Genomic DNA, 72089 nt, shown 5'->3' on the forward strand with positions numbered 1-72089 from the left:
TAATAAATAAAAAAACTTTTCATTAATAACATTCAAAGAAGTTAACATCCAAAAAGATACCTATTAATTCACAAATTCTTTAGTAAAACTTATACACAGGCTTAAAGAAAAATAGGATGAAACGGAGATTCTGATTAGTCAAACTTCAATCAATAACATATCACAGGAGTTGTCAATTCATGACACTATTACCCCTGCATTGACAGTGTCAATCATCACTGTCACAAACATGACTGCTAGACAAAAGAGCACATGTTTAGTCTTGCTATCAAAGAGTGCCTTTAGTCATTCTTTCTAGAGTCAAATTTTTTTTATAGAAATGCCTGATTGGTCAATTCTACATCACATGTCTGCATATATAATAATTCCTAGGAGAGAGAGGAAATTAATATCTATTTATATTTTATTCTGAGGTGAAGGAAGGACTTGCCTCCCTTGAATATGTATCCTGTAGAGAGTCCCGTAATCCTGCAATTATGTTTCAGTGTCTACCATAGGAACAAATTCAATCTTTTATACCAATTAAAGAGTTTAAAATGAAATACAGAAATTAAGTGTAATTTCATTGTTCTTGAAAGAGGTTAAATCTGGTGACAAAATAGCAAATAACTAGAGGATGTCACTAATTTGGTGACCAGAGCCTGAAAGTTGAATGTGTCGGATTCTATCACAGGGAAAGCACCTTGATTGTAAGTAAAGTCCAACACAAGGGATGAGCGAGAAACAGAATGAAGAAGGCAATGAAGAGAGCGCCTGAGATGACATGAATGAGATGGGTAAAACCTGCAAAGGGCAAGGAAGAGTGAGTTTTGGATTTTTAAATTTATACTATATTAAAATGAATAGCAATTCAATTATTTAAACACAAGAGCCATATGAAAACCTATATATTACTTGGATCCACATTATGTTGACTTATCTTATGATTAATATTGCTTATCATTTTGAGAAATTATTGTTCTAATTCCAATTTGCTCAGCTTCTGATCAATGCACATTGAATGTAATCAAAGGCCATTTTAATATCTGCTGGGAATATCAGGATGTTTTTCTTATTGGACTGCTCATGTGGTATATATAAAAATACATTTCCTAATGTTAATCAATTTTTACTCTTCAGAGTTCTGGGAAATGTCTGCTTCATAATAACACCTTAAACTTTTAATATGTTGTTAAATTCTATTTGTTGGCATTTTCTTTTGGATTTGGAAATCTACTATATTTATGACTGAAATTGTTCTATAGTTTTAAATGTATTTATCAGTTTCTGTTAACATGTTCAATTGATATTTACAAGATGAATCATCTGTATTTTCTACTTTTTTATTTTTCTGTGAGCATAAGACATTATGCATCCTTGAAACTGCATAAACATCCTATCAAAATAAAATAAAATATCTGACCCTTTCTCTAATCTTTTAGTATGTTTGATCAGCTTTCTTCCATCGCCCTTCATAACTAAGTCTGTCTTCTGTTTTTTATAACCTCATGTTTTTCTTGATGATCAATAAAATTGAAGCAATTTTTTTGACAATTCTTCTCTGCCAGAAATTTCTTATTTTCACTGTTTCTTCTCCCCAGATCCAAACTATCACTCCTTTCCTGCATCCCAAAATTTTTCACTAATCTATCCAAGATAAACAACCCTTATGTTAACAAATACTCTTTTTCTTCATACACACTATCTTAGAATGCTTCCACTGATTATTTCTTAAATCTTCTGTTCTTAACAAAATTTGTGTATCAACTAAGTGTATTGGCTTCACCAAAATTGTCTTATTTTACCTGGCTTTTATTTTAGTGTCAGAAAATAGGATATATAGCTCACTTGATCTTTAATGCAATTTATATATTATTTTACATTCTTACTTTTGCTTGAAGCTTCTTCCACTCATCTCCCCCAGCCTCCATTCATGAGGTATATAAGCCACTGTCCTCTGAGAAAATTTCCTTTGTTACCTTCACATTTTTTTTCTTTTGCATGTGATTTTTTATTTAACACTGCCCGGACTCCAAAAGGACTTCTGGATTCTCATGAACAATACATCCCATCATCTAGTTTCTCCTCAGGTCTTCAAAAAAATCCATTCTTTTTTTGGTTTCACAAATTTCTTCTACAGTTACATATTTCACCTTGTTATCAAAAGAAATGATTCTTCTGAATTACTTTCAAAGCAAGCATTCTAAAATTAAAATTCAAGGGTTTTACTTACAAATTTTCCTTGCTATTTGTCCCTTTTGATCTATCTTGCTTCGAACTTACCCTCATGAATTCTTCAAGGTCCATGATACACTATATTATATACTTTTAATTAAAATACTCCAAGATGCTTTAAATGACACCTGTTTGCCAATATTCTATCACAGATGGATGCTGACATTGTCATCTATATACATATAGACAGATAAGTATTTATATTACTGAAAAAATTGTCATATTTAAACATATATAAATATAATAATTTATATATAATTATACAAACTGACTTTCTGCATGTGATCTCTCAAAACCCCTAGGAAATATTCATTAATTGAATCATCTCCATCTGTCTCACAATAGAAAACTCAAAACTTTTTAATTCTTCAAATCTGACCCACAGAAGCCCTTTTCTACATTCAAACCAAAATGTAATTATATGATATGAACTTTCAAATTTTCAGCAACTATTCGTATTACTATCTATTCTGGACCCATATTTTTTAAATCACACTGAACTAGCTTAATCCTCCCCCTCTTAATCTCATTCAATCTAGTTTCTCAAAAGACCAGATACTTGGTCTATCTTCTTATTTTTGTTTCATATTCATCTTTCCCTCTATTTTTTTGCTATAAATATTAATATCAACACATCTTCTCCATTAATGTCATAACCAACCAATGAGCAAAACTTGAGTCAATGGAGGTGACTGTTTAAACCTACTTTCTCTTCTGCAGCTCCTATCATTAAGGTAGTTTTTATAACTCCAACTTGTCTACAATTTTAAAGGCAACACATGTTGCTAAATGCAATAGATAAAATATAATCCTTACTTTACTTCACTTTACAAGAGACTTCATTATGTTTGGCCTACTACTCCTTTATGGAAACTTGTTCTCTCTTGATTTCTGTGATGCCACAGGCACGAATATAAATATCATTTAATTAAGCTAAAGTTATATATATATAAGACAAAAATTATTAAAGTAAACTATAAGCTTAAACCAGGTGCGGTCGTGCACACCTGTAATCCCATGTGGCTTGGGAGGTTGAAGCAGGAGCATATCAAGTTCAAAGCCAGTCTCACCAAAAAAGCAAGGTGATAAGCAACTCAGTGAGATCCTGTCTCTAAATCAAATACAAAATAGGGCCGCGGATGTGGCTTAGTGGTCGAGTTCTCCTGAATTCAATCCCTGACACCCACCCCCCACAGAAAATTATAAGCATAAAACGTTATATGGTTACCTCTGAGTGAACAGCATATGAATTGTACATGAGGTTAAGAGGACACAAGTGTATGTGTGCAAATATGCCTTCATGATTCAAGAGAAAGGATTCAAAAGCGCTAGTAAAAATCATATGCCATGAGTTAAAATTATAATTACCTCCATCTTCTTCAAATAAATACTAAAATGATTTTACCTTACTATATTAAAATAAATAGCTGTGCATACAATGATAATTACCTATTCCTAAACAATAAGTTAATATATCTTTCAGAAATGGCACTTTTAGAAGATCTGAAATGATCCAAACAAATTTTCTTAGTAGGGATAAAGTAACTTAGTAACTAATTCTCAGAACAAGTTTATTCATGTAATTTTAAAAATGTTAATGCCTAAATTTTCATATAAAGGAGAGCTAGATAGCTATATAACAGTTATCTGATATAACAGTTAAGGGATATTGAAAATTTTCAAAATCTAGAAGTTGCTGATATTAATATATGAAAACTACATATTTAAACTGATACAGTATAGGAATTAAAGAGGAAGAACTGCTTAATCATCAAGTATTAATATGTCTTTAAGGGTGATATATGGAATTGAATTTAGTTAAGCAAGACTAAATTTTTCACAAATGATTGGAAAACTAAAATGTAGATATTTTAAAAGAAAAAAGCAAATTAACATCTTGCATATGGATTTTTTTCTTGTAAAACATGATGGTCATATATCTGAGAAGTTTTGTTTTGTGAAGGCAGTTTTTTGATAAATCTCATTATCTTAAAAGCCATATTAATAACAAAATTAAAGTCTTGGATAGATTATTTAAACAAACACCAACAAATTATTTCTAATGTGATATTGGAAAACTAAAAATGGAAATATTTTTGTTGCTACTATTGATTCTTGACAAAAACTTTAATTCTTGCTGTAAAAAAATAAAATTATAAGAAAGAGTTCACATTTATTGATCTATTTTTCCATATCTGTATTCTAAGAATTTTGCATGATTTAATCCATTTATAACTTCAAAGAACCCGATGATGTGTTTTTTTTAATTGTTATTATTCCCAGTTTACATGCAAGGAGAACAAATTATGAAAGATTAAATTGCTCAAATTTATATGACTAACAAGAACTACAGTAGTTAATATGGAGCTCAGCTACAGAGCACAATTCCATAGCCACTGTAAAAGACTATCCTCATGAATTCTTCAGAGACCAGAAAAAAACCCTATATATGTATAAATTTTAAAAAAATATTCTATTTACAACATAGTACAGAAATTTTATTTTATAAAAAAAGTATCTTTAAGATGAAAATAATTTTTTGTATAAGTATATAGACGGGTCATCTTGTGAGTGTAGACAGTAGAAAGACAGATAGATAACAAATTTGGAGAAAACGTGTTTTAGTCATTTTTTAACCATTGTGACAAAAACACCTAATAAGAACAATTTTAGAGGAGGAAAAGTTTATTTGGGGGTTCACAGTTTCATAGTTCTCAGTCCACAGAGGAATGACTTCATTGCTCAGTGCTCAAGGTGTGGCAGAAAGCAGCTCAGGACATTGTCCTAGGAAGAGGAGAAAGAGAGCTCAATTCTCTGGGGACAAAATATTCCCCAAATTGACACCCACCTCCTCCAGCCACACTCTAACTGTCCACAGTTACCACCCAGTTAATTTATGAGGGAATTAATGCACTGTCTATTTTAAGGCTTTAATAACTCAAACATTTCACCTCTAAACTTTCTTACATCTTTCTCACATGAGCTTTTGTGGGACAGCTTATATCTAAACCATAATAATGTGTCAGGATATATGATGAGTTAGTGATAACAGCATTTAAACAAGTTTCACAAGTTTATATTTCAGTGATCCTTACATATAGGGAAGATTTATATTAATATTATATTTTTATAAACTAAAATAATAGTTATACAAAAATCCATTATCTCATACAATATGTGTTTTCACACTGCTAGAAGAACTGATGCAAAATCAAATATTCAGCTGAAAATGTTAAAATTAGAATTTAGCTTTATCAAAATATCCTACAAACATATAGACATTGCCATTACCTATTCCAAGATATTCCACCAATGCCTGAGACTATGGATAGTACCAAATTCTACATATATTGCTTTTTCTTTTACATACATACATGCCTATGATTAAATTTATTTTCTGAGTCATAGCCAAAGAATAAAACTTGCTAAAAATAAAACACTTAATATGCTTTTTATATGTTATTTAAAATTTATGAGTATTTGTTCCTGGAATTTCCCATCTAATATTTTCAGACTATAGTTCACTACTGCTAATTGAAAGTGTGGACGAAGTAAAATTGTGGATGTTAGGAGACAACTGTATGAATATGCAATTGATTTGGGATGAGCACTTTCAAATTTACTAGTATAAGCAATTGTGCACATTAGTATGAGTAACTAGAACATAAGTAACTAGTATAAGTATATTAGGTGAATTCTCTAAGTTCTCTAGTATATTAGGTGAATGATCTCCAAATAGCTTATTTAGTAATGACTATTTAATGTGGAACACAACAGTAATGTCAGATCTTGTCTTTAATATCTAAGTGTAGATTGTATTGAGTGTAAAAAATAATCTAGTGAATAATGATGCTCTTTGATTACATAATAGGAATGATCAAGTCAATTGAGCTATAATTTAGCACTAATAAAAATAATCATATTTTATAAGGTCAGTTCCTATATGAATTGATGGAGGTTACTAAGAAATCAATGGCAAAAAAAAAATACTGAACAAGTTAACAATTAATCAGTGTTGTTTGCCATGAAACAAGAATCTATGTCAGCTCTGAGTGAGTTTTGAAATATTCCAGACTCAAAAACATTAACACTCCACATTTTTAATTGAAATTTAGAAATTTTTAAAATACCTCTCTGCTATACCTACCATTATTTATTTAATTTTCTCAAAGTATTTGACATAAACAAGAGTTATTTGGGGGTAATTTCAATGTTAAATTAATCTAAATCAGATGATTTTAAGACTTTATATGTGAACAAATCTATAGTATAAGTACCATCATGATTTTCATTTTCATAATGAAGACATGTTTTAAACATATTGTTGTCTACATTGAATGTTTATATTTTAATAAATTGCTGTTTTGTTAGGAAAGTCTTAATAGGTTCATTTTAATTCAGCACACAATGTTTATATCTAATCTATTACCACAAGATTCTTAGAAGGATTTGAGATGAATTACAAAGAGAAAAGTAATTTCTCTGATCTCCACACATATTTGCAAAGTAATTGAATCCTGCTCTCGTAGGATACTTGTATAAACCAAAATGGCTATACTTAATAACTATGATAAAATAATATTCTGTGTGCATGTAAAAGTAATGATTTAATTATACTTCACAGTTAAAAGGTTAATTGTCATCAGACTTACAAATTTTGAACCACAGCCATGTTTTTAAAAAATGAAATTGTGTGGTATTTTATTCAAATCTTTTCTTTAAGCACCAAAAAATCTAACCTAAAATAGCAATTTTCATGAAAAAAAATGTCTCTTTGTTTATACCTGAGAATTTTACCACATGATAAACTGGGTATTTGTCCAATTGGATGAGGAAGATAAGCAATGTCACTCTTTCCTCAGATAACCCAGGGAAATGGAAAGATTTGCTACTCAAAGCATAATCAATATTCTATTATTATTAAACTCAAGTATTATATCTCTCTATAATCAGTAGTCCTATGTAAATGTAACATTATTTAAAAAATTATATTTTGCATAATGTTTAGGTGAGAAATAAATTAGTAATTGTTAACAAATCATATATACCACATTTCAAGAGTAAGAAATTTTGCTTTTATGTTTTCAACTTAGAGACATAGTGATTTCCAACTGAGAACAAACGAGATAAAAGATATTCTAACAGAGGTTTAGTACTAGAATTCTATTTACAAAATTTAATAAACAGCAATTTATTGAAAAGCAATAACAATCTCAGCCCCGATAAAATAACTTTCTCAAATAACTTTTTTTTTCAAATAAAAAGTAACTTTTTCAAATAACTTTTTCAAACAAATCAACATTAATGTTACACAGAATTGTCAATAAAATTACATATGATTGTTAAAGAAATAGTATGACTATTTTGCAATACCTCCCATTGCAGTAAAAATACACAAGAAAACTTTTTTTATTAATTTTCTTATTTTTATATGAGAGTAGAATGCATTACAATTCTCTTTATACATAACAGAGAACAATTTTTCATATCTCTGGTTGTATACAAACTATAGTCAAACCAGTTTTGTGTCTTCACACATATACTTTGCATTATAATGTCCATCACATTCCACTATCATTTCTAACCCCATATGCTCTCACTGCCCTCCTGCCCCTTTGCCCTATCTAGAGTTCATCTATTCCTCACACAGTCCCCCTCCCTACCCTACTATGAATCAGCCTGCTTATAACAGAGAAAATATTTGGCATTTAGTGTTTTGGGATTTGCTAACTTCACTTAGCATAATCTTCTCTAACTCCATCTATTTACCTGCAAATGCCATGATTTTCTTCTCTTTTATTGCTGAATAATATTCCATTGTGTATATATGCCACATTTTTTAAAAATCCATTCATCTACTGAAGGGCATCTAGTTTGGTACCACAGTTTAGCTATTGTGAATTGTGCTGCTATAAGAATTGATGTGGCTGTGTCCCTGTAGTATGCTGTTTTTAAGTCCTTTGGATATAGACCAAGGAGTGGAATAGCTGGGTCAAATGGTGGTTCCATTCCCAATTATCCAAGAAATCTCCATACTGCTTTTCATGTTGGCAGCACCAATTTGCAGTCCCACCAAGAAAAGATGAGTGTACCTTTTTCCCACAGCCTCACTAACAGTTATTGTTATTTGTCTTTATAAGAGCTGCCATTCTGACTGAAGTGAGATAAAATCTTAGAGTGTGATTTGCATTTCTCTAATTGCTAGTGATGATGAACATTTTTTCATACATTTGTTGATTAATTGTATATCATATTTTGAGAAGTGTTTGTTCATGTCCTTAGCCCATTTATTAATTGGGTTATTTGTTTTTTGGTGCTTAGCTTTTTGAGGTTTTATACACCCTAGAGATTTGTGTTCTATCTGATGTGTGAAGGGTAAAGATTTGCTCCCAAGGTATAGAGTCTCTATTCACCTCACACATTGTTTCTTTTATTTAGAAGAAACTTTTTAGTTTGAGACCATCCCATTTATTAATTCTTGATTTTATTTTATGTGCCAAAGGAGTCTTATTAAGGAAGTTGGGACCTAATCCCACATGATAGAGATTAGGGCCTACTTTTTTTATTAGGTGCAGGGTCTCCCAAAAGCTGAACAAAGAAATTATGGAACTCAATAATACAATCAATAACTTAGACTTAACTGACATATGTAGAATATTTCATCCTTCAAAGAGAGAATACATTTTCTTCTCAACAACACATGGATCCTTCTCTAAAGTAGACCATATATTTTGCCACAAATCAACTCTTAGCAAATATAAAAAAATAGAGATACTACCCTGCATGCTATCAGGTCGTAATGGAATTAAATTAGATATCAGGGGCTGGGGATGTGGCTCAATCGGTAGCACGCTTGCCTGGCATGCGTGTGGCCCGGATTCAATCCTCAGCACCACATACAAACAAAGATGTTGTGTCTGCTGTAAACTAAAAAATAAATATTAAAATTCTCTCTCTCTCTCTCTCTCTCTCTCTCTCTCTCTCTCTCTCTTTAAAAAAATAGATATCAATTATAAAATAAGAAATAAAAGGTACTCCAACAACTGGAAACTAAATAATATGCTACTAAATAAATAATGGGTTTCAGAGGACATCAAGGATGAGATTTAATAAAATTTAGAGGTGAATGAGAACAGAGATACAACATATCAAAATATCTGGGACACTATGAAAGTGGTTCCAAGAGGAAAGTTCATTGCATGGAGTTCATTCCTTAGAAGAAGAAAAAGTCAACAAGTAAATGACTTAATCTTACATGTCAAAGCCCTGGAAAAAGAAGAACAAATCAACACCAAAAGCAGTAGAATACAGGAAATAATTAAAATCACAAGAAATCTTAATCATAAACAATCTATTTTTATATTTTTAATTCATATATGATAGAAGAATCCATTACAATTCTTATTATAATATAGAGCACAATTTTTCATATCTCTTGTGGTATACAAAGTATATACACACCAATTCATGTTTTTATACATGTATTTTAGATAATAACATCCATCACATTCCACCATCATTTCTAACCCCATATTCCCTCCCCAAAATGTTCAGCATTGCTAGCAATTACAGAAATGCAAATCAAAACTTCTGTAAGATTCATCCCACTCCAGTCAGAATGGCAGCTATTATGAATACAAACAACAAGGAGTGTTGGCAAGGATGTGGGGAAAAAGGTACATTCATGCACTGCTGGTGGGACTGCAAATTGGTGCAGCCAATATGAAAAGCAATATGGAGATTTCTTGGATAATTGGGAATGAAACCACCATTTGACCCAGCTATCCCTCTCCTTGGTCTATACCCAAAGGACTTAAAAACAGTACTATAGGGACAAAGCCACATCAATGCTTATAGCAGCACAATTCACAATAGCTAAACTGTGAACTGGAGCCAACCTAGATGCCCTTCAATAGATGAATCAATTAAAAAATGTGGCATATATACACAATCAAATATTACTCAGCAAATACATTCTTAAAAAATCTGTAGTTTCATTTTTTTAAAAAAATGAAAGTGTTTTTTTAATGTAACATTACAATAGAAAGCTTTTATTTTTTCTTATTTAATGAGAATACCTTTTTAATTTTTCTGAGATTGCCAAATTGAGTTGGTATTTGTTTATTGTACTATTATTATTTTAAAATATTAAGCTCTCAATAGAGTGTGATCTTCTTGAAGAAAGGAGTATCATAATCATTTCAGCTTTCCTAGGATCTATCATTGTAGCTGAAATTTTAGAATTAGCCAATAAAATTTACTAATTTAATATTTATGGATAAATTAACTATTTAATATAAAAATTTATATTTTGATATATAAAAGCAAATGACTCTGATTTGCTTTTATTTGAAGTTTCCTCTTCTCTAATTTTACTTAACTTAATGACAGTACTTAATCATAAATATTCTAGATTCACAATCACAAATAAAAATTACCTCAAATTTATATTTTGATATTTAATATGAAAATCTGTTGAATCTGAATAAAGTTGGTAGTTGGTATTAATTTACCAAGATTAATTTTTTAAAATTATATATTTATCACGTCATGAAAGGCGTTAATAGTAAATCATCTTTGGAAAGATTGTGAGAACCCTATAATCTTCTTACAACACATCTGATGATATAAGAATATTTTAAAATATATATAAGAACACTTTAAGAAAAAACTAAATAATGTTCTTCTTTTTTATTTCATATGGAAGTACTAAATATGTAAGATATTCAATAACTTTGTAAAAATTAGAAAAAGAACAATGTTCAAGAATTTATTCTAAAAGATTTGGAAGCTCACTATAAAGACACAATCATCAAGACTTTGTGTTATGAGCTAGGGATAGTAGAGTGCTTGCCTAGGATGTGCAAGTATCACAAAACAAACATAAAACTGTGGTATACACATAAAGTCAGAAAAGTAGATCAATGGTACAAAATAGGAAAAAAACTTAAAAAATAGAACTACTGATCTTTGACAAAAATTCAAAGGCAATTCAGGGGAAGTTATTTGCCTATAAAGCAAATAATGCTGATAATTTGATAATCTTCTACAAAACAAATGAACTTTGAGCATATAGACCTGTTGTTTACCGTAAAATTCATAAAATTTCTAAGCAAAAACCAAATAAAAACTTTGAACTTTAACATTAAACCAAGATTCCCTAAAAAAGATATAAAATTGTGGTGCATGCCTGTAATCCCTGCAGCTCAGGAGACTGAGGCCAGAAGGATTACAATTTCAAGCCCAGCCTCAGCAACTAAATGAGGACCTAAGCAACTTGGTAAGACACTGTCTCAAATTAAAATGAAAGGGCTTGAGTTGTAGGTCAGTGGTAAAGCATCCCTGGGTTCAAATTCCAGTACAAAAAAAAATCTTATTTTATATACACACACACACACTGACAAATTGGATTGCATTAAAATTTTGAATTCCCTTTACCAAAACACCTATTAATAGAATGCAAAAACCAAAAACAGACTCAGTAATTACATTTTCATCTTACAATTTGCTAAAGGGCTTATAATTAGAAGAGGGGATGTCTATATCAGATAGCCAGATAGCAAATTTTTTAGTATTTACAGACCACATGATCTTTGCAAGACCTCTCGGTTCTGCCATTGTAACATGAAGAGCCTTAGAAAACAAGAAAATGGCTGGGCTTAGCTGTTTTCAACTTTTCTAGAAAAGAGGGTAAAATGTTGGATTTGACCTATGAACCACGGTTTATTGACATTAGCACTACATATAAAGAAATCACAAAATTAATAATAAGTATATAATGAACTAGAATAATGAAAATGTCAAATTTGCAGTCCACCAAGAACATTAACAAACTTTTATTGTTTTAGTGGTAGTATCTGGCAAGAGCTCTATTAACTGTTCTCTTTGCTTTGAAAAAAATGACCCTGATTTGCTTTTATTTGAAGTTTCTTCTTCTCTAATTCTACTTAACTTAATGACAGTAGACTTAATTATGAATATTCTAGTTTCACAATCACACACAAAATATTACCTCAAAGAATTAAATATAGGTTTATTAATTGGGGACAAATTGAAGTGGTAGTGGACTGGCTTGTGCATGGTAAGTAATAACAGAACTATTTATGACAAACCAACTATTAAGATTTCTGTGATAATACAGATATAAAAACAGAAAGGTTACATTCAAGTATTGAAGTCAAAGATTTTTCATTATGGAAATAATGTGCATTTTAATGACAACCTTCATATTTTGTTTATAAAGATAAAAACTGGAAAAGTTCTAAAATAATAGGTTTATTTCCAAAACCTTACAAAAATGATATTTTTTGATATGAGTAAAAACTATCTTTAAGGTATAATTAGCTAATATCTTAATTTGTGCTTCTTTTAAGTATTTCTTGGTAATTATATATTGGGGTATGAGAAGTACCAGTAATGAATAGAAAAACTCTGCCTTAGAGCATAGAGAAAATCTAGGCTACAGTACTATTGTCAATTATTTCATGGAACATCAACAGCAACTATTAATTTATTCTCTTTAATGGATTCATTTTTTTTGTATTCAACCATAGATCCTTTTTAGTTCTTTCTCATGTATTCACTAGACTGAGTTGTACACAACCAAAGCAAACAGTTTAGATCCCTATGTAAATATAGCTTTAATTTTTATATAACTTCATTATTCCATAGTATTGCAATTTCACCATTTGTTCATTCTTCAGAGCATGTTTTTATCAGAAAGGAAAAAGATAAAAATTTAGTGAAGAGGATTTGGGTATGAAACTTATTCCTGAATTTAAATTAGACATAATACTATGAATCTTTGGTAGCATTTTTGTCTTCCAATCAACCTAAATACTATGTCTTTTTATATCAATGTACATACATTCACCCAAACGCTTATCAATTGGAAACATAAAGAAATAATATGCCAATTAATTATGTGCATTCTATTGCCCTAATTTTGTCTTAAAATACCCTTTTCCACAAACTTGAACTTCATGGAGGATCATTTAACTTTATTTCTGTGGAAGAGAATGTATAAGAGTTTGGAAGAATTTGGTGTGATGGATGGATAGAAAGTCATGAGTGACTCCAGGTATTATGTCAAAAGGACTCAGAAGCCAAAGGAGTTTCCTATTGGCACTATTTCTGATTCAAAAAGGATAATAACTAGAGTAAATAAAACACTTTAAATATATTTTGTGGAATTGTGAATTCACATACTAGAAAATAATAAACCAAGCCATTTAAACAGAATATCAAATTTGGCAAGTAATAAAAGATATCAGTTGTTTTTAAACCAAGGCAGAAAAATTCAATAGTTTACCCTTTCCTTCTTATATAAACTCTTACTCTGCTCTGAGGTAGAGTAAAATAAATTTGGGGGGGACTGGGGTTGTGGCTCAGTGGTGGAGTGCTCACCTAGCAAGCACAGGGCACTGGGTTAGATCTTCAGCACCACATAAATATGAAATAAAGATGTTGTGTCCAACTAAAACTTAAAATAAATATTTAAAAAATAAAAAAATTGTGTTCATATGCTTATTTTGACTAACAAATAAAGGAAGAATATGATAATAATTATTTCAATTGTTTTTTGGTTGTAGGTGAACATAATACCTTTATTTATTTATTTATCTTTATGTGGTGCTGAGGATCAAGCCCAGTGCCTTACTTGTGCTAGGTGAGTGTTCTGCCACTGAGCCACAACCCCAGCCCTGATAATAATTCCTTTGATGAATTAATATTATAAGAAATGAGTACAATCAACTGATAGTATCACCAAAATGAGCAACTGGCTGGTGGGGAAGCAAAAGTTTTGTAGATATATATCTACATATATATTTATAGACACATTTTTTTCTTTCACTAGAAAAGGGTGATTTTTTATATAATAAAAACCACTTGGGACATGACTTCAATAAAACTGAGACAGTGATCACATTGGTTTTACGTGAGTTTACTGGAGATTACAAACTTTAGAGAGCTTCAATATGGACATTTCTTTCTAAAGTCCACTGACTGATAAAAGCCCATTTATTTTTCAAGATATAAAATTTCTTTAAGCTAACCATATGTCTTAGATTTTATCTTTATTATATTTTTAATAAATAAAAAAACTTTTCATTAATAACATTCAAAGAAGTTAACATCCAAAAAGATACCTATTAATTCACAAATTCTTTAGTAAAACTTATACACAGGCTTAAAGAAAAATAGGATGAAACGGAGATTCTGATTAGTCAAACTTCAATCAATAACATATCACAGGAGTTGTCAATTCATGACACTATTACCCCTGCATTGACAGTGTCAATCATCACTGTCACAAACATGACTGCTAGACAAAAGAGCACATGTTTAGTCTTGCTATCAAAGAGTGCCTTTAGTCATTCTTTCTAGAGTCAAATTTTTTTTATAGAAATGCCTGATTGGTCAATTCTACATCACATGTCTGCATATATAATAATTCCTAGGAGAGAGAGGAAATTAATATCTATTTATATTTTATTCTGAGGTGAAGGAAGGACTTGCCTCCCTTGAATATGTATCCTGTAGAGAGTCCCGTAATCCTGCAATTATGTTTCAGTGTCTACCATAGGAACAAATTCAATCTTTTATACCAATTAAAGAGTTTAAAATGAAATACAGAAATTAAGTGTAATTTCATTGTTCTTGAAAGAGGTTAAATCTGGTGACAAAATAGCAAATAACTAGAGGATGTCACTAATTTGGTGACCAGAGCCTGAAAGTTGAATGTGTCGGATTCTATCACAGGGAAAGCACCTTGATTGTAAGTAAAGTCCAACACAAGGGATGAGCGAGAAACAGAATGAAGAAGGCAATGAAGAGAGCGCCTGAGATGACATGAATGAGATGGGTAAAACCTGCAAAGGGCAAGGAAGAGTGAGTTTTGGATTTTTAAATTTATACTATATTAAAATGAATAGCAATTCAATTATTTAAACACAAGAGCCATATGAAAACCTATATATTACTTGGATCCACATTATGTTGACTTATCTTATGATTAATATTGCTTATCATTTTGAGAAATTATTGTTCTAATTCCAATTTGCTCAGCTTCTGATCAATGCACATTGAATGTAATCAAAGGCCATTTTAATATCTGCTGGGAATATCAGGATGTTTTTCTTATTGGACTGCTCATGTGGTATATATAAAAATACATTTCCTAATGTTAATCAATTTTTACTCTTCAGAGTTCTGGGAAATGTCTGCTTCATAATAACACCTTAAACTTTTAATATGTTGTTAAATTCTATTTGTTGGCATTTTCTTTTGGATTTGGAAATCTACTATATTTATGACTGAAATTGTTCTATAGTTTTAAATGTATTTATCAGTTTCTGTTAACATGTTCAATTGATATTTACAAGATGAATCATCTGTATTTTCTACTTTTTTATTTTTCTGTGAGCATAAGACATTATGCATCCTTGAAACTGCATAAACATCCTATCAAAATAAAATAAAATATCTGACCCTTTCTCTAATCTTTTAGTATGTTTGATCAGCTTTCTTCCATCGCCCTTCATAACTAAGTCTGTCTTCTGTTTTTTATAACCTCATGTTTTTCTTGATGATCAATAAAATTGAAGCAATTTTTTTGACAATTCTTCTCTGCCAGAAATTTCTTATTTTCACTGTTTCTTCTCCCCAGATCCAAACTATCACTCCTTTCCTGCATCCCAAAATTTTTCACTAATCTATCCAAGATAAACAACCCTTATGTTAACAAATACTCTTTTTCTTCATACACACTATCTTAGAATGCTTCCACTGATTATTTCTTAAATCTTCTGTTCTTAACAAAATTTGTGTATCAACTAAGTGTATTGGCTTCACCAAAATTGTCTTATTTTACCTGGCTTTTATTTTAGTGTCAGAAAATAGGATATATAGCTCACTTGATCTTTAATGCAATTTATATATTATTTTACATTCTTACTTTTGCTTGAAGCTTCTTCCACTCATCTCCCCCAGCCTCCATTCATGAGGTATATAAGCCACTGTCCTCTGAGAAAATTTCCTTTGTTACCTTCACATTTTTTTTCTTTTGCATGTGATTTTTTATTTAACACTGCCCGGACTCCAAAAGGACTTCTGGATTCTCATGAACAATACATCCCATCATCTAGTTTCTCCTCAGGTCTTCAAAAAAATCCATTCTTTTTTTGGTTTCACAAATTTCTTCTACAGTTACATATTTCACCTTGTTATCAAAAGAAATGATTCTTCTGAATTACTTTCAAAGCAAGCATTCTAAAATTAAAATTCAAGGGTTTTACTTACAAATTTTCCTTGCTATTTGTCCCTTTTGATCTATCTTGCTTCGAACTTACCCTCATGAATTCTTCAAGGTCCATGATACACTATATTATATACTTTTAATTAAAATACTCCAAGATGCTTTAAATGACACCTGTTTGCCAATATTCTATCACAGATGGATGCTGACATTGTCATCTATATACATATAGACAGATAAGTATTTATATTACTGAAAAAATTGTCATATTTAAACATATATAAATATAATAATTTATATATAATTATACAAACTGACTTTCTGCATGTGATCTCTCAAAACCCCTAGGAAATATTCATTAATTGAATCATCTCCATCTGTCTCACAATAGAAAACTCAAAACTTTTTAATTCTTCAAATCTGACCCACAGAAGCCCTTTTCTACATTCAAACCAAAATGTAATTATATGATATGAACTTTCAAATTTTCAGCAACTATTCGTATTACTATCTATTCTGGACCCATATTTTTTAAATCACACTGAACTAGCTTAATCCTCCCCCTCTTAATCTCATTCAATCTAGTTTCTCAAAAGACCAGATACTTGGTCTATCTTCTTATTTTTGTTTCATATTCATCTTTCCCTCTATTTTTTTGCTATAAATATTAATATCAACACATCTTCTCCATTAATGTCATAACCAACCAATGAGCAAAACTTGAGTCAATGGAGGTGACTGTTTAAACCTACTTTCTCTTCTGCAGCTCCTATCATTAAGGTAGTTTTTATAACTCCAACTTGTCTACAATTTTAAAGGCAACACATGTTGCTAAATGCAATAGATAAAATATAATCCTTACTTTACTTCACTTTACAAGAGACTTCATTATGTTTGGCCTACTACTCCTTTATGGAAACTTGTTCTCTCTTGATTTCTGTGATGCCACAGGCACGAATATAAATATCATTTAATTAAGCTAAAGTTATATATATATAAGACAAAAATTATTAAAGTAAACTATAAGCTTAAACCAGGTGCGGTCGTGCACACCTGTAATCCCATGTGGCTTGGGAGGTTGAAGCAGGAGCATATCAAGTTCAAAGCCAGTCTCACCAAAAAAGCAAGGTGATAAGCAACTCAGTGAGATCCTGTCTCTAAATCAAATACAAAATAGGGCCGCGGATGTGGCTTAGTGGTCGAGTTCTCCTGAATTCAATCCCTGACACCCACCCCCCACAGAAAATTATAAGCATAAAACGTTATATGGTTACCTCTGAGTGAACAGCATATGAATTGTACATGAGGTTAAGAGGACACAAGTGTATGTGTGCAAATATGCCTTCATGATTCAAGAGAAAGGATTCAAAAGCGCTAGTAAAAATCATATGCCATGAGTTAAAATTATAATTACCTCCATCTTCTTCAAATAAATACTAAAATGATTTTACCTTACTATATTAAAATAAATAGCTGTGCATACAATGATAATTACCTATTCCTAAACAATAAGTTAATATATCTTTCAGAAATGGCACTTTTAGAAGATCTGAAATGATCCAAACAAATTTTCTTAGTAGGGATAAAGTAACTTAGTAACTAATTCTCAGAACAAGTTTATTCATGTAATTTTAAAAATGTTAATGCCTAAATTTTCATATAAAGGAGAGCTAGATAGCTATATAACAGTTATCTGATATAACAGTTAAGGGATATTGAAAATTTTCAAAATCTAGAAGTTGCTGATATTAATATATGAAAACTACATATTTAAACTGATACAGTATAGGAATTAAAGAGGAAGAACTGCTTAATCATCAAGTATTAATATGTCTTTAAGGGTGATATATGGAATTGAATTTAGTTAAGCAAGACTAAATTTTTCACAAATGATTGGAAAACTAAAATGTAGATATTTTAAAAGAAAAAAGCAAATTAACATCTTGCATATGGATTTTTTTCTTGTAAAACATGATGGTCATATATCTGAGAAGTTTTGTTTTGTGAAGGCAGTTTTTTGATAAATCTCATTATCTTAAAAGCCATATTAATAACAAAATTAAAGTCTTGGATAGATTATTTAAACAAACACCAACAAATTATTTCTAATGTGATATTGGAAAACTAAAAATGGAAATATTTTTGTTGCTACTATTGATTCTTGACAAAAACTTTAATTCTTGCTGTAAAAAAATAAAATTATAAGAAAGAGTTCACATTTATTGATCTATTTTTCCATATCTGTATTCTAAGAATTTTGCATGATTTAATCCATTTATAACTTCAAAGAACCCGATGATGTGTTTTTTTTAATTGTTATTATTCCCAGTTTACATGCAAGGAGAACAAATTATGAAAGATTAAATTGCTCAAATTTATATGACTAACAAGAACTACAGTAGTTAATATGGAGCTCAGCTACAGAGCACAATTCCATAGCCACTGTAAAAGACTATCCTCATGAATTCTTCAGAGACCAGAAAAAAACCCTATATATGTATAAATTTTAAAAAAATATTCTATTTACAACATAGTACAGAAATTTTATTTTATAAAAAAAGTATCTTTAAGATGAAAATAATTTTTTGTATAAGTATATAGACGGGTCATCTTGTGAGTGTAGACAGTAGAAAGACAGATAGATAACAAATTTGGAGAAAACGTGTTTTAGTCATTTTTTAACCATTGTGACAAAAACACCTAATAAGAACAATTTTAGAGGAGGAAAAGTTTATTTGGGGGTTCACAGTTTCATAGTTCTCAGTCCACAGAGGAATGACTTCATTGCTCAGTGCTCAAGGTGTGGCAGAAAGCAGCTCAGGACATTGTCCTAGGAAGAGGAGAAAGAGAGCTCAATTCTCTGGGGACAAAATATTCCCCAAATTGACACCCACCTCCTCCAGCCACACTCTAACTGTCCACAGTTACCACCCAGTTAATTTATGAGGGAATTAATGCACTGTCTATTTTAAGGCTTTAATAACTCAAACATTTCACCTCTAAACTTTCTTACATCTTTCTCACATGAGCTTTTGTGGGACAGCTTATATCTAAACCATAATAATGTGTCAGGATATATGATGAGTTAGTGATAACAGCATTTAAACAAGTTTCACAAGTTTATATTTCAGTGATCCTTACATATAGGGAAGATTTATATTAATATTATATTTTTATAAACTAAAATAATAGTTATACAAAAATCCATTATCTCATACAATATGTGTTTTCACACTGCTAGAAGAACTGATGCAAAATCAAATATTCAGCTGAAAATGTTAAAATTAGAATTTAGCTTTATCAAAATATCCTACAAACATATAGACATTGCCATTACCTATTCCAAGATATTCCACCAATGCCTGAGACTATGGATAGTACCAAATTCTACATATATTGCTTTTTCTTTTACATACATACATGCCTATGATTAAATTTATTTTCTGAGTCATAGCCAAAGAATAAAACTTGCTAAAAATAAAACACTTAATATGCTTTTTATATGTTATTTAAAATTTATGAGTATTTGTTCCTGGAATTTCCCATCTAATATTTTCAGACTATAGTTCACTACTGCTAATTGAAAGTGTGGACGAAGTAAAATTGTGGATGTTAGGAGACAACTGTATGAATATGCAATTGATTTGGGATGAGCACTTTCAAATTTACTAGTATAAGCAATTGTGCACATTAGTATGAGTAACTAGAACATAAGTAACTAGTATAAGTATATTAGGTGAATTCTCTAAGTTCTCTAGTATATTAGGTGAATGATCTCCAAATAGCTTATTTAGTAATGACTATTTAATGTGGAACACAACAGTAATGTCAGATCTTGTCTTTAATATCTAAGTGTAGATTGTATTGAGTGTAAAAAATAATCTAGTGAATAATGATGCTCTTTGATTACATAATAGGAATGATCAAGTCAATTGAGCTATAATTTAGCACTAATAAAAATAATCATATTTTATAAGGTCAGTTCCTATATGAATTGATGGAGGTTACTAAGAAATCAATGGCAAAAAAAAATACTGAACAAGTTAACAATTAATCAGTGTTGTTTGCCATGAAACAAGAATCTATGTCAGCTCTGAGTGAGTTTTGAAATATTCCAGACTCAAACACATTAACACTCCACATTTTTAATTGAAATTTAGAAATTTTTAAAATACCTCTCTGCTATACCTACCATTATTTATTTAATTTTCTCAAAGTATTTGACATAAACAAGAGTTATTTGGGGGTAATTTCAATGTTAAATTAATCTAAATCAGATGATTTTAAGACTTTATATGTGAACAAATCTATAGTATAAGTACCATCATGATTTTCATTTTCATAATGAAGACATGTTTTAAACATATTGTTGTCTACATTGAATGTTTATATTTTAATAAATTGCTGTTTTGTTAGGAAAGTCTTAATAGGTTCATTTTAATTCAGCACACAATGTTTATATCTAATCTATTACCACAAGATTCTTAGAAGGATTTGAGATGAATTACAAAGAGAAAAGTAATTTCTCTGATCTCCACACATATTTGCAAAGTAATTGGATCCTGCTCTCGTAGGATACTTGTATAAACCAAAATGGCTATACTTAATAACTATGATAAAATAATATTCTGTGTGCATGTAAAAGTAATGATTTAATTATACTTCACAGTTAAAAGGTTAATTGTCATCAGACTTACAAATTTTGAACCACAGCCATGTTTTTAAAAAATGAAATTGTGTGGTATTTTATTCAAATCTTTTCTTTAAGCACCAAAAAATCTAACCTAAAATAGCAATTTTCATGAAAAAAAATGTCTCTTTGTTTATACCTGAGAATTTTACCACATGATAAACTGGGTATTTGTCCAATTGGATGAGGAAGATAAGCAATGTCACTCTTTCCTCAGATAACCCAGGGAAATGGAAAGATTTGCTACTCAAAGCATAATCAATATTCTATTATTATTAAACTCAAGTATTATATCTCTCTATAATCAGTAGTCCTATGTAAATGTAACATTATTTAAAAAATTATATTTTGCATAATGTTTAGGTGAGAAATAAATTAGTAATTGTTAACAAATCATATATACCACATTTCAAGAGTAAGAAATTTTGCTTTTATGTTTTCAACTTAGAGACATAGTGATTTCCAACTGAGAACAAACGAGATAAAAGATATTCTAACAGAGGTTTAGTACTAGAATTCTATTTACAAAATTTAATAAACAGCAATTTATTGAAAAGCAATAATGGGAAACAAAACAACAATGATATTTTTTTCAAATGGTAAATTGTATTTTACTGCTATGATTTTGCTAGGAATAGGGAGAATATTTATTGGAAGTTCATTCTATTTAGCTAATGCCAAGGGAATCTACTTACAATGTTTATTTTATGAGGTTTCTCTGAAAGATTGCTGCAATTGTTACTGGTAAATTTAAGATCCATAATTGTATAGTGAAGTACCTCCAGAAATGCATTGATGCATGCATAAATACAACCTCTGAAGATGTAAGTTCAGAATGTTTTTGACATTCTGGATGTGGGGATTTTTTTTTATTTTAAAGGAATGTTTATAGCAGAATTTTGCTGTAACTAAATCATTATGAGTGTGGTTAATGTAAAAATTAGGTTAAGATGAAAGCACCATTCATGACATTAAAAAGTAAAATTTTTACTTTATATACAGAATTTTATTTGAAAGTACTACTTAAAATATATAACAATGCTCACTTCTTTATGATCTATGATACTATTCCCAAAACAAACATAATCAGAAAAAAAATCAAAAACTTCATCTTAGAAATAAATACATAATATTCTGTGATCCTTCTGGTGTTCGATTTACATTTTCTTTTTTTTTAAGAGAGAGTGAGAGAGAGAGAGAATTTTAATATTTATTTTATTTTTTTAGTTCTCAGCGGACACAACATCTTTCTTTGTATGTGGTGCTGAGGATCGAACCACGGCCGCACACATGCCAGGCGAGCGAGCCACCGCTTGAGCCACATCCCCAGCCCTAGAGTTACATTTTCATTAAAAAATATCTAGAATAAGGAGGGCAAAAGTCATTCATTATCAAAGTAATTAATTTCACAATTTGTCATTCCTTCAGTCAAGAAATATAGTAATTACACAGTGAAATTTTACTTTCTGAAGGAGATACACTAATTTATAATTGCTTGTGATATTCATTTTATAACTTAATTTCTGCACTCTGCTCGTGCATTTCTTCATCTACTAATATAATATATAGAATAATAAATTCTAGACATAATATAGTCTATATTTTCTAATATCATTTTACATTAAACTGTTTTAAACAAAGATCTAATTTTTTGTCTCTCAACCATTTTTTCCATATGAGGAAATGTTCCTCTATTTGAACTCTGAGATATTAGAAATTTTATTTATTTATTTTTAGGGGGCACCTGAGATTGAACTCAGGGTCACATGACCACAGAGTTACATCCCCAGCACTATTTTGTATTGTATTTATAAGGTCTCACTAAGTTGCTTAGCACCTCCCATTTGCTGTGGCTGGCTTTGAACTCATTATCTTCCTTCCTCAGCTTCCTGAGCCTCTGAGAGTACAGGAGTGTGTCATGCACCCTGCAAGACATTTTAAGCATGATACTTGGCACAGGTTATAATTAACATAAATGCAAGATTCTACCCATCTTCAAATTAAAAGATAATATCCTTTTAAACATAAGCACATTTAAAATGTACACCGTGTAAAATAAACAAACACTCGTCTTTCCTTTTAGTGGTCCTGAAAGCATTCACCAAGCCTATAGCATCCTCACTCAAAAACAAGAAAAATTAAGGAAAAATTAAAAAAATATTTTTGACTGTAAGAGAATGCAGAAATTGAAAGAACAATTATGTCCAGTTTTGTTGCAAATGAGTCTGTATACTTAGTTTCAAATTTTCTGAATTTTTACAAGAGTAGTATTGAAATTGATTCTCATTTATTCTGTATCTGTCACTTTTCATGTGGAAATAATACTAATTTCTACTAAAATGGCTGTTAAACAATAACATATATCAGTATTAAATTATTTCAATCTACTATTGAAAAGTAGTGATGAATGTTGATCAAGTGTAACATATTCACTTTACACCATACCTACTTCTATCAGTTGAAATAAACAGGGAACAAAACATTTAATTTAATATGGTAAATCATTTCACTTCTAGCAAAAAAATATTATACAGTCTAGGCACAATTTATTTTAAACTAATGCTATTTGTCAATCAAATCATTCATCTTTTGCAAAATCACTGATCATTTGATGACTAAATTGTCTTTTGCCATGTAAATTGAATCTCTTACTAACACAAGTCAGATTTCTTTAACAAAAGACAGCAAATAAGAATTTCTATGTGAGCACATTGATTAATTAGTCCAAAGATTTCAATAAATTTTCAATATACTGGGTTCAAATTCAACTGAAATTTTTATTACTGTGAGGGAATCATACTTACTTAGACAGATTTACAATAACTATTTAATGCTGAAATTGGAATTAATAGAACCTACATTAGATGGAAATAAAATTTTAAAAACAACTACTTCATTTTATGGATGTGTTATTGAGCATAAATAAATAAAAGAAATAATACAAACCAGATCTTAGGATATTGTACATTGTAATAGTTTCACTTGTCACTGTTCCAAAGGGATCTGTATAAGAATGCAAGCCAAAATATCACAAATAAATTATATTTCACAACAATGAGCAAGAAAAATAGTGCATATATCATAGGAAATTTTATTTAAGCATCTTCAACATATGTCTTGAGCTTCACAGCTCTACTAAAATAAGAAAGTACAATAAGTAGAATTGGTTTGCATAATTTAAAATAAAGGCACACGCTTTAAAGAGTGATGATCTTATGTGGGAACATCGTGAAAATGTTAACCAATAGACTAATGAACAGTAGACCTACACTTAATTGTGTGAGTGTTTTTAGATAATTACTTGAAAATACGTTTTGTAGCATAATATTGTGGTAACATATTAGGGAAATATATAGTTACTGAGGTTAATTGCTTCAAAAATTTCCTTTGATCATATTTTATATTAAATGCTATCACATTAATAAGTTCATAATTCAGCTTTGGTTCACACGTTAGACACAGGTAATAAATGGGATTTGCCTTAAACATAATTTATAAATATCATACTGATATCTCCTGGTTACCTACTTAAAATAATGACTTTATTATAAGCATCACTATTATGCTATAAATAGTTCAATGTGGCTACTGTTCTGTTTCACATTGGCTTTGTAAAGTCAACTCATATCACACACTTGGTGCATACTGAGTTCCTAAAGCACTGAATTTTACATGTTGAAACCAGCAACTGCAGGCTGAGCACCTTATCAAAATAGTGAACTATACAATTTAGTGACTCTTCTCTCTTTTTTTTAATTTGTTCTAATCAGTTATACATGACAGCAGAATGCTCTTTGATTCATTGTTTGCAAATGGAGCACAATTTTTTAGTTCTCTGTTTGCACATGAAGTAGAGTCACACCATATGTGCAATCATATATGTACCTAGGGTAATGATGACTGTCTCATTTCACCATCTTTCCTATGCCCATACCCTACACTTCTCTCCCTCCCCTTTGCCCAATCCAAATTTCCTCTCTACATCCCATGCCCCACCTCCAATTAGAGATTAGCATCCACTTATTGGAGAAATCATTCAATCTTTGTTTTGGGGGGATTGGCTTACTTCACTCTGACTCTCTCTTTATGTTATAATACAGATATAGATAAATCGATAGATATCAGATATAAATAGAATCATATGTTTAGTATATATTATACTCTGGTTTTATTTTTCATTTAAATGTTTGAAATACCTTTGATATAAATGCAATTGATTCTAAAACATTGAAATGTTAAGTTTCTCTTATATTGAGAATTACTAAAAATATAAACTTATTCTTAAGTGTTTTTGTTTTGTTTTTTGTTTGTTTGTTTGTTTTGTTTTGTAATCCTGAGGATTAAGCCCAGGGCCTTGTGCCTGTGAGGCAAGCACTCTACTGAGTTATATCCTCTATAAAGTAATTTTTTCTTAATACTGTTTTGTCAACAGAGAAGAATTGCCTATAATTGCATGTAAGATGAAAAAAATCAGCTAACTATTAGAAATTGATTATGCAATGATAAGCTTTATATAAGAATAAAACCCACAGAAAGATGGAAGTAAAATAGTAGCTCTGAATTTAAGAATACTGTAGAGTATCCCCCAAAATACAGTAGGTACAATGTTGGGGAGAAGTACTTGTTGAAATTTTTATTTTAAAAGATAAGAGTAGAGCACTTGACTAGTATGCAACAGTCCCTGGGCCCAATATTCAGTACCTTCCAAAAATAAGCAAACAGATAAATTCCAAGAAATAATTTTTTAGATTCTGAAAAATAGCATAATTTTAGAATTTTGCTTTGTCATAGTACTAGGCTATTTTATACAAAGTTATATTTTCTTCTTTTAGCAAACTAGATAACACTCCCTATGAACATGAAAGAAAACGAGAGATTCCACCTTGCCTGACAATTTTTTTTGATTAATATAATTAAAGATTTAGAATATCCCTAAGGCAATGTATAATTTTAAAATTGTTCAATGCTTTAATTATTAACAGATGAAAACTCCTGAAAATAGGTTATTCAGAAATACATTTATTGATACAGTCAAAAATATTAATTACTGATAATGTTTTTTTTTTTTACACTATCCTCTGAATTTCAATCAGGTCTTCTTCTTTTGTGAAGCTTTCCTATTATACAAGCACTTTTATGTAAACACAGGGTGAAACTATATTCAAACGAGCTTTGTGCATGGTTATAAGAGCAATATGCATGAAAGATCAGGCAAAGATCAATCAGTTGATTAAAGGAGTAAGAATAAAATTCTTGAAAAGTAGATTGTAAATGTGATGAACAAATATTCTAAGTTCTTTTTAGTATTGTATCTCCAGTAATACAAGAGGATCCAGCACTTCATAGTGGCTCAAAAACTATATGAATGAATTTGCTGGGTACAGTGGTACACGCCTGGAATCCCAGCAGCTCAGGAGGTAGAGGCAGGAGGGTTCCATGTTCAAAGCAAGTCTCAGAAATTTAGTGATGCCTAAGCAACTTAGTGAGACCCAGTTTCTAATCAAAAAAATAAAAATAAAAAAGGCTGCAGATGTGGCTTGGTGGTTAAGTACCCCTGGGTTCAATCCCTACTACAAAAACAAAAACTGTATAAATGTATGAATGAATGAATGAATATATAAGTAGATAAGGAGAAGCAGCAAGCAAAATGGGACAGTAATTCACATAGAAAAAATAGCATATTTATGTTTATAATGAACTTCAATGTAATACAAAAATCCATTAAGTATATCATGGCTTATATTTTTATTAGTTTTTTATTACAGCATTATAATTATATATAATATTTTGGTTCATTTTAACAGAATCATACATGTAAGGAATTTACCCCCACTTTCCACTACCCCCACTTTCCCTTCTTTCCTTTCTCCCCCTAATCTCCTTCCTCTAAAAAACTTTCTTTCTTCCACATATACATAAACATGAAATTCTCTTTGATATCTTTATACATAAACATAACATAATTTTGTTAAATTCATTCCATCTATCTTCCCCTTTCCCTTCTTTTCTCCTTCACTCTGGTACTCCTTTTACTATACTGATCTTCTTTGTATCTTTATAATATCATATCCCCTTATCAATTGTCTGTTATGATTTGTTTTGCTTTAGGTTCTGCATATGACAAAAAAAAAGAAACATTTCACCCTTGATTTTGTAAGTCTGGCTTATTTCACTTAGCATGATTTTCTCCTTTTCCATCCATTTTCTGAAAAATGGCATTGCTTCATTCTTCTTTATGGCTGAGTAATACTCCATGGTTTATATATACCACATTTTTTAAAATTAATTCATCTATTGACAGTCTTCTGGGTTGATCTCATAATTTGATGTTGCAAATTGTGCTTCTATAAATATTTACATGGCTGTATCTCTACATTATGTTTTTTTAAAGAACTTTGGCTAAATAGAGAAGAATATAATAGCTGGGTTATGTGCTAATTCCATTCGTAGGTTTTGGGTAATCTCTACACTAGTTTCTAAAGTGGTTTTATAATTTGCAGTCACACTAAAAATGTAATACTGTACCTTTCCCCTCTACAACCTTGCCAGCACTTATTATCACCATATTTTCAATGATTGTAATTTTGACCAGAGAAAGAAAAAAATCTTAGTGTAGCTTTTGGTTTGCATGTTTCTTAAGACACCAAATACTTTTTCATCTATTTCTTGGTAATTTTTATTTCTTCTTTTGAGAAATTGGCTTAGTACTTTTACCCATTTATTGATTGGGCTTTTTTTTGGCACTGAGTTTTTTGAGTTTTTATATATTATGTATATTATTCCCCTATTAGAGGAGCAATTGACAAAGACTTTCTTCCATTCCATAGTCTTTTTTCTTAATCATTTTCTTTGCTGTACAAAAGCTTGTTGGCATCCAACTTATTGATAATTGGTTTACTTATTAAGCTTCATGAGAATGTTGAGGAAGTTTGTGCCTTTACCTATACAATGGGGTGTTGACCTTATGTTTTCCTCTAGAAATTATAATGTTTCTAGTCCAATTTCTGTCTTTGATTCTTTTTTTAATCAATGAAATTGAAACAAAAGAAACAATTGAAATTTTTTTTTAAAGTTAGTTCTTTGAAAACATAAATAAAGTTGACAGACTCTTAGCTACACTAATGAAGAGAAGGAGAGAGAAAACTCAAATTTCTAGCATATGTGATGAAAAAGGTAATATCACAACAGCACTACAGAAATACAGAGAATAATTAGAAATTATTTGAAAACTTATACTCCAACAAAAAAGAAGATATTGAAGGCATCAAAAATTTCTTAAGTCATATGATTTTCCAAGATTGAATCAGCAACCTACACACAATTTAAACAGACCAATAACAAGTTATTAAATAGAAGATGCCCTCAGAAGCCTACCAACAAAGAAAAGCCCAGGACCAGTTGTATACACAACGGAGTTCTACAAGACCTTTAAAGAAGAACTAATACCAATACTCTTCAATTAATTTCAGGAAATAGAAAAAGAAAAGACAGCACTTCCAAACTTGTTCTATGAGGCCAATATCACCCTGATCCCAAAATCAGGCAAAGACATATCAAAGAAAGAAAACTTTAGACCAATATTTCTTATGAACATAGATGCAAAAATTCTCTATAAAATTCTGGCAAATCAAATACAAACATAAATTAAAAAGATTGTGCACCATGATCATGTGGGATTGATTTCAGGTATGCAAGTTTGGTTCAACACAAGGAAATCAATGAATGTAATTCATCACATCAATAGATTCGGATGTAATAATCATATGATAACCTCAAAGATGCAGAAAAGTCATTTGACAAAATATATCACCCCTTCATGTTCAAAACACAAGAAAAACTAGGGATAACAGAAACATATCTCAACATCCTAAAGGGTATCTACAATAATCCCCAGACCAATGTCATTCTAAATGGAAAGAAATTGAAGACATTTCCTCTAAAAACTGGAACAAGACAGGCATGCCCTCTTTCACCATTTCTATTTAACATAGTTCTTGAACCACTGGCCAGAGCAATTAGAGAGACAAAAGAAATTAAAGGGATACATATAGGAAAAGAAGAACTTAAATTAGCCCTTTATGCTGACAATATGATTCTATACCAAGAAGACCCAAAAATCTCTACAGAGAACTTCTAGAACTAGTAAATGAATTCAGCAAAGTAGCAGGATATAAAATTAACACCCATAAATCAAAGGTATTTCTGTACATCAGTGACAAATACTCAGAAATGGAAATGAGGAAAACTGCCTCATTTACAATAGCCTCAAAAATAAAATAAAATACTTGGGAATCAACTTAACAAAAGCGGTGGAAGACCTATACAATGAAAACTACAGAACCCTAAAGAAAGAAATCAAAGAAGACGTTAGAAGATGGAAAGATCTACCTTGCTCTTGGATAGGTAGAATTAATATTACCAAAATAACCATACTACCACAAGCACTATACAGATTTAATGCAATTCAAATCAAAATCCCAATGACATTCCTCATAGAAATAGAAAAAGCAATCATGAAATTCATCTGGAAAAATAAGACACCCAGAATAGCTAGAGCAATAGTTAGCAGGAAGACTGAAGCAGGTAGCATCACTATACCAGACCTTAAACTATACTACAGAGCAATAGTAACAAAAAGAGTATGGTATTGGCACCAAAACAGATTGGTAGACCAGTAGTACAGAATAGAGGACACAGAGACTAACCACAAAATTATAATTATGTTATATTAGAAAAAGGCACCAAAATATGCATTGGAGAAAAGATAGTCTCTTCAAAAAATGGTGCTTGGAAAACTGGAAATCCATATGCAACAATGAAATTAAACTCCTTTCTCTTTGATACATTTTGATTCGACTTTTGTACAGGGTGAAAGATAGGGGTCTAGTTTCATTGTTCTACATACAACTATCAAGTTTTCCCAAAACCAAGGCTGTCTTTTTTTCAACATATATTTTTGGCACTTTTGTCAAGTATCAGATGGTTACAGGTATATAGGTTTGCCTCTGAGACTTCTATTCTATTCTGTTGGTCTTCATTTCTATTTAGATGTCAATAATATTCTGTTTTTGCTACTCTAGCTCTGTGATGTAATTTGAGATTGAGTTTCGTGATGATTCCTGCATTCCTGTTCTTGATCAGAATTGCTTTTCTATTCTGGGTTGCTTATTCTTCCAAGTATATTTTAGGACTATTTTATCTAGTTCTGTGAAGAATGTTATTGGTATTTGATGAGGATTTCATTGAATGTGTACGTTGCTTTTGGTTATATGGCCTTTTTGGCAATATTAATTCTGCCTATCCAAGAACATGAAGGTCATCTTCTGAATTCCAAAATAAAATAAAATAAATAAATTTATTTTATTTATCCCATCCTCTGAATTCCTCTTGAGTTTCTTTCTTCAGTGTCCTTCAGTTTTCACAGTAGAGATTTTTTTACTTCCTTGGATAGATTCATTCTTAGGTTTATTATTATTAATTTTTTGATGTTATTGTGAAGGGGATGTTTTCCCTGATTTTTTTTCTTAAATCAATGTTGGAGTGTAAAAAAGCTACTGATTTATGAGTGTTGATACTGTATCCTGCTACTTTACTAAATTTATTTATTAGCTCTAGAAAAATTCTGGTAAAATTGTTTGGATCTCTAGATATAGGATCATAACATTGGCAAACAGTGATAGTTCAACTTCTTCTTTCCATATTTGTACCTGTATAATATCCCTCTCTTGCCCAATTGCTCTGACTAGAGTTTTGAGAAATATACTGAATAAAAGTTTTAAGAGTAGACATCCTTATCTTGTACTTGATTTTAGAAGAAAGGATTTTGGTTTTCCTCCATGAGTGTACTGTTGACTATTGGCTTGTCATCTATAGCCTTTATGGTATAGAGATATGTTCCTTCTATCTCAAGGTTCTCCAGTGTTTTAAGTTTTTCTTTTTTTTGTTGTTTGTTTGTTTGTTTGTTTTGATACTGGGGATTGAACTCAGGGGCTCTCAATCACTGAGCCATATCTCCAACCCTATTTGTATTTTATTTAGAGACAGGGTCTCACTGAGTTGCTTACCACCTCACTTTTGCTGAGGCTGGCTTTGACATCAAGATCCTCCTGCCTCAGTCTCCTGAGCCTCTGTGATTAAGCATGTCACACTTCACCCAGGCTTTTCAGTGTTTTTAACCCAAATCCTTGCAATATATTGTAAAAGGGCTTTTCTTTATCTATTTAGATAATTCAATGATTCTTTTTTCAATTCTACTTAAGTAGATCTTTGGGCCATTAGGTCCTAATGATTATTAGGTTCATTTTATTTATAATATTATTTAGGTTGGGAATATCTTTATTAATTGTATACTTTAATTACCTGTCAATTGGTGATAGGGTGAATCAAAGTTAATCAGTAATATTGTTTGGGGATCTATGTGGGAAGTACTATCACGGAGTATTTTTTAATGTAACTGGGTGTGTTGATATTTGATGAATATTTAATTACTATCATCGTATCTTTTTACTGAATTGTTCCCTTTACCAGGATGTAATGATATGCTTCATCTCTGGTTAATATTTGCTTGAAATCAGCTTTATCAGGTATGATGGTAGCTATTTTGGATTATTTTTTACTTTAAATTGCATGTAATATTTTTTCCATATTTTTGTCTATAGCCTGTAACATTCTTTCTGTATGAGATGACTCTCTTGAAAAAAACGTATAGTTAGATCTTGCTCTGCTATTCTATGTATTTAATTTGGAGTTGGCATTATTAACATTCAGTTATTATGGAAAATTTTGTTGTATGATGCCATTTTTTAAAATATTTAATTATATATTAATTTTCATATAGCTGATTAGTCTTTTATTGGTCTTCATTTATTTGGGAAACTTGAATTTTTTAGGTTCTTCCTTTGCCATTTATCTTTGAGGATCTTTGTAGTGTTGATTTGATTATCATGTACTCTTTTAGTTTGTTTTTTTTCATGGAAAGTTTCTATTTCCCTCTCAAATGTGAAAGAGAGTTTTGCTAGATATAGTAGACTTGGTTAGAAACTGTTTTCTTTTAGAGCTTAAAATAGCTCATTTCAGGCCCTCATTGAGAAATTAGATTTTTGCCTTCAAATATGTTTGTCTTCAAATATGACCTGATGTTTCTCTTTTACAGCTTGTAATATTTTTTTCCTAATTCTCTATGTTAGACATTTTGATTTTTCTCTGTCATGGAGAACTTCTGATTAGGTGTATTTGGGGTCCTGCATACTTACTCTATGTGGATGTCTGTCTTCTTTCTGATATTGGGAAAGTTTTCTCTGACCATCTCACTGAAAATATTCTTAATGTCTTGATAATATCTCCATGTTCTTCTATCTCAATGATTATCAGGTTTGGTCTCTTGATATTGTCCCATAGTTCTTTTTATTTTCATCATGGTCTATTATTTTTCCCTTTATTGTATTTGATGTACTCAAATTTATTTCCCTGTATTCCAGACCTAAGCTTCTGTCTTCAAGAGCTGAAATTCTACTTTCTATGCAAGATAAAGTGTTGGTAATGATTTAAAGTAAATTTTTAATATTTTTCACTGAGCCTTTCATTTCCAATGTCTACTATGTCATCTACTATATTAATGTCAAAGGAAGGATCTCAAATTGTGCTCTGTGGTTTCTCCTTGGTGTCTGGTTTTTGCTTTGGAGTTATCTCTCCCCCATTCTATGAATTATTATTATATTTAGGTTCAAGTTGGTTAGATCTTCTGTCAGGTGAGATTTATTCTTCTTTGGCTAGATAGTAGGAATTTCTCAGAATCAGAGTCTCAACACTGTAATCTTGAAGTTTCCTAACCATTCTAGGCCCTCTTAGAGGAAAGAGGAGCTATGAAGAGCTCTAATGTCAGTAATTTATTTGCAAAGATTATTATTCAGTGTCCACTTTGATGTCTATTACATTTATTGCCACATGCATAGCTATAGTGAGATAAGTGATTAACATCAATACTAGTAATACAAAACTCTAATATAGATCAGGCATTCAATTTTAAGTGTCTGCTGTGTCATCCATTGTATTAATCACCTATTAATCACCTAAACATGAATGGAGTATAAATTCTATAAATGATATAATTCTATTATTCACTGGGATTATAGTTCCTTGAGTAAAAAGGAAATAAGCTTGGAAGATGGCAGAAAGGTTGAAATATTTAAGAAAAAAAACTATCAGAGTTGAAGCAGAAGTTAGATATCAGATATCAACTGTAAATAAGACTAACTGAATGTAATAAAATGAAGAGAGAGAGAGAGAGTTTGTGAACAGGAAATTTTGGCTGTTAGTTGGGAAAGAGCGTGAAGAAGGTGAAATAAGTAGGGCCAGAACCCAGATATGAGCAAACCAGCAACTGTAAGATCAAATCAACTTGAATCCACATATACTTGAACCCCCACCTAAGACAAATAAAGTCTAATTCATAAGTAAGTGCAGAAGGAAACGATTAAGGCAAAGGTAAAATTATAATAATATACATATTTTTTTTCTAATTTATTCATGCACTGAGTACACACACACATACACCCATAAATACATACATAAATCATGTATAATAGAAGAAAGCAAAAATAATATGATACAATCAAATGATCTTTGGAAAATTTTTGATAGCTAAATTTTTTTAAAAATAATTAAAAATCAAATAAAAATGGGAGTATGGATAAAAAAAACAAATGAAGAAAAATTAAAATAGAGAAGAAAAAAATTTGCTGAGAAATAAGGAACTCGTTTTTGTTGAGGGGATCACAACTATTGCCAGGGATGGAATTTCAATCTTATTTATTTTTGGCTTTGTAGTCTTTCCGTCAAATGTAGCCACCTGCTTTTGAGGTTAGGAGGTACAGCGTGATGTAATAGATCTGTTTCTTTTCTCCCCTAGGTGGTGGGGTGTCACAATTAGAGTGCTGGCACATTGTTTGTTTCTGTGATGTGGGCGTTGTATTCTAGTATTCTACTTTGGAGATAGTACTAATTGGGTGGTCGTAACTGAACTTTGAAATTCTATGTGTGATAGTTTGAAAATTATTCCAAACCCCTTATTTGGGGTGATATTCCAGACTGAGAAAAGTATCTGAATTTCTAAGACTTTTGGTAAAATGCACATTTAGGGTATAGGGACAAAACCTTCACAGGTTTTAGCTTCACAATTATGAATATGAAACACAGGTGTCTGCTCTTCAGTGCGTCTATTCCTGTGTTTCTACTATAATGCCAGCAATAAATGTAAATTTCCCATTGGGATCGAGAGTCTGAATGGTCCAGGCATAATTTTCTTTGTTCCTATTTTGCTTTCTATTGTTCAGATATTTCCTGGGATTTTTTTTTTCCTTTTATAAAGTCAACTTCAGGGGATCCCAAATTCCTGTAAATGTCAGAAGTTGTGCTGAGCACGTACGAAGTGCCAGAGGTGATTTTTCCCACTGGTGTTCATGCGAACCGTAGCAATGATTGGTGGTGGTAGTGGTGGTAGTGGCACTTTCCCATCAAGTACGTACATGGACTGAGGCATATTTTCCCACGCGGGGTGTACACAGACAGCATGATTACTGTGGTGGATGCTTTCCTGCACAGATGTGTAGGCAGAGCTGAGGTGGTTTTTCCAGCTAAGCGTTGAGAGCGCTGCTCCCTCCTTCCTTGCCAGGCCTGTTTTCTGCCCAGAGCAATTCCAATCTGGGAGAACTTATTTTTGTTTTCCTTATATTAAGCCACTTCCCCTACCAATCCTGTCCATAAAATCATCCTTTCTCTCTTAAACACAGGCTTCCTTCCCCAAGCCATTTTTTTTTCCTTTGCTTCCTTCTTTTCTCCCCCCCCTCTTATTTCTTTATCTGCTGGCTAGTCCTTATCCTTTGTCTGTGCTGCCCCTCCTCATCACTGTCACCCATGCTTGTGCTTCTCTAATTCCTATTTCTTTCAGTCATGTTTTGGACTTTGCCTGTCTGTCTAATTTTATTTTTTAACACTCTCTTCAGTTACTCACCTCTCTAAGAGGCAGTCTCCCTGTAAGTTCAATGCTGAAGAGCTGCTGTGAGCTGTTCCTTCCTTTAATTTGCCATCTTCTCTCCTCTAAAGAAGCAGCATATGTGATTAGAAAAATGAATGGATATGACATTAATATTGTAAATCAGATATACTAGTTCCATACGTTTGAATGTTGAACAATGGAATAATATTTTTATTTAAGGAAAATTTTTATGTTACATTATAAGTAAAATTAAATTTGGTAAAAAAAATCAAGGAAGTGAGCCTGTTTTTGAATACCTTATGATGTGTAAAATAGCACTCATATTGGAAATAGCACTCAAAAGAGGTAATGGAAGTGCATATGATCAATAGAATCTGAAATCAAAGGTAATTTGATTATAAAATTAATATTATATAGTTAAACTTTTCATATGGCAACTGAATTAAGGATAAATAGGGAAATTTCTTGGGTGAACTATATTTCCATTATATATATATATATATATATATATATATATATATATATATATATATATATATATTACTTTAATCCATTATGTACCTAGGGAACATCATTTGGCATCCAACTATAGCTCACTGTTAAATAGTTTTCTGAGAATTGACCTTACCTGAGAAAACTAGTAGAGTGAGGAGGATTACATTCACATTTTTTATATATACAAACCTTTTTCAAGTGAAAACAAGATCACTGTGATTTTATTGTGAAAGTTCCTAAGACCACTAGGCTGAGTTTATAAGCTCTTACTACTGTACCTACAATGTGATACTAAGAAGATTCATGTATCTCATGTCAGAAAAGAATCTTATTCTACCAGAAAGGAAAAAATGGAATACTAATTGTATTAGTCAGGGTTCTCTAAAGGAACAAAGTCAACAGAAAGATGATTATAAAAAAGGAATTGGCTTCTATGACCAGAAGCTGAATGGATAGTCCACAATGTCTGTCTGAAGGCTGGAAAGCTGGAGGAACCAGTAAGCTATGCAATCCAAGAGGCTGAAACCTCAGAACAGGAGGGATGAGTGGTGCTATCTCAGTCTGAGACTAAAGGCTTCTAAAGACTCCCTGGAAAATTACTGGCAGGGTCCACTTTGGAAGAGTAAAGAAGCAAGAGTCTGTTGCTGCTTCCTTGTTCTTCCAACTTTTATTCCATCCAAGCCAACATCCTATTAGATGCTTAAGGATCTCAAATTCAATTTGCTATCCCACATGCCAATCATTCCTAGATACACCTTACTGACACACCAAGAAGCCTCTTAGTCATTGGCATCACTTAATTTAATCAAGTTGACATTCAAATTAACCATTATACTAACACTGCCTCAAATTCCAATGATGAACTCTCAATGCCCATGCCACGTTTATTCAGTTTCCCAAACAGGGAACTGAGAGGAATGGAAAAAAGTACAAACACAAATTTCAAGAAAGAAGGACTTGGTGGACCAACAAAACTCCTGCTGGGAGAGAGCCTAGCCACAATCAGGCTCTGCAGGATTATTATATAGGTTTCAACATCAATGTGATTCATTGTAAGAATGTTACTTTAAAACACAACCAATGTCAAAAGTTTGAACAGCCCAATTGTAGTCATCACCTTATGACCGCAGTTCTCTGTCATGGAGAGTTTTGTGTTTGAACCTTAGGTCATGAATTGATAAATTCTGTGAGTTGCCCAGATTCCCCTTTGAACACAGTGTCAATAGCGGCTGAGCAGTCTCAATGGGTATCTTTTCACCAAGAGTTCTCAGAAGGGCATCACCTCTGCCTTGGGACAGTTCAATGAAACCCATAATTCATTCACCACTTCTGCTTCTGACAGTGGGTGTTTCTACTTACATAAATTGTGCATTGCATTCACTTATTATTTCATTCATCCAAATATTGTTGAAAATTTACCATAAGTCAGCTAGCTACACATGTCATGTCACAAAGTAGACAAAGTCAGACACACAAAAAAAAATATTGCTACAATGAATACTAGTGGGAGAGAGAGACAATGGACACCATTAATTGCATAATATGTATAGTGTTTCAGAATGTGATAAAAATAGTAATTTTGAAAAATGACAGAAGATAGGAAATATATTCTGATTAAGAGACACTGATTTTTAATAGTATAACATGCTTCATTGAGAAGGTGACAATGGAATAAAGGCCTAAAGGAAATGAGAAGGAAAAACTTATAGGTGAACTGAGAGTATTTAGGTAGAATAGCAAATGTGAATACTTTGTTAGAAGCCTCTTTTATGCTTGTGGAATAACAAGTAGATTGCTGTGCCTTTATCAAAGCTAAGAAGGAGTAGAGTATGAGATGAGGTCAAGAACAGGGATTCTATGTTCTAGACACTTGCCAGGCATTGCAAAACTTGACATTTACTCAGAATAAGATAGAGTGACATTGAAAAGTGTGATTAAAAAAATGATGTGCTACAGTGAACATTGTAACATAATAGTTTTGATAGCTTTTATAAAACTGCAGGAGAGAAGGAAGGACAGAGTAGATTTATAAGCTACAAGAATATTATGGGAGTCACAGAAAAAAATTAGTGGCTGGGATATAAATGGGAGATATAAAAAGAGTCATTTTGCTTCTGTTTTTATGTCTCTCCAGCAGTTTTAGTTGACTGGTTAATTGTGAAATCCTAGAGGAAGAAAAAGTCTTTGCCAACACAAAACAAAGGAAAAGCACTTCTACCAATGGTATGGTCATATAAATCATAAACATTCCCAACCTTTTAACATCAGTGTGTCTTCTTATATGACACTTACATTTTATTCTTTTTAATACGATGAGACAACAATGGTTCAACTAAGAAATATGGAAAGACGCAAAAAAGATGAATCAAATATTTTCATAACCATTTTAATGTTTATTTTCATGATTTAAAAGTATATAATAGATAAACTTTATACATTCCAGTAAGAAAAAAACAAAAGTATGTTATTTGAAATATTGTAAATATTTAAAAGTTGCTATTAAAATAAGATAGATTATCCTGGTCTAAGGAAAACAGATGTGTGAGTTCCCAACTGCCCATTCTATTTGAATACTTTTCCCATAATATTAAAACATCTGTTTCATACAATAACTCTAGTGAAGTCAGTTTTATTGGCACATTGTTTACAACACAACTCTAGAAACAAAATCTCTATTGTAAAAGAGTCATTGAAACATATTATGTTTTGTTGGAAATAAAAGGGGCAATTCTCAAACTTAGAGAATTTCTAAATTTTAAAAGAGAATATTTTAAAATATGTCAACATGAGAAAAGACAAGGAAAGAAAGAAAATAACAATATATTTAAATACGTTCCTAAACTTTAGTTTTCTCTTGGTTACAACTATAGTTGAAGAATAAAGGGCTTTAGTGTGTATATCCACATTGAAATACTCCATTATTGCTATAAAGCAATGTTTTCTGATTGTTTTATTTCATGCTTTATACAGTCCTTCTCTGATTTCAAAATAGTTCATTATAATCAAACCACTTTTAGGTGTCATGGTAACCAAAAGCAAACATCTACAATAGATATACCAAAAATAATAAGCAAAGAATCAAAGCACACTAGGAGAGTAAATCACTAAATCACAATGTAAGACCAGAACAGAGTAAGAAAAAAGAAAAGAATTACAAGACAAAGAAGTTTAAAAATGACTAAAGTAAGACTTTATCAATTATTACCTGAAATGTCAGAGGATTAAATTCTCCAACCAAAGAAGTAAGTGAGTCTGAATGAAATTACTGTTTTAAAGAAGAACCCAATTACAAATGGCATATATGACTCTGACTTCATCTTTAAGGACATACATAGAATGTAATTGGAGAAATGGAATAGGATATTCCAAACAAATGGAATCCAAAAGAAAGGTGTAGAGAGGAAGATGACAGAGTAAAGAAAAGAAGCAGGACTCAGCAGCTCCTCAGCACCACACTTACAATGCTTGAAGACTTCTCCTCTGCTAGGTGAGTAACAAGGGAACCTCACTAAAGGATAATATTGATTGTAGTTTTAAAAATTTTATAAAGCTAAAGAAAGTTGGTAACTTGAGCAAAAGAAATAATATCATAGAGACATAACAACTCCCACTGCCAGTAGAGTAGGAGTCCAGACGCAAGAGATTCATAGCTGGTGAATAAAGAAATTAAAAAATAAAGAGAAATTGTAGGGAAACCTGTGGCTTACAGAGGAATGCTGACTTTAATGGGAACAGAGTTGCTAGGGTCAGTTTCTCAGTGAAAATAAATCCAAAGCTATCTGTTGGCGTGAAAGCATTCCATGGGGGCAGTGAGTTCTCCATGAGCAAGATGTGGAAAGACACTCTCCCTTCAGGTAGCCCTCTGCCAGCACAGAACCTATTGGCAGGTGCGGAACACATTCCCAGGAGCTGAAAGTTACCCATGCAGCTATCATGCCTGTGAACAGACAGGGGATTGAAAATTCATAAAAAAAAGTTATCAGTAGCTGACAACAACCACAACAAAAAAATTCCCAGAGAGTATCTGAGTCAGAGAGAATAAAGCAAGCACAAAGGACATTTTACCTGAGCCTTTCAGCCCCTGGATCCCCAGGGAGAAAAATTCCGTAATAGCTGTCACTTGGTAAGATGCTTACTGTGGTCATGCAAGTGCATCTGCACTCCAGGGCAGATACTGGTCAGGTCTCACCCCTTGATATTTACTAGCATGTCAGGGAAAAAAAGAGAAATCACAGAATAAATAAGACAGTTACACAAAGGTGAAAGGTGAATATACCTCAATGCACAAGTTTACACTTCTGAAAATACTAGGAAATAAGCATACAAATCGCTCCCTAAAATTCACAATCCCCCAACAAATGATCCCAGTGATAGTGAGGTAGGTGAAAGTCCAGAAAAACATTATAAAATACTGATTATTAAAATGTTCAATGAACTAAATAAAAATCTGAGAACAGATTCAAGAATGCAACTACAGAAGATGAAATATCACTTCAATAAAGAAATAAAAATAGCAAGTAAAAAATAATCAGAACTGCTACAAATGAAAGGTAAAAATCAATCAAATTAAGGATTCATTTGAAAGTATCACTAACACATTAGATTGGGGAAAAATAGAGTGTCAGCCCTTGAAGACAGAACTTCAGGTCTTGAAGACAGGGTATATGGACTTGAACACAAAAAATGCAGGAAGTAAAAAATATAAAGAGAACATGATAAGAATATATAAAAACTATTGAATTACATCAAAAGACCAAACCTGAAAATAATAATTGAGATAGAAGAGAAACTTTTCAATAAGATAGTCACAGAAAATATTTCCCATATCAGAAATGACATAGACATCCAAATAGACACATTCAAATGAGAAATTCTTCAAGACATATCAAAATACTTAATGTAAAAAAATAAGGAAAGAGGCTGGGGATATAGCTCAATTGGTAGAATGCTTGCCTCGAATGCACAAGGCTCTGAGTTCAATACCCAGCACCACAAAAAAAAAAAAAAAAAAAAAAAGGAAAGAACATCAAAAGTTACAATAGAGTAATATAAGGTCACATTAACAGACAAACATGTAAGGCTCAATTTTGATTTATCAATTAAGACCCTAAATTTGAGGAAGGCCTGGAAGGCTAAACAACAACAACAAAACATGAATCAACTTTGCTACACCCTGCAAATCTCAGTTTCAAATTCAAGGGAAAATAAAAAACTGTGCATGAGAATAATAATAAACTAAAAGAATACATGACTACCAAGCATCAATATAAAAAGAAAATTCCAAAGCTCCCAACTAGAGGAAGATCAATATAAGAGTAATTCACTACATGACAATCAAGACAGTATTCAATACAGCAAAAATCAAAATGGCAAAAAAATCACTAACACATATACTTACTAATATGGAATGTTAATGTTCTCAACTCCCCATTTAAGATTCATATATTAGTAGAATGTATAGAATGTATCAAACAACATCCAACTATATGCTGTTTACAAGACACATTTTATAGACAGACACCCACCAGTAGTCTGAAATGAATTCCATGCATATGTGCTGTGCAAACAAGCAAAAGCAGCTATTCTCTTCTATAACAAAGCAAATTTCAAGCAAAAATTAATCTAAGAGACAAGGGAGACCACTCTTATCTAGTAAAGGGAGAAATGCAACAATAAGAAAAATGATAGCAAATATTTATGCCTTAAATGTAGCTATGTGAGCTACATAGCTACATTAAAAAATGAACAATAAAAAAACTCCATAAAAATAGATCACAGATAGACCCCCCAACACAATAACACTGGGTGTTTTCAACACACCTTTATCAACAGTAGACAGGTCATCAAAATGTAAACTCCACAAAGATATATCCAACCTAAATAATATCAAAATGGAACTAACAGATATCTACAGAATAATTCACCCCAAAGCGGCCAAATTTATCTCTCAGCAGCCCATGGAACTTTTTTTCCAAAATAGACCATTTTCTGGGTCACAACATAAATCTCAATAAATACAAAAAAAATTATATAATCCCATGCATCCTATCAGATCATAATGGAATGAAGCTAGAAACTGACAGCAAGAAACCCACATAAATACATGTCGAAGTACAAACAACCTAACTTAAAAAGAGCAATATATCTAAACAGATATTTTCACAAAAGATGCCAATTACCAGGTACATGAAAAGGTACTTAACATCAGTGGTCATCAGAGAAATGCAAATCAAAAAATACAATAAGATACCATCTCACACCATAATGTCTACTATCAAAAATACTAGAGATAAAAAATGGCTGGCAAGAATGTAAACAAAACAAATAAAAACAAACAAAATTGCACGCCACAGGCAATAATTTAAATTAATACATATGTTATGGAAGATAATAAGGATATTTCTCAAAAAACTAAAAATAAATTTACCATACTTTATTACAATCTTACAATCTACTCCTAGTAGCATATTCAGTTTTGTTGTTGTTGTTGTTGTTGTTGTTTTGGTTTTTTGTAGTTCAAGTATTAAACTCAAGTGCACTCAACCACTGAGCCACATCTCCAGCCCTATTTTGTATTTTCTTTAGAAACAGGGTCTCCCTGTGTTACTTAGCATGTCACCAATGCTGAGGCTGGCTTTGAACTAGAGATCCTCCTGACTCTAGTGGCCTCCCTCCTGGGCCTCCAGGGCCACTGGGATAACAGGCTATCACCATTGCCAGACTTTCTAGGTACAAATACAATGGAAATGAAATTAGCCTGTCATCTGAATTCTCATGTTTACTGTAGCACTATTTACACTAGCCAATTCATTCATCTATGGTAGGGCATCTAGGTTGGTTCCACAGTTTAGCTAGTGTGAATTGTGCTGCTATAAACATTGATGTGGCTGTGTCCCTGTAGTATGTTGTTTTTAACTCCTTTGGGTATAGACAGAGGAAAGGGATAGCTTGGTCAAATAGTGGTTCCATTTCCAATTTTCCAAGAAATCTCCATACTGCTTTCCATATTGGCTGCACCAATTTACAGCCCTACCAACAGTGTATGAGCATGCCTTTTCCCGCACAGTCTTGCCAACACTTATTGTTGTTTATCTTCATAATAGCTGCCATTCTGACTGGAGTGAGATGAAATCTTAGTGTGGTTTGAATTTGCATTTCTCTAATTGCTAGTGATGGTGAACATTTTTTCATATATTTTTTGATTGATTGTATATCATCTTCTGAGAGTGTCTGTTTAGGTCCTTGGCCCATTTATTGATTAGGTTATTTGTTTGTTTGTTTGTTTGTTTTGTGTGTGTATTTAGCTTTTGTAGTCCTTTATATATGCTAGAGATTAGTGCTCTGTCTTATGTGTGAAGGGTAAAGATTTGCTCCCAAGATGTAGGCTCTCTGTTCACCACACAGATTGTTTCTTTTGCTGAGAAGAAACTTTTTAATTTGAACCCATTCCATTTATTGATTCTTAATTTTAATTCTTCACCAAAGGAGTCTTATCAAGGAAGTTGGTAAAGAAAAAATGTGGCATATATACACAATGGAATATTACTCAGCAATAAAAGAGAATAAAATCATGGCCTTTGCAGGTAAATGGATGGAGTTGGAGAAGATAATACTAAGTGAAGTTAACCAATCCCAAAAAACCAAATGCCAAATGTTTTCTCTGACATAAGGAGGCTGATTCATAGTGGGGTAGGGAGGGGGAGCATGGGAGTAATAGACGAATTCTAGATAGAGCAGAGGGGTTGAAGGGGAAAGGAGGGAACATGGGTTAGAAATGATGGTGAAATGTGATGGCCATTATTATCCAAAGAACATGTATGAAGACACAAATTGGTGTGAATATACTTTGTATACAACCAGAGATATGAAAAAATGTGCTCTATATGTGTAATATGAATTGTAATGCATTCTGCTGTTACATATAAATTTAAAAAATAATTAAAATAAAACAATAGCCAATTCATAGAAAAAAGAAATGTTTCCATTAACTGGTGAATGAATAAAGAAGATGTGGAATTCTATTGTATATATGGCCATATATGTCTTGCATATATGGCTATAAAAAGGGAGTAAGTCCTTTTATTTGGCACAGTGTGGATGGAACTGTAGATCATTATGTTACGTGAAATAAACCAAGCACTCTATGACAGGTACTGAATTATGATGCTCATTTGTGGAATATAAATGGTAGATCTCATTGGGATTAAGAGTGGAATGGCAATTGCCAGAGGGTGGAAAGGAATGAATGGAGTAAGGCTGATCAATGAGTAACAAGCTGCAGGTGGACAGGGTTTAAGAATTTGTGGAGTGCTGTTGCACAGTAGATAACTCCAGGTAGCAATTATATACTCTACATTTCAAAAAGCTAAAAGAAAGAATTTTAAATGTTTTCAACATTAAAGTTATAAATGTTTTCAGATTTACATGTCAGTGTTAGAATGTGTGGGAATTTTCCCAGTGATTCCTCGTAATAGATAGGCCCAATCTTTGCCTTCAGAATGGATGCTCTAAATCTCTATGAGGAATAAATACATATATAGTCAAATAATTTAAAAAGGGAGACAAATTAGATACTTTCTTAGCCTATCAACATTTGATTTCTAACCAATGGACTGTTTTTCTTTTGTAAATCATAAACGGTTAACTCCCATGTCATGCTAAATATTTATGGCTAGAAAGTATTCTCCTGAGTCAGCCTGTTTCTCCTCTACCAGAGAAACTCTACTATGAGTTACCTGTGTTGTCCAACTCTGTTTATGCCAGTAGTAGTTGATATTGTGCTTTTATAACTTAGTTTAACATTATTTAAATAAATAAAATTCATGGAAATAAAGTTTGTTGTTTCTTAAAAAGACAAATTTATAAATGTTTTAGGAAATGGATTGATACAATTACACAATAAATACATATATGGAAACCTAACATGGCACCTAATTAATATATAGCTTTGTGCATTTATGTATCAGTTAAAATAATAAATTTATCTTAAAATTGTTTGGAATATTAACCAAATATGTAAAAATAAATTGATTTTGTAATTATTTCTAACTCAGTGCTATTTACGATGCACATCTTTATGTATTGTTTCCATAATAATTGTATTAGGCAAATATTGACATCTGAATTTTCCAAAAAGAAAACTAATGATCTTTTGCATATATATTAGTGAAAATGGTGCACTTAATTAGCCTAACTTTTTCCAACATTTAGTTCTCACAGTTCAGAGTAAGAGAGAGAACTTGGACTATAGCCAGAGAATGTTTTATAAAATCTATGTGATAACTTCCTATTATAACTTACAGTTTATAGACAAAAATATATTTCACCTAAACTTTAGAGGAATATAAATGGTATATTATAGTTTTAAAGTAAAATTAGATATATTAGCGTGAATTATCAGTCTAAATGAGTTATTGAGTTAATATTTTTCTTATTAGTCTACTTTTTTTTATAAAATGCATGGTCAACTTGTTGATTTTGAATAATATAATTTATGAGGCTATTTCCAAGTAGTCTTTTTTTTTGGTACCAGGTTATGAACTTAGCAGCACTAGGCCACTAAGTCACATCCCCCACCCTATTTTGTATTTTATTTACAGACAGGGTCTCACTGAGTTGTTTATCACGTTGCTTTTACTGAGGCTGGTTTTGAACTCATGATCCTCCTGCCTCAGTCTCTCAAGCCACTGGGAGCTAACATGTGCAGCTCCAAGTAGTCTTAATCATATGATATATGAGAAAAATAAGCTTTTTTTGTTACTTTTTCTGTTTTTTATCCAATAGGTGGTTTTTCCCCTCACTCTCTCTTCTCTTCCCTTCTCTTTTCTCTCTCTCTCTCTCTCTCTCTCTCTCTCTCTCTCTCTCAAGGTAATGAGACAGTATCAGTGATAAAGAAGAAATTATTGGAATCCTCATTTTGACAAGATATATTCAATCTCATATCTTTAGGGCTCAATTACAGTTAAGTTAGTTACTGAATTATGTCTGTCATTCTTAAAGAAAATGTACTTTTTAAGAAAAATTATTTTAAAGATACTATATATATATTATATGTAGGGAAAATGAGGCAATTCTGACAGCTCTATAATTTACAGCTACATTTATGGAGAAGGTATTTCTTCCTAACACTTTAAATGCTTTTCACTTTCTGGTATGTATAGCTCAGTTAATCACATTTACCTGTTAGAGTCTTGATTCTATAGAACTAATTGTCTACAAATGATAATATGGTAATATTGAAATGAACTGATAGTATTCAAAAATATGTGTTTAGGCTAGGCATGGTAGCACACTCCTATAAACCCAGCAGCTATGGATGCTGAGGCAGGAAGATTAAAAATTTGAGGCCAGCCTCTGCAACTGAGCAAGACTATAAGCAATTTAATGAGACCCTGTCTTAAAATAAAGCAAAAACAGGACTGGGAATGCTAGCTTGGTGGTAAAGTGCACCTGGGTTCAATTCCAGTACCAAAAGTAAAACATAAAAAGTATGTTAAACACAAATTAGTAATATGTAAATAAATAAATATGTGATATGTTAAATATAATATAAAATATGATTTTGAATGTATAGAAAATCATTATTTTTATTGGTTTTACCTCTAAGTTAATAACAGTTAATCTCTGACTCATGTGGGTTCACATATATTTCCTTGTTCGAGTAAATAAATGTCATATCATATAAAGAAAGTGTCAATTTTTTCTGTTGATTTCTTGTTCTCGAGCTTGAAAGTATTCATAATGGACTTGAAATTAATATCCACTCTTCCTTTTCCTCTTGATATTGTACACACATTCCTCTGAGTAAAATTTTCAATGTATATTAATTCGTTCATTCAACACTTACTCATTGATTACATAACTTTACCTAGTTGGTGGGACAAAGGTTTGATTTTTGCCTAAAACTGCTTCTAATTTACTTTTTCAAGATACTATTGTAGCCCTGTAATTTTTCTATTCATATTTAAATGTAATTACTTTGCTATGCCTTCTATAATGCAGAGCAATCTGTCTCCTATCAAGAAAAATTACCTAGATTCATTCTCTCAACACCATGCTGATTCTCTCTCCCATTTATTGCAAAAACTGAAACAAAACAAAAAATATCTGTGCACATAAAGATACATATATAATCCCCAAGCTAGTATAATTTATGATAGATAAAAGTAGAAATGCTATAAATGTCTACCAAATATAAATTAATACAGTGTGGTATGTCCATGCTTTGGAGTATCTTTCACTAATTAGAAAGAAAAGACCACAGGGACACTCAACAAACAGGGTGAATATCAAAAACTAATTACTCTGTGATTAACTGAAGAAAGATTCATGAACAGCTAGATTTTGTATGATTCCTTTTGTACAGAACTTTTAGAAAAGATAAAAAAACAGAGCATGGATTTCCCAGAGCTTCTGGAGTTTATCAATACAGATTGAAAAGTGAAGAGGAACATTTGAGATTAAGAAAAGAGTTTGTAATCTGGACTCTGATGATAACTGTATTGTGTGTGTGTGTGTGTGTGTGTGTGTAATTATATATATATATATATATAATTACACACACACACACACACTAAAACAAATGGATTTGTCTATTTACCATGGGTATGTTTTACAGAATGTAAGTGTTTTTTTTAACCATGTAAAATTATTTAAATTAAAAAAAATCAAGAAAAATGCATGCCATGTTAAAAGAACACATTGGTTAGCAAGAAACAGTTCCCAGTAGCCAATTTAATAAAATGTAAAATCAAAGTAATAATGAGAAATAACAGATTTCAACCTACTGAAAAAGAAAGCACACAATAACTCCATGATTATTCTATGGTAATATTCATAAATAAGTCAATGAATAAATCATTGTGGATTGGGTTATTTGTAATTTCTTAATACACAGCCATCAGTAGAAGTTAATCACAGGAAAACACAACTTTGCAGTCAAAATATTTAGAAGATATTATTTTAGGTGAGTGATATATGTGAACTTTCTCAGCAAGCAGACAAAAACATGTCTTGCAATGATAAGACCAGAGTATCATGTCTGTGATATTCCTCACAGAGAAGCAGCATCTGTATCTAATCATGTTATAACATGGGACACAGTAAAAATTATGGAATGTTCTGGAAAAAAATGCTACCATATAATTTTAAAAATTGTCCAGATCATAGAGACAAGGGAAGACTCAGAAATAGTTTCAGAATAGATATGACTAGTAAAGATAAAATTATGCAAAACATGCTTGTACTCAGAAAAACATTAATGGAATGATTGACAAAGTTTTCAGGGTTTATATAAGAATTGGAATGTGAATGGAATGTGGCAGAAAAGTTAATTTCATAGTTTATAATTATATTGTGATTTTGTATGGGAATATCTTTTTTTATGAAATGGACACTATGTGTTCTTGGTTAATATGGTAAGACACTGACAACTTTCAAATGTGTTCAAAATATTTTTGGACTGCACTGTAATATTTATAAGTGTGACTCTGCACATTTTACTTTATTATTATTATTTTTTTTTTCGTTCTAGGGTTTGAACCCAAGACATTGCATATTCTAGGCTAAGAGCTCTACAAGTGAGATATATACTCTTGGTCTCTGTTTCAAAATTTTGAAGAGAGATTTCTTATTTTAAAATCTATGTTGAAAAAGTTTTAAAATTTGTTTACAATGTATTAATATTTTTTTTAAAAAAAAGCATTGACTTAGGTGTATGGCACATGCCTGAAATCACAGCAACTTAGGAGGCAGAGGCAGGGGGATCCTGAGTTCAAGGCCAGCCTTAGCAATTTAGTATGATCCTGTCTCAAAATAAAATAAATAAGGAAAAAGGCTGAGGGGTGTAGCTCAGTGATAGAGCACCCATGACTTTGATCCCTAGTATTGAAATAAATTAAAAAAATATTAAGGAAGAGGAGGAGGAGGAAGGGAAGGGAGAGGGGAAAAAATTTTATTCAGATGTTTTAGTTATTAAGAAGATAAGTCAATGCTGCAGTTCTAATAAATGGTATCTTAAATTTATAAAATATATACACAAAGTGCACTGTGATACTTTAATCAAAATTCATTGAGTTGACTAAACTTTAATAGAGTTAGAGGAAGAGAATTCAAAGAAATCAGGATAACACATTTTATGTTACAAGCTGAGGTGTGTGTGGCACTGTTAACAACAGTTACCACCAAAAAAACCTGCAAGAAAAGCTATAATAAAGCAATATATAAACAATTTTAATATCTATAATAGAATAAATCTCTATCATCTAATCACATTTTTTAAAGAAATATAAGAAATTAAAGCAAAAAAATAGAACTTTAGTATCCAAATTCCTAAAACAAATTTCTTATCCTTAATACAAAATACTACTTGTTATGTATTGAGCATTTGGGCATTAAGTGTAAGGCATGGTGTAACGTTGGGCATGTTGCATCAGAAAAGAGGAAACCTAACTTGCTGGCTGCTACCCACTTCCCAGTCCTGGGGCCACATGTGGCTAATATAGTGCCTGGCGATTAGTCAGAAGGCATTGACATGGGTTGCAATGAAGAATCAGATCCATCTCTAGGATAGGCTCAGAACCCTTCTGCCCTTACAGACAGCTTTGTCTCCCATTGCGACCTGTAGAATGGGTGTACACATGAACTCTCCCCACCCTGCTGACCTTTATTCTGATTGGTTCCTGTACATTATATTAGGTATGTGTTTTCTCAATAAATGAGATCCTGCTTTGACTGGTTTCCCTGGCGCGTCCTCTGGGAGGTAGGGCTGGGTGCTGGTGGCCAGTGGGACCTCTCCTTTTGTTGCTCGTCCTGGTTGGGGTGTGCTTTGGTGGGGGGGCTAAAACCCCCGACATTAAGTGCATACAAATATTTTCTTTCTGCATTTGATAGATGGAAAGCTATAACTGAATCTGCATTTCATTGCTCAAGAAGCCAACTATAAATTTGCTATTAGTCTTTGAGATCATCTAAAGAGAAAATATAATGATTCACAATTCTTTTGTAAAGAATTTAAGCCCTTTTCATACATTATGTAATTATTTAAAGAAATTTAATAATTTTAGTTTTAATTTCACTCTATAATATTGCACACTATTTGAATAATAAAGGGAAAGTTTCAGCACAGGTTTTTATTTATCAACCCATTCATTTTTAATATTTTCTACCATACCAATAAAATTATGCCAAAAAACTGTTAGAATCAAAGTCAATTATTTGATCCAAATGTATGACAATATATTTTAATAGATACATTGAAAGTAATCTACTTGTATCTCATCAATTACTTAGCTAATAGGGATCCTGAAGCATATTCACAAATGTTGTATTTTTTTGTGTGTAGGTAAAGAGTCTTCAATAGAATAAGTCCAGTTAAGAAAGAAAGGGTTCCAATGCATTGTAAATTTGCTTTATATTTCATTTTACTCTTTCACCTAAAATCATATGCTAAAGCCAAGAAACATTCCTTTATCTGTAATAATATTGAAATAATCCATGTTTTCAATGACCTATCTAGTCATGAATCAAATACTTATAATCTGCAGAAACAAAAAATAACATCTGTGGAGATTTTCAAAATTCAGTTGCAAATTCTTCTTGTCAGAGTATAAGGCCATTATATTGAATAGTCCAACAGAATGGTGTAATGCCTTATATGATACAACATCAATTTCTGTCCAAAAATTTAGAAATGCATGAACTTATGTTCACATAACTAAACTGCTTAATAGGTTCTTGGACAGAGTACACTAGATAAAAAGAAGATGCAGATAAGGAGTAAAGTTTCCATCAGAAAACTAACATATTTTCTAGTAATGAAAGATCATTATCTTCATTTATGGTAATGAATTACTGATGTGGTGAAATTTCAGTCTTTAAAATAAGAACAAGTTTATAAAAGACAGTAGAGTATACTTAGCATACTTACTTGGAAGATGTGGGTGGGTAATAGCATAATATTTGTAAAATAACATCTAAAGAGTATTTTAATATGTACATAAGCAAATGTTAATATTCATGAAGTAATTTTAAATACATTACCATTTTACCTTGACATTAAATCCATAAACTAAGTGAAATAAATTGCATATTGCAATTTGTTGAGAATTTTACACAAATTTAACTAGATCATAGAAATTTAACTGTTAACAAATTTCTCACAAGTGCAATCTTTATTTAAAGATCTGAGGATTTTAATACTGAGGTTCTAGTACTACATTTTATTATGTATTTGTATGCACTCTAAGATAAAATTAACTAGAGTAATATTTGTATGACATCATTACTTATAACATTGTAATTTGATCAACATATAATATGGTTTTTATTATTTTTCAGGCCAATCAACACTAACCCCTACTGAGAAATGAGTATAGGAAATATATGAATGTAGCATCATAAGTTTATTTTCTCTCGAATACATTCATACTAAATAACATTAACAAAGAAGAAAATAGTTCCACTTAAATAAATTGTACAATGACATTTGCACTTAAATAATTATTTAATATAATTTGCAGAATTTTTTCCCAATCTGAAACAAGATAATAGGAATTTTCATAAGAGTATTCTCAAAGTAATAATTGTTGCCACAATTTCATTGTCATCACTTTATTTTATTTTATTTTTTAAAGACAGAGAGAGAGAAGTGAGAGAGAGAGAGAATTTTTTAATATTTATTTTTCAGTTTTCGGTGGACAAATCTTTTTATTTTATGTGGTGCTGAGGATCGAACCCAGTGCCCCGCGCATGCCAGGCAAGCGCGTGTTACTGCTTGAGCCACATCCCCAGCCCCATGGTCATCATTTTAAATCAAGGAATGACTGTTTCACATTTTTAAAAGTAGCAGGCTAAATTATATAACAAATATAAAATACTAGGAAGATAGAGCATCCTATATGTTCTTTGAAATTTTCAGTTTTAATTTCTGGTTCAGTGTTCTAGAGATTCTCAATTTTCCATGAATTCAAATAATTAATTATATTTATTCATTTATAAATTTCTAATGCCTTCATTTAGTCTTGTAACAAAGGAACTATGTTATTTAATTTCTTTTAGAAATAATTTCATTTTTATATTTCCCAGATCTCTTATATAGCAGTATTCTAACACCAGTGCAGGAAACATATCATTTTATTCAAATATTTACAGTTAGACTAGTGTAATGTTCTACAGTGAAGGAAACTAGCAATTTTGACTCACTGTAACTCTTTGACAATGGAAACACAAGCTCCTCCTTATGAAAGGAGTCATTGATTATTTCTTCCTTCTCTGTTTACTTGTGTTCACTTTATCTTTCACATATGTTTATAAAGTGAAATCAAGCATTACCCTCGGGATACTGATCTGGAAGATCTAAGATATTTACTGCTTCCATAGACTAACAGCATTGCAAAGACAGACATAAAGTCAATTTAGAGCATGTGTAACCCTAAGAGGGATGGCTCATTCTTTAAATATTTACTGAATGGCTATTGTATATCATTAACTGTTTTAGGGTTTAGAGATTCAAAGACCAGATTTCAAAGAGTTCAGAGAAGAAGAGCAGAGACAGGCAGTTAAACAGATCATATCTTCTGATACTAACATCATTGCAATAGTTTTCAGTTGCAAACACAAAACTTTGTCCATCTTCCCCTAAAGTATTCTTGAGTACAGAATAAGCTGAGTCTGGCAACCACACTGAATGTTTGCTATTGCCTGGAGAAGTTTTCTACTAAATGAATGATAGAAGAGATTGAATTTAAAATATAGTCTTGATTACTCATAGCATGCCATATGCTTAGCCAGAACTGGCAGACTGTGCCAAGAGAGGTTTGACATAATTGACTCCAGCAATTATCTATGCATAAATCCCAAGTGCAGAGGCTGCAAAGATGAAAACAAAACAAATATACTTCCTTTTCACGAAAGGCATGGGGTGGGGGAAGTAACATGGGGATTTCCCCCTAAAATGACAGAAGAAACACATGCTGAGACAGTCAGAGACAGAATTGTGAACTCATTTCCAGTTAGACCCTTGTATGGTACAAATATATGTATATATTTTAAAGCCCTCATTAACTAAAAAATAACAGAATGTTAAAAATAAGAAGGCTTTATAAATGATGTGCAATTCTTTAAAATAGGTCATAAGGTTTTGAAAGTCAAGTATTTGATCAAGGGCACCAGGTCTCAATTATGGATGCCAGAAGGGACCAGAAATACAACTTAACTTTGATAACAAAGTGGGTTGTAGAAGTGATAAATAATAATTGGGCTGTGAGAAGAAAGATAATAAGAAACAGTGAGATCTGTGGAGACCTGGGAATATAAATCCCTATCTAGAGCGAGAGCTTATATTGACAAACAAGAATATTAACATAGAACAGATTTATTTGTTTAGATTATTAACTTGTTTACTTATAAACAAGTATGTAAAGTTCTCATATAGTTTTAGAATACAGAAATATTTTCCTTCAAGAAAATAATGTCTTTGATAAATTTTGTGTATACACTGAATTACTTTTTCTTAGCTTTGTTATATCTTGTTTGTATACCAAAAAATAACCTAAACATTAAAAAATAGTATATTTCACTGTATGTATGTTTCACTGTATGTATATGACACTTTCATATTTTATGATATAGTGTATATATTATATACTCTACCTTGTAGATCATCCTTAACATTTTTTAAAGATATTAATGTCAATATGTTAAGTATTATGGCATTTTATAAGTATATGTAATGTCATGATATATAATAATCTAAGATTATACAACATAAACATTAGATACTCCATGGTGGTAATATTTATTTTACAATTATATATTATATAAAATAAGATATATTATCTACTATAGCATATATTTATACACTATATATTACATTACATTTATATTTATATAGTATAATGAATATAACATATTTACATAATATATTAACATAATTAATTATATATTAATACCTGTATATTCATAGATAATTACATATCATGTCTGTAAAATGCTATGTAAAATTATAGGTATTATATATGTTCTCATCACATGAAAATGATAACCATTTGAGATAATTCACATGTCTATTGGCTTATTTGGCTACTTCACTGTGTATAGATTTATGAGAAAATCATGTTGTACACAATGGATAAATAAAATTTGATAATAAATTCTTATTTATTAAATTTTGTAGCAGATTGTAAATTTTAGATCATATATTATGGAGTTCAAGCTGGTAAATTTGGGCCAAATTTAACCCATGGTCCATTTTCATCAGATTACAGGCTAACCCATTTGTCCATTCCTGTTTTCATGTTATGAAGACAATGTTATTTTGTTGCAAAACAGACTGTGAGGCTGGTTGTTAAAATTTTTATTAATCCTATTTACAGAAGAATGTTTCCATCCCTATTCTAAACTATGAATACATATTTCTTGTTACTGTCTAGCATATATCCATCCATGCATTAATATATGTACTTGTGTATTGTTATGTTTGGGAATATTAATAATTATATTATAAAAATATATGTCATTAAAATAAATATATTTCTTTAATTTTCTACCATTATTCCTCAAATGACTCACTGTAGAAAAACAAAAACAGAAACTTCATCTTCGATGTTCTTGTCTACCATTAACTTTTAAATTCCACACTTAAAAGTAAGAAAGAAATCATATTAGCCACTCTGCTTACAATTTTTCACACCCTTTCATTTGCAATTGCAATGATTTAAATTTTTTATCTTAAGCACAATAAACCAAATACTGCTTGGTCACACTCACATGTGGAATGTAAAAGCAATGAATAGGAACAGAGTGTAAAATGCTGGCTACCAGAGCTCATGGTGGTGAAGAGATTATGATGATTATAGACAAAGAACAAAAAATTTCATTCAGAAGAAATCAATTAAAAGGATCAATTTTATATTATGGTGATTATAATAATGACAAAGTATATATTAGAAAGTTGCTAAATTGATTTGAGACCTCTCACTATGAGAATATGATAATTATTTTACGTAAGCTTAATGGCTTAATTTGGTCTTGTAGAAATGCATATGTCTATCAGAACACATATTGTACACAATTAATAAATAAATGAATAATGATTGACTTATTTAAATGTATACTTTTAATGATTACTTGTCAAAATAATTATTTGAAAACCTGGGGTAAATAATATTAAATAAAATATTTTCAACATTAATATTCTTTATCTAGTACCACACAATCTGGCTTCTGCAATGCTACCTCATATTGTCTTTTCCACAATTTCATTCCCCATGTATGTAAAATTATTTAATTTTTATTTCCTGGAATATTATTCTTATAAACTTGCCATTTAAATCCCAGCATGATTTTCATCTTCTCAAAGGCCTATTTGTCTAAGCAGTATGAAGTCTATGCTTCTTGTTTATGTGTTGAATTTTTAATTTAATTTCTCCCCCAGAGTAAAATAAAATCTTTATAAAACTAAAATATTGTGTCCATCTTCTTTTGTACTATCACCAATAAGCAGAATAATCACTAGCTTATAAGGTACATGAAGTCTATTTTTTAAAAAAACATACAATTTATTATTTCATACTAATACATTAACATATATTGATAATTGTTCAACAATTATTGCTAATTTACCAATTTAGTACTATATAATTTAAGACATTGAATACTTCTTATATGCTAAAAAGTTCCTTTATACAACTTTCTAAAATATCAATTCCATATTTTGGATTTATATTTCACAGAGCTAAAAATGTTTTTTTTTTTTTTCCAGAAAGCTTAAAAGTTCAGTATAGTTTTCTGCAAAGAGAAAATAAATAACATTCAAAAAGAATGTAGTAGTGAGAAGGGGTAATCATTTTTGTATTCATAAGACTATACTTTTGTAGTGAGATTAATTTATATGAGTGTTAAAAAAAACTTTATAATTTTCCTCACTTTAATATTTTTTTATCATTTTCTAGTATGCTCTTCATAATATACTCAGCATAATTAATTTATCTTGTGATGGTTAATTTTATCAGTCAACTTGGCTTAAAATTTAAATGTTCAAAGTAGGTACTTTTCCACTTAAACCATATAATCCATATGTTTTCTTTTATTTTGTTATTTTGAGGAGAATTACAAGTGGATATAACTGTTTTAATAACTACTAGGATTACATTTCTCAACATTGAATAATGCAGTTTTCTTTCTCAGATATAAACTCAAAATGCATATTCTAAATTTACTTCTACATTTATATGCAATAAAATAAATACAGGATTTTGTGATTAGAGATTCACTCCCTTTTTTATATCTTTAATGTACACTGCTATATACTATCTAGTACAATGATCATTCAGTAAAGTTTAACAGTAAAAAATATACAGAATAAAATAACTTGCTTGGTGTTTAATGTATTTCTCTATGCTTACATGCATGTTTTGCCTTCTGTTTTAGATTTTCTTAATATCATCTAATCCTTAAAGATATCTTCAACATGGGGCTGTTAAAACTCAAGAAAACATTTATATACATAAAACCACTGCTATCATTGAACACTAACCTAAGCACAAAGTGGGGAGAGATGGCATCCATGAAATGCATGTGGAATAAAATAGAAGAAGGCATTTATAATATAAAATTATGTAACTACTTTCTGCCAAAACTATTTAATTAAGCATGAATGATTTCCTTCTGAAAATGGAGTTACATAATTAGCAGATGAAGAAATAAACCAGAGAAAACATAGAGCTAAAAATCAAATGCCTGTGAGGAAGTCTTGATTATAATCATAGTAAGACATTTTCACCTATATAGATCATGTATCTCAAAGACTGAGGAAAAAGAGTATCATCAGGTATTTATTAGTTAAAAATAATTTTAAAATAAGAGTTACAAAAGAAAAAAATTAATAACCATATATACTGAACAGACCAATAGACCAGTCATTTTTGTGTAGGTTTATATAACATTATATCCTGGCCCTTTGCCATTAAACATTTATTAACATAATTTTATAATTCTAATATTGTGTTCACAAAGCAAACTTGCAATATCAATTGCTTGTTTTTAGATTGAAGTGGCATAAGAAGAAATTAGATGTAAGCTGATATTAAAAACAGTAAAAGAACTAAATAAACTAATATTAAATTATATGCAGGTGTAGATATATGTATATGAATGTGGATGTTTATATATGAATTTAGGTCCGTACTCCAATAGGAATTTGTCTAGTACAAACTACTTAACTGTAAATAGTCTGTAAGAAAATGTGAAATAAAACAGGGCATTAATAATTTGCCTTGGTATAAAAAACATTCTTAATTTCGTGATTAATTGCTTTATTTTTAATGTAACATTTCAACTAATTTAATATGAAAATATGCCATTCATAAGTCCCCCATGAATCATTAAAAAACTTAATCTAGCAACTAGGATATTAACAGAGAAAATTATTTCCTGCAATAACAATCATGCATTCTTTGTGAGAAATATCAATGATAAAATTAACCCTTCCTTTACTTTAGCTTCTAAGTCTGATCACATTTCTACAGAAGAAATACCCAATACATTTTCAAAAGTAAGAAAATTTCAAAATCACCTTTTCTGTGAGAAATAATGTAATACTCCCCCATTCATTTTCTTACGTGTTAATTTATTGCCAAATTTGGATATCTGAAGATCTCCATCTCATTGAGATTGATTGACATATCTGGCAAAGCAAATTCTCTAGAACATGCCTAGGAAACTAGAGGTAAAAATTCCTAAATTGGGCATTTTTATTAACCACTACCAATGCAAATGTAATAACTGTCCACTTCTATAATTGAAGAACATGGAATGAAAATACTGCTGCCACTCACATTTCAGAAATAAGTTGGTTTCCTTTAAGACAGTTTCAAAAAGCAAGCTGGCTGCTAGTATGTAATAAAGTTTAAAAAGAAGGCCAGAAAAAACAAATTCTTTGAAATCTGACCCTCAAAGCAAAGATTAAAGTATTCATATCAATTTAATGTAAGATTGTCTTCAGGAAATAACATTATAAAGTTTAACATGTTGGTTTCATTGTATACATCATATCCCTGAGCTGGGTAATAATCTAGAATCATTTGTATAAATGACATTAAATCAAAGGTGATCCATTAGTTGTCAAGCAGAGAGTGTAGATCTGATAGTGTTCCATTATTTGTAAATAGTTCATCCATTTTAGAGTCAAGGAGAAGATGAAATAATTCCAATTCACAGACTGAGTTTTCACATTCCCCTTCCTTCATTCACTGTAGTAAGATAGTTATCATAACATGTGGAAGTTTCTACTTATAGAACTTTGCAGGCTTGTGGATACCTATCATCAACCAAATTCTTTCTACTCAGCAGTATCTGCAAGTAGAAAAATGGCCTCTTGTTAACTCTTGGAATCATATAGCAATAATCACTCACCAGACTTCTGCTTACCATTTTTCCAAATGTCTTAATTCTTTAATAGAGTATACTCAGCTTTCTCTGGTCACCTGGCCATGGCTTCTACCTTCTACCTATCTGTATAGATTTCTGAATAATTGATGGTTTTATAAGTTAGTTTGTGAATTAATGTAACATCAGCCCAGGTAGCCAAGAAACTCAAGGACGCTTCCAGAAACCTTGTTTTATTTTTTTTCCTCCCCTTTTAATTACTACAGCATTTACTTTTAGAAGACTAACTTTTACTAGACAATTTTCAAGTGAGGAAATGAAATCTTTTTTCTTATTTCCATCTTCTACTTCTACTTAACCATGTCTTCCAGGTCTAATTGTATTTCTTCTAAGTTTCTTTTATAAGATTTATTATGTATAATAGGCCCCAGGCCTTTTACCACATTATATGGAGGATGAATAGGCACTTCTGCCATCATTAAGGCTTCATGGTGTTTTGTTTGTTTGTTTGTTCTTTTTTATCTTCTCTATCACCAATAAGAGTTGACCATACTAACTTATGGATCAGAAGTTTGATGTTGGGACTGGTGCTGTGGTTCAGTGGTAGTACACTTGGCCAGCATGTGTGAGGCACTGGGTTCGATTCTCAGCACCACATATAAATAAATAAAAGTAAGGATCTATCAACAACTAAAAATATTTTTTAAAAAAAGAAGTTTGATGTTGTTCCTAATGCCAATCTGGGACACAACAAGGATTAGATGGTGACTACAGACTCAGAATTCAGAGGTTTTGCCTTCTAGGGATATTTACTATAAAGTGGAAGGAGGAACAGGAGGAACAGGGAGAGAGACTTTGGGGACCTCCAAAGTTGTTCTACAAGTTGTCCCTTATCAGAATAGAAAGAACTGTGGTCCAGATTTAGAGATGAAGATACCAGGCAGCATAAATGCTTGCTAAGCTCATACAAATGAAGTTGTTTTGGTCACAGCTCACAGCTCATCTCTATTTAAATATAGTTAGCTCCAAGGTTTATTTGACAACATTCAAGGATCCATGCTCCATCAATCCATGAATCCCAGGTTTAGCAAAACCAACTACTTGGCATTTATTGTACACAAAGGAATTATTAATAGCTGCCACAGAAACTTCTGGAAGGATAAAGAAAGATAGCTAGCCAAAACACATAATCAGAATTTCCTGAATTTTGAAAATTTAAATAACTCATTATATAAAGAATGTAATGTATCCCAAATTTAGCAGTAGAGGTTATGAATAATTGAATAAGAGGAGAGTTAAATGCAGCATATTAACATATGAAATGTAGAACATTTAAATGGCTCTCCAAATAAAATATTGACATATTTACCAAAAAATGTATTCATAAATCTTATCAATGTGTTTAAACATGTAAAGAAAATAGAGAAGTGCTTTTAAGGACTATTAAAAGGTATAATTTTCTTGAATTAAGATGTATTTGACAAAATGAAAATGGTAATTAGTATTATTAATAAACATTTATAAATGCAGTGGGTTTTTGAAAGTCTGAAGTTATCTTGCTATCAGTCAAAAATCAATAGGTGAACTGGGGTGGGACTCTCTGGAAACTTCTCTGGGATCTCCAATAAAACTGGAGTGCAAGAGAGGCATACTGTTCCTCTCCTTTCTGAAAAACTCACTCTTTTCCTTGAGAGTGTTTTTCTTTCCCTTTTCCTGTCCCTTCAATAAAGTCATTCCTGCTACTCTGGGTGACATTTCTGAAATCTTTCTTACTTGATTGTAAGAACTGACTTTGAAGTGTGGGTCTTGAAATCGCCTCAGTTTGCCAGAAGATCCCAGCTCTGTTACAGTAGTATGTAATTCTGAAGATCAGGAAGAGAAGATAATTACTCAGAAAATTCTGCATAGTGCATATCTCGAATTTTAAAATTAGATTCATAAGATATGTTGCACATTGAAGGGCTAAAGGCACAATATCTACCTATCCTAGTGTGTTGCAAAACTAAATAGAAGATGAATGCCTTTAATATTATCACAAAATTATCATTATTGTAATTATTAACATGTATGTTACTGTGCTTTACCAAACATATCTACATACAGTGTTTTATTCTTTTCTTTTCACATTATCAAATAATGGAATTAGTCATAGATAAAGAAGTTTTCTGTTGAAACTTCTTATTAAGTATATGAGTGCAAGAAAGCCAGCAGATTATCCCTTGAAGAAGTTATACTTTCCTCAATCTGCAAGATAATGTCTAACATGCTTTTCCTAGCTACATGACTTTCAGCTCTACATTTCTAATTAAGATTGTTTGAATTTTAAAGAGAAATACAAATACAGCCAGACTTTCTAACACATCCTGCCAAAATTGTTTTACTTACAATAGCACTTCCCTCCATTCCACCTCCTACCAAAGCACATCTTAATGTTATATTTTTCTTCTTCCCCTCCGAATGAGAAAGGAACAGAAAATGTACTTTTGAAAAGGAAAGAAGAAAAAGAAATCCATAAATCCAAAGACAACATAAAATAATCCAACCAGAATTTCCTATGGTACTTTTTTCAGGCCTGCCACATGTTTTGCTTGTAAACTATATCCTAAATGCACAACCTGATTGTTTTTGAAGTTTCAATGATGATCCTATAGGTAAACATCATATAAAATAAGGCATTATTAAAGAAAAATCTCACTGGACACTTGTAAAAAATATAAGTTGTGTTTGATTTAGGCTACTGCAGTAGAAGAGAGGAACCTCCATATGTCTGAATTTCACTCCACTGAAACAAAAGGTAGGAGGTTTTTCAAGCACCAGGGTAAACTACTGGAAAGCTGCTGGAGAAACTTAAATGGCAACTTTGTCAATGACATTAGGACATTTTTATTTGTTATTTGACTAATAGACACTGATCAAAGTTTGACTTCATTCCTTCACAGAGACTGGGAATTAGGAGCACTGTATTTCTTGATAATGACATTTCAAATGAAAGGCACCATGTTCCTGAGAAAGGCACTCCTGGGTTGTAAAACTGACAAGCAGCTGGGAGAAGATTTACAGCACAAAGAACATAATTAATTTGCAGTAGCAAGTTTTTTGAAGTAAGTAATCTAAGTAAAGAGGAGTAAGGTATCTATCTTCAGCCTAACAAGCCTGTTTAATGTTTAGAAAGCTAAGGAGAACATAAAGGCCCTCTTTGGTCAATACATAGGATACAGATAAGTTAACCCAAGGAAAATCCTATTATTGACACCAACAGATAAATCAGACATTGGACTCCCTAGCCATGGAGCCATAAATAGTACCTCATCCAAACTGTACACCTACTTGCCACTTTATATTTATGATAATTTAAAAAATGAACCTGAGGGAGTGTAATCAATGGAAAAATATTTAAAACTCCTCATGTATTTGAATGCCATAGCTCTTTAATTGGTATGTATGTGTCAAAATATAAAACAAATTGCAACACCCAGGGATTCACATCAGTTAGACCCCATTCTTTACAAGTTATTTATAACATTTTTCTGCTATTTTTTGAACCATTCTTTGAACAAGCCTTTACTTTGCATCTAAAAAAAAAAAAAAAAAAACCCTTGATAAGGCAGAAGGATGGGAAGGGAAGAGGGGCATGGAGTTAGAAATGATGGTGAAATGTGATGGACATTATTATCCAAAGTACATGTATGAAGACACAAATTGGTGTGAATATACTTTGTAAACAATCAGAGATATAAAAATGTCTCTATATATGTAATAAGAATTGTAATGCATTCCACCATCATATATAAATAAAAAATAATAATTAAAAAATTAAATAAAAGCATTCAGGCATGTTTAATATTCTCATTATAAAAGCAAACTTAAAAGTATATTGTACACTACTATATATCTAATAAATGCTCTGTGAGTAGTTTATACATTAAAAATGACATTTATTTATGAACTTCTGTGTTTAGTGGCAAAACTCATTTCATCTCTTACAGGAATTTAGTTTAATGTTCGTCTGAAGTTCAACTCATTAAGAAAAAAGGTAAATTTCCTTAATCTTAGAATCATTTTATTTCTAAGTGTCATAAAAATTTATCACAATTATTTATTGTGGTTAGTAATAATCTCTATATAGTGGCTCAATGAACTCTTAATTTCAAAGAATTGAATTACAATCTTGGAGAAAACACAAGTTATGTGAGTGGTGCTTCAGAATGAACCTGTTGCATAACAGATACTCTCATTGCTATGAATATGGTATTGATCGATTGTAGACATCTTATTTCTGAGTAATTTATGAGCTTGCTCATTTTACATATCTCCTGAAAAATAGTACCTGTTTAGCATTTTGAAAGAAATTATGATTAACTTCCTGACTAGCAAAAACAATTATAGCTCAATGGAAATAATTGTGAATCACGTAATCATATTTAAAAAGCAGTATTTCTCTCTCTGTACATATATACATGTGCAAATAAATCTATATATAATTAGCCATATATAACTATTTATATATAGTCATATATATAGCCATATATATGTATAATAGTATATATGTATAACATAATATACAATATAGTAACACTGCTATATAAATAGATTAAGGTTAATTTTCTTGTATTCTGATATTTTCTCTATCATAGACTTTCCATTTAAATGGTGCCTGCTTGCAGATATTATGAGAAACATAAGATATACAAAGGAAAGTACTTAATTACTAAAAAATGAAAAGTTCCAGTTCAATTTTATTTTCATAGGCCTTCTTTCATCCCTTTATTCTTTCTTTCTTTTCTATTTTCTTTAATCTTTTGTTTTTTTGTTTCTCTTTTTTCTTGTTATTTTCTTATTAAAACTGGATTGTTCCAATACTTTTCACTTTCAACTCAAACACAGGTTCAAAGGAATTCTAGTTTCAATTCAAAATAGTATAAGACAAAAAATACAGCCATATCATTTACAACAGAGCTTTCACTATGAAATTTATGATTTATCACTTAGTTTTGTAGTTCCTTCCATGACATGCAATGTTTTTGTTTTGTTTTATATGACACTTAAATATATTATCTCCAGAGCCAAATTATACTATCTTATTTGTTTAGAGATAAGTGTTTAGTTTTCTTATGTATTATTTAACACTAGCCTTTTTATGTAAATAAATAAGTTTTGAAAATATCTAATAGTTTTTGAGATAAATACTTTCCACGCATCACCTACATTAAATGCATACACAATTAAGAATTGAAACTTAGAAATGTTATATGACTTGCACTAAGTCATTCAACCAGTACAAGGCCAAAAATATGAATAGAACCAACTTCTGACAGACATGAATCTGATACTTTAATTATCCAATTAAAAAAAGAAATTTCTAAAACAAAAATCAAATTATAGGTTGCTCACATAATTTTTCATACTATATGATTGTATATATTCATTGTATTTTCCTTTAAAAGTAAGGCCTGAACACTTGATTAAGACTAAATGAAATTTATCATGTTACTTTTGCTGTTAGAGCCTATAACCTGGAAATGAGGGAACAGTGAATGTGCTGGCTTCAGGTATCACATTCAGGCTTGTTTATGAGATATATTAATGAAGCTCACTATTTAAGGGAGATAAATACAGGATAGCCAGTCTATGTACCATGGAATCAGGAAAATATAAATTCAGCCCATGATGTTGGTGTAAAACTGGTGGAATAGCAAGGCAAAGATGAGATATATAAGCACAAGACAAGACAGAAATAAAAAAATTAAACAGAAGGAAAACTCACAAGAATGAGATTCAAATAAGTTCAGAACAGAGGTTAAGTATAAGAAGGGTCAAATATATTTATTTTAATTTCTCATCTAAATAAATTAATCCTTTACATCTATTTTGATAGGTATCTACAACCATGACATGCAATCTCCAACATAACTCTGTGTGTATGCACAGCATACACACAATGTATGCACAACATACACACAACATGTGCTTATCAATACAATCCTTAAGGAGTACTCATGGAATGTAAAGATCTCTGATCTGGATACACAAACAATAATCCATGATTTTGTTTAATTAAAATGTTATTCATAACTTTAGAAGTAAATGAATATGATTTTTTTGTTTTGCATACAACTTCTGATGACATAAAAAGATACCATTTTACAAAAACTTTTTATGTGTGCAACATCCTATCAAACCACACATTTTTCCTCTATTCTATCACTTAACAAACTCCTCACATTTCTCCACACCCAGGTTAAATAAAGTTGACAATTTATTTATATACATTTCAATTCAATAAAACATTGATTACCTTTTTTAGAGGGCAATTGTTCTCCTACTGTCTTTAAAAGTATCCAGAGAAGCAATTAACTGGCTAAGGTGACTTTAAAACACAATTTAGAAATAAAAGCACTGAAAAAATTTTAAAAAAACTAAATATCCAAAAAATAATTACTACATATAAATGTAGACATGTAAAGTAATTCAAATAATCTTTTTATTTTCAATATTTATTAGTGATTTTACTTTGATATTACTTAATATTCAGAAATTAGTTTTATGGCTCTGATGTTAAAAGCAGTATCAGCATATATTCTTCTCAGAACTGAAGAAAAATCTTAGACAATATTGTAGAAATAAAATGGGGGTATTAATAGAAATGGTAGTTAAGATCCTTGAATATTAGGCCCACACCTAATAATACATTAAAAGGAGAAAGTCATATGTGAAAGATAATTTTACATGATAAAGAATATGAGTTCAAAGGCTTTTTCACAAAAAGACTTGCATATAAACATATGGGAATATTTTCAAAGTATTTTTGAAATTCAATATGCTGTTGCTTTAATAAAGATTTTGAAAAATTTGACAGGCATTCAGTATATTAAGTTCCCTTTATTATAAGACTGATTTGGCGTCATTATTTTCTAATAAATGTTCATTCTTATTCACTTCCTTGCATTAAATAACCAAATAAAATTTCAGTTGCACACTATAATGAATTATAATTTAAGAAACATGTCATGTTTCTAGGCTCAAAAAAAATAGTCACTGACTTTTTTATATGATTAATGAAATTTAATTCATAATACCATGTTCCAATATCTTTATCATCAGGACAGAAGTTTAGTGTAGTCCAAAACAATGTAAATAAAACTGCAAATAAAAATTGATTTTGATAATATTAGAGCTAAATATATTAGTAATAATTTAAAATAGTTAAAACTATTTAATATACAAATACTATAGGATACCACTTCTAGGATTATATCTTAAATATTCAGAATAATAGAAGCAGACACTAGAAAGGTTGTCACCAGGGACTGGGAGTGCTATTTGAAGGGTACAAAGATTGAGTTATACAAGATTAATAAGTCCTAGAGATTCTCTCTACAGTATAGTAATGATAGATAACAATAATGTATTATATAATTAAAAATTTAGTAAGGGGTTTGGTCTTACCTTGTGTCCTTATCAATAATAATAATAATAATAATAATAATAATAATTAATAAGAGGTTAGAGATGATGAATACGTTTATGGAGCAGACTCTGCTGATGATCATGTCCATATATTCTTATCTTCAAGATCATCAAATTCTGTATATTTAAAACATGCATAATTATGATTATCAATAATACTTTAATGAAGGAGTTTTAAGTATATATTTTAGCAAATAGAAGAAAAAACTGGCATAGAAATGTTCAATGTGAACTAATAATTAAGGATAAAATAGGGTTTGTTTTTCAAATAGCTATATTAACATAGCTAATTATAATTTTAATAGCCTTTAATTAATTCTACTATTAATTATGATGCAATGTTATTCTGTTTTCAATAACATTGAAAATAGTGACTGCAAAATGCTTCATTAAGCCTGACTTATAAAACTCAGTAAATGCAAAATAACCAAAGAATAAGAATAGACAAATGTCATATTCCATTATTTTATTCTGAAAAGACCACTTAGAGAAAATTCATAATACTTCACTATAAGAAAAATATTTAATAAAATAGTTACTTATAACATATTTGTTTTAAAGTAGAAGATTAAAGTATGCTATTAATCATGAACATCCACAGATCACATGTAATTTGCATAGAATTCATTCAGAAAATAATTCACTAATAACATCTTACTTATAAGATTGATTTAAAAAAAAAGAAAGATGTTAAATGTAGTCATAATATTTGTTGAGTAACAAAAAAGAAAGAGATTAGGGAAAAATAATGATAACGTGTGTTATGCAGAAGAACAGGAAGGGCAATGGAGGTGAAAGGAAGTCTTTAAGAAGTGATATCTAAGCAGAGACCCAAAGGATGAATGCATTAGTTTGCAGAAGGATTAAGAACACATCTTGTTTTCAGAAGAAAGGATCTGGAAACCAGAAGAAGAATGAGCATATCTGGAGAGCAAGAGAAGTTCCATTTGCTATTCCATAAAGATCACTCTTCAAATGATCACTGTTTTCTATGTCAGGCTTAAGGGACAATAAAGTTTTGTGAAGTACTCTACAGTTATTTACAAGTTAAATGGCTAAATGTCTTATAAATTTCCATACAGGTAAAAAACATTAAAATAATCATTCAATAAGTAAATGTTTAGTACATATTTTCTTATGTTGTAGAATGAACTATAGGCAGATGTTGACAAAAGAGTAAAGTTCAGTCAGATAATAGTGTGCTGAATCCCAAGTAATGCAACTTATAATTTTAGGTGGAATGATAGTGAACTTTTTACCTTTGTTTAAGATATTTAGTTATTTTGTTTCTCATTATTTTATTAATATTGGCTTTTGAAATTCAATAGCCTAATTATTACCCATTGTTCCATTATGCCATATTTAACATGTAAAAAGTTTTCAAAACTTCCTCATGTTTCAGTCAAGTTACTGTGGACAGTCAAATGGTCACCAGCTTAACCCTCTTGTAACTAACATGCTTCACAATTTGTGCTGCCACCTGTTGTCATGGAGAAAAAAATAATGCCTTCCCTTATAACAGCATATTAAATACTAAAAATAAATTTTATTTTCATCTTTTTCCACTACAGGATTTCCATTTTTTTATGTAATTTTATATATGACAGCAGAATGCATTATAATTCTTATTACATTTTGAGTGACTTTTTTCTCTATTCATTTCTCATAATCCATTACACTTTGTTTTTCTTTTTGACATATTGTTTTAGTCTACCCTATTTCACCTCTTTCACTATCATTTTCTACTATTTTTTTCTGTTGTCCTGTTCTTTCTGTTTCTTCCTAATAAATACTTACTATGAAAATAAGAAAATCAAGTGTCTAATACCCACACAATTAATCACGTGAAATCTGCTCTTCAAAACATTGGAACCAATGTCATTTTCCCCATGAGCATTCCTCATTTTCTTTAGAAATCATGAAAAAATATTTGAAATCAATTTGCCTGAGCTATTGCCACTACCATTTTTCTCAGCTTTCAAAATTTTTACTTGTAACAACAAACAACGCAGCCCAAATCCAAACACAGATTTAGCTTGCAGTCATCAAGTTAGAAATTTCTCTGCAGGGAACAGATATGACATATGTAGAACTTCTAACAAATGAAGAATTGATGCTAAGTATGTCAGTGTGGTTTGAAGCAAACAAATAAAAATTAATACAGGTGGCTTTCTAAAGTTCCAAAATAATTCTAAAGAAAATATATCTTTTACTAACCTGAGGACAATAGATAAGACTTTTCCCAGTCAAGGACAAAATTGTAAGAAATTAACTGAATTAAAAACTTTTATGCTTTTCTGTGTAAATGAGTTATATTTAGAGTGGATGTTCCTTGGATACACAAAGGAAAATTATCTAAAAGGCCATTGAAGATTGATGAGAAAGGAAAAATAAAAATATATTCTATTTGAAAGAAGAAAACAAACAAACGGAAACTGCATTAGATACTACTGAATTAAGAACTAATTGTTGTCTAAGATAATCAAAGGGAAGAAAAGGTTCATAGTTTTAGACAGCTGACAGAAAAGGCTTCATAGTTCATCTATCAAGGACTAGGATTCAGGAAATTATGAAGATGTGGTCTCTTAAAGAAAATAATGGGAGAACTAGAGAAAGATTAACAGGGATTCAAGTAAAATATTTAAATAAGCATAGACAATGCAAAGTAATTTAAGGAGAAAAGACTGAGAAAATCAGTATAATCACTCAGTAATTCCTTAATAAGCCTCCTGATGACAGTTTAATTGGTGTTGAATTTCAGAAGAATTTCTACTGTAACCTGAATATCCACAGCCAAAGAAAGTATGGAATTAAGACTTTGAGAGAAGATTGACCAGAGATAAGGCATAAATACAGAGAGATAAAACAACACAATAGATTATTTGATGTTGGATAAATGGCTTAAAAATTTTGAATAGAATTGTTGATCTCATGGAAGTAAAAGTAAAAAGTAGAAGTTGAGTATATTTGCTCATTATAAGTATATTTTCTATGGAAGCTTTACTTATTTATTTGGAAGATTTACTTTTATTTATTTAAATACTTTACATTTATTTATTTAAAAAGGTAACATTGCTAGAAATTCATTATTTAGTATTTAAATATTTATTAATATCTAATGAGTTATATAATATATACATATATATATATATATATATATATATAGAGAGAGAGAGAGAGAGAGAGAGAGAGAGAGACTAACATGTAATCCACTTATATTAATATTTTATGTAATTTTTTCAGCATCCTAGTTTGAATATGTTTCTATATTAAAGTAAGCATTTCTAAACTTTGTCCTGATAAGAAATAAGGTCAATTTCTCTGGTTTCTGGCTCCAGGTGTACTTTATAATATTCTGTCAATTTCTTAATAACACTTAAATGCCGGCAAAGGATGATGACAATATTTCTCTGAATATAAAACAAAACTAGAAAGAAATTATATAGCTGAATTTATTGCCAGTTTAAGCAAAGGGGAATTTTGCAAATCAGGCATATTTTCCAAGTAGACAACTAATCTTACAGGAGTTTAGGAGAGGATAAAATAAAGGTAACTGCAAATGTTAGAGAGAAAAGAGTGGCGTGGTGCCAGCTATGGAGCTCTAATTCACTGGATGTCAGTGCTGGATCACTGCAATGAGTCCATTCCTGACTGACCCAATTCAGAAATGAAGTCTTTCTGTTTGGCTTACAGATCATGGTCACAGAACATCTTGTTATTTTCATATTTTTATGCATGTTTAAAACTATTTTTCCTCTGCTTTTTCCTGTGTATAAAAGTAAAAAAGTTTGGCCTAGGATAAGGGTAATTGTTGTAACAATATTTTTTATTTGAATTTTTGTTGTTTTAAAGTAACATATCTGGAGGATTCAACATGGCAGCGGGCAGAGAGGCAGTGCTTTCAATACACCCCCAGTGATGGGGTCATAAAGTCGCATGGATAACGCTTGGATTCTACCAACGGAGAATCTCCTAGCAAAATTCTACTGAAGAGAGTCCGGCCGGGAGCTACTAGGATTTTTTGAAGCGTCTGTGTGACCCAGACGAGCAAAACCCTGCCACAAGATGCAGAGATCCAGATCCACCAGCCACAGGCCGCCGCGAGCCGCGGGCGCAGCTGTGGATCCGTCCTCCCGCCCGCAGCCAAAGTGACTGGGTCCTGCTAGCCTCCGAGAAGCAGCTTGGCAGGAAGAAGTCTTTAGCCAAGCCTTCAGGAGCCAGGAGCTGAGGCCAACAGGGACGGACCAGTCCCACCCCTCCCTTCGGACACTCCGGACACTCCAGCAAGGAGCCTGGGGCCCGCCATAGCAGAGAGGTGACATCATCGGAGTTCGGCCGGCGGAATTCCTTCCCAGCAGAATCCACTTTAGCAGGTGTGTGACTCCCCATTCGGATACAAGCAGCCAGGAAACTTCATTGACCTCTCAGGGGTCATGTCCGTAGGGAAGCAGAGGGGATCCCCGACCCCCAGCCCCCCATATCACCAGCGGTGACTCCCAAGGTCTTAGCCGCCAGTTTACCACAGCACTGGGGCTTAAAAGGAACACGCGGTGGGGCTGCAAGTCTAACTAGATCTCTGGGGAATCACTTCTGGGGAACAGGACCTGGCTGTCTGACTGACAGGAGGAAGGGGGATAAGGGCTGGAGAATTGAAACGGCTCTGGACTGACAAGTCTGAGAGACTCCCAGGAGATGCCTTACAGAGATAGCTATCAGCAGGTAGAGAGCAGAAGCTCCACTCGGAGGGCACAGCTCCGCCTACTGGAAGAGAAGAAGGTGGATCTCTAAGACTTTAATTTTTGTTGTTGTTGTTGTTGTTGTTGCTGTTGTTGTTATTTTTTTTCTCTCCTTCTTCTCTCTATGTTCCTTTCTCCTCTTTTCCTTCTCTCTTTCTATCCCATTTCAAGTTCTATTGTTCTTTTCATTCTCCTCTAATCTCTCTCTATATCCTTTTTTCTTTTTAAGAGCACCTCCACTCCCCTTCCCCCCAACTTTCATCCCAAGCGTTACATCTTCCATTTTGTGTAATTGTCTAAATGCAAATCGGTGAATGTCTTGAGGCTGTCTATAAGACTCCGAAATACCTAGCTACTACCAACACCCTGATCCAATTGCTGGGTAGTATCTAACTTCAGTGGAGCAAACGTCTAAAGTAGCCAAGACATACTAACCATCGTACCACCATAGCACCTAACCTAAACATATAGTCCTAAGAACAAACAACAAATCACTATATGCATACAGAACCTAGAAGCCTTATATGAATTGAATGAATCAGCTTTAAAGTACAACAAAGCCCAACATTTCTAGCCATAATCTCCCACCACAAAAGAGAGACAATAGAGATATACAAAGCCAAAACAAATGTATAGGAGAAAGCAGTTACAAGGCAGTCAAACAGAGCTGGAAAGCAACATGAACAACATGAAAAAACAAGGGAAAAAAGGGTTACAAACAATGCAGGACAACCTAAATATACAGGAGGACGTAGAAGAATCAGAAACATGGACAGGGAAAGAAATCAAGGCATACCTAACTCAGATGGAACAGAATATTAGAGAAGACATGAGACAGCAAGTCCAAGCATTGAAAGTATATTTTGAAAAGGAACTAAACAAACAAATTCAATCCACAAAGAATGAGCTTTACCAGGAGATAGAGGTTTTTAAAAAAAATCAAACTGTAATCCTGGAAATGCAAGAAACCATAAATCAGATTAAAAGCGCTAATGAGAATATTACAAACAGACGAGATCAAGTATAAGTCAGAACATCAGATAATGAAGACAAAGTTTATCAACATGAAAAGAATATAGTCAACACAGAAAAGATGCTTAAATCTCACGAGCAATCTATCCAAGAGATATGGGATCTCATCCAAAAAACAAATTTGAGAGTCATTGGGATTGAAGAAGGCACAGAGGTTCAGTCCAAAGGAATGGATAACTTATTAAATGAAATAATACTAGAAAACTTCCCAGAGATGAAAGATGGAATGGATTGCCAAATCCTGGAAGCCTACAGGACCCCAAACATCCAAAACCATAATAGACCAACTCCAAGACACATAATTATGAAGATAGCTAACATACAGGACAAGAAGAGAATATTAAACGCTACGAGAGAAAGGAGGCAGATTACATTCAGGGGTAAACCAATTAGGTTAATGACTGATTTTTCATCACAGACTTTGAAAGCAAGAAGATCCTGGAACAACGTATTTTAAAATCTGAAAAATAATGGATTCCAACCAAGAATACTGTATCCAACAAAACTAAGCTTCTGATTTGACAATGAAATTAAAATATTTCACGATAAACAAAAGCTAAAAGAATTCACAGCCAGAAAACCAGCACTGCAAAGCATTTTGAGCAAAATACTACAAGAAGAGGAATTGAAAAATAGCGCCCAAAACTAACAGTGGGAGGTATCTCAGTAAAAGGGGAGAAAAATAACCACAGGGGGAAAACTAGCCAATCTAAAATAAATAAATAAATAAATAAATAAACATGACTGGAAGTACAAACCATATTTCAATTGTAACCTTAAATGTTAATGCTTAAATTCACCAATCAATAGACATAGGCTAGT

Source organism: Callospermophilus lateralis, unplaced genomic scaffold (assembly GCF_048772815.1).
Source record: "Callospermophilus lateralis isolate mCalLat2 unplaced genomic scaffold, mCalLat2.hap1 Scaffold_73, whole genome shotgun sequence".
NCBI lineage: Eukaryota > Metazoa > Chordata > Mammalia > Rodentia > Sciuridae > Callospermophilus > Callospermophilus lateralis.